The sequence below is a fragment of the Zea mays genome, chromosome 5, assembly GCF_902167145.1.
Source record: "Zea mays cultivar B73 chromosome 5, Zm-B73-REFERENCE-NAM-5.0, whole genome shotgun sequence".
Taxonomy (NCBI): Eukaryota; Viridiplantae; Streptophyta; class Magnoliopsida; order Poales; family Poaceae; genus Zea; species Zea mays.
Genome location: NC_050100.1, coordinates 213,157,475 through 213,229,563, shown reverse-complemented (window position 1 = coordinate 213,229,563; position 72,089 = coordinate 213,157,475). Strand labels below are relative to the sequence as shown.

The window sequence follows — 72,089 nt, the reverse complement described above, 5'->3', positions numbered from 1 at the left end:
GGGGACTCAGACTCAAACTCTTCACTCTCGGGAATTCTCGGAAGCCGGCGCGCTATAATTCACCGGACTGTCCGGTGTGCACCGGACATGTCCGGTGCTCCAAGGAAACTCGGCCTCCTGAACTCGCCAGCCTCGGGTTCGCGCGGCAGCCGCTCCGCTATAATTCACCGGACTGTCCGGTGTGCACCGGACTGTCCGGTGTGCCAGCGGAGCAACGGCTCCCTGCGGCGCCAACGGCTCCCTGCGGTGCATTAATTGCGCGCGCAGCGCGCGCAGACGTCAGACTTGCCCATACCGGTGCACCGGACATCAAACAGTACACGTCCGGTGTGCACCGGACACCCAGGCGGGCCCACAAGTCAGAAGCTCCAACGGCTAGAATCCAACGGCAGTGATGACGTGGCAGGGGCACCGGACTGTCCGGTGTGCACCGGACTGTCCGGTGCGCCATCGAGCAGAAGCCTCCAGCCAACGGTCAAGTTTGGTGGTTGGGGCTATAAATACCCCAACCACCCCACCATTCATTGCATCCAAGTTTTCCACTTCTCAACTACTACAAGAGCTCTAGCATTCAATTCTAGACACACTAAAGAGATCAAATCCTCTCCAATTCCACACAAAGCCCTAGTGACTAGTGAGAGTGATTTGCCGTGTTCATTTGAGCTCTTGCGCTTGGATTGCTTCTTTTCTTTCTCACTTGTTCTTGAGATCACAACTCCATTGTAATCAAGGCAAGAGGCACCAATTGTGTGGTGGCCCTTGCGGGGAAGTTTTGTTCCCGGCTTTGATTTGAGAGAAGAGAAGCTCACTCGGTCCGAGGGACCGTTTGAGAGAGGGAAGGGTTGAAAGAGACCCGGCCTTTGTGGCCTCCTCAACGGGGAGTAGGTTTGCAAGAACCGAACCTCGGTAAAACAAATCTCCGTGTCTCACTTTCGCTTGGGATTTGTTTTGCGCCCTCTCTCTTGGACTCGTTTATATTTCTAACGCTAACCCGGCTTGTAGTTGTGTTTATATCTGTAAATTTCAGTTTCGCCCTATTCACCCCCCCCCTCTAGGCGACTATCAGAAATCCTCAGCTGAGTATAATCGATTCGGATCGCCGTACCTTCGCGGTTATGAAGACTTGGTCACTACCCTACACGTAGCATTCCACTAAAGACGATGGGCTTTTGATAAGAAATTAGCTAGTGCAGGACCAGTGATTGAACTAGGGTAGAAAGAACTCTAGTGCAGGTAATTTACCTAACTTGACTAATAAAAATTAGATTTTTAAGGATCCACTTTAGTAAGCATTTCTGCAAAAACAGAGTCATTGACGATTGAAAAGCCTTACCTTGACTCCCACATAACCAGCATACCCTTGAGAGTCTTTTCTTTAGTCGGGTAAGACTTGCTGAGTAATTCCATACTCAGGGTTTATCCCTTCGTTGTTTGAAAAAAGAGAAAAAAAGAAGAAAAACAAGACTGAAGTGCGGGAGGACTCGGTCCTCCACTTAGGATCTTTTGCTTTTAGCTTCTCGGGAGGAGTTTGTGCCTCCCTGGTTTGTATAATATTACTACTCTGCACTCACTTTTAGTCTGGTCTGTAATAAAATAACTCAAGCTTGCTTTTGAAATAAATGTAAGTTTATGTAATTCGCTTCCGTATTTCTTTATCTCCGATGTTCTGTAATGTCTGCAAGACGGGTGAAACGTTCCTGGTAAGGTAAGGAAAGATACCGAGCTTGTCAAGTAACTTAGGAACATCTACAGGGTGTCTGACGTCTGTTGGACAAGGACAACTGTAGGTGGGCCTAATTACTTGGGAGGTTTCGTCACAGCTGGTATCGGAGCGTAGCCCTTCTTTGCAGATATTATGAGGCATCTTCAAAAGGGATTTTCAAAAAGTCTTACCTAAAAAAAATTCTTTTCCCTTCTTACCTAAGTATTCTGAAGAGTCTATCTTAAAGACCAGATAGGAAGAGTGCAACGTATAGAAGGTTGCATCGACTAAGGTTGATTCTGTAATTATACATGCATCATGCTAAGAATCTTACTAATAACATTTTCCCCTTAGAAAAGATGCCGCCACGCACCAGGCTAACGGCACGCAAGTCCACGGGACCAATTGGGGTGCCTCGGCATCAATTGGCTCCCCGACATGAAAGCAGCAGCAGTGGAAGTAATGACCCTATCGGAGATCTTGAAGCCCGTGTGAGTCGACTTCAAGCAGCACTTCAACACAGGACCGATGCTTGGGTCGCCGACGGGGATAGAATCAATGAACTACGAAGGGACATCCGTCACTTGCAGGATCAGCTCGCTGATCGAGACTTAGCACTTGACTGGGCCGTACAGTCTCGTTTGCTAATGTGTGCTAAGGAAGCAAGGGCTCAGGCCCGAATTAAAGAACTTAGCTCGATTGTCGATGACCTGCAGGTTTACTGCAATACGTTGCATGAGGAAGTTCATATACTATACTCACAATTACACCCTAGTGAGCCTGCACAACCTGCTGAGGCGGAAGCTGGACCATCTCACGTTGCGGGACGCACGCTGGGTGGGGAGTTAGACCTTTTTGAGCCCCCTCCTTCCTTGAGGTTGGTTGATGTCTGGACTCCCACACCTGACGATGAGGCCGCCAAGAGTAATGGCAAGCAGGAATAATGGTGTAATAAAAGTAGAGTAGTGTATTGTAGGGTATTGTAGGGTGTACTGTTGTATAATAGGTTGAACTTTTGTATAATGGGTAATGTATCCTGTTATGTAATATCGAGTCTGTATCATTACTTTTTATAGTAATGTAAAATGGAAGGTTTTCTCTGGCACATTATGTTTACTTCAAATGTTTTTGCCACAGATGCCGACCAGGACTCGAGGACAGGACGCAGCAGGAACTTCTGGGGGACGGGATGTTACCCCAAACCCACCTCCAGTTCCTCCCACGTTAGCCGAGGCGATTGCCGCCTTGGTGAATGCCACCGCAGACAATACCCGCTTCCTTAGGGAAATGGCGGGTCAGCAGCAATTCCAGCAGCAAGCAGGAAGGGGTTTTCAGCAAGGCCCCCGTGAAACTACTTATTTGGATTTCTCGGAAACCCGTCCACCCCTATTCGTCAAGGCGGAAGATCCCCTAGAAGCTGATGAGTGGATTCGGGTTATTGAGCAAAAATTTGGTCTTCTCCGTTGCTCAGAGACGCAGAAGCCGTTATTTGCAGCACAACAACTCCGTGGTCCTGCCAGTACCTGGTGGAGAAATTTCGTGGCTATTCAACCTGTCAACCATCAAGTCACCTGGGATGAGTTTAAAGCAGCCTTCCGTGAACACTACATCCCCGAAGGAGGGCTGCATATGAAACAAGAGGAATTTATGAAGTTACAACAAGGTGGAGATACCGTCACTCAATATCTCAACAAGTTCAATCACCTGTCGCAGTATGCCATCGACCAGGTGAATACGGATTTAAAGAAGAAGAACTGTTTTATGCGGGGATTGAATGATCGGCTACAAAGGAAAATGGCCACATGCATAGATCTCACCTATGGAAAGGCTGTCAGCACAGCCTTATCTGTTGAAGCAAAGTACACAAATTCTGGGAAGAATAAGGGATTCAGTGGTGAGAGGCCTAATCAGGGCCAGGCGAAGAAGCAACAGTTTGTGATTCGACCTTCAAACCAAAATCGCACTTTTTCTCGTCCACCCTCATTTCCCTTCAAACAGCCAATCATTATCCGCCCCAACAATACCCCCACTACCCCAAAACAGCCGGGTGCCCTAGGCACTCGATTCCCTGCCTTGCCTAGTTCTTCAACTGGGTGCTTTAATTGCGACAAGTCGGGACACTTTATCAAAGACTGCCCATATCCGAAGCAAAATCAATCAAATGCTCCGCAGGGATCTGGGAGATCAACTCAGCCCAAAGGAAATGCTGTGGGGAAAAATACGAAGAAGACGGGGCGTGTATATTACACTCAAGTGGCTACTACACCGGAAGGAGAGCCAGTGATGATGGGTACGTTTCCCGTGCCCAGTCACCCAGCAATTATTCTTTTTGATTCCGGTGCTTCACATACATTCATTAGCAAGACATTTGTGGAGCAACATCATATTGCATACCATGAATCGAAAGAGGGATTTAAAATTCATTCACCTGGGGGACACATTTATACTAGAGAAGTGGCCTATGGGGTGCCAATAACAATGGCCGGACGGAACTTTCCTGCTAACATGATTGTTCTAAAGGGCCAGGATATAGATGTAATTTTGGGTATGAATTGGTTAACCCAACACAAGGCAATTCTCAACACTGAACTCAGAACCGTCAGGTTGAGCTATAATCAAGAAGAGATTCTTTTGACTCTCCCCGCAACCAATCCAGCCAAAACTTCTAGTAGAGTCTATGAAGCCATTGTACCGGAGATCAAGAACATTCCGGTAGTATGTGAGTTTCCAGATGTATTTCTGGAAGATTTGCCTGGACTGCCCCCTAAAAGAGATGTAGAATTCGTAATTGAGCTAAAGCCCGGTACGGCTCCCATCTCCCGAAGATCGTACCGCATGCCCCCTAATGAGTTGGCGGAACTGAAGATTCAATTACAAGATCTACTGAATAAGGGATTCATCCGGCCAAGCTCGTCCCCATGGGGTTGCCCCGCCATTTTTGTTAAGAAGAAGGATCAAACCTTGCGAATGTGCGTGGATTATCGACCCCTAAATGAGGTCACTATTAAGAATAAGTACCCTCTTCCAAGGATCGACATCTTATTTGATCAACTGACTGGGGCGAGGGTATTTTCCAAAACTGATCTCAGGTCGGGCTATCATCAAATCCGTATTCGGCCCGAGGATATACCGAAGACCGCGTTTACTACGCGGTATGGATTGTTTGAATATCTGGTCATGTCTTTCGGGCTCACAAATGCTCCTGCCCACTTCACCTATTTGATGAACTCGGTGTTCATGCCCGAGTTGGACAAATTCGTGGTAGTCTTCATCGACGATATCTTGATATATTCTAAGAACGAAGAGGACCATGCTCAGCATCTACGGATTGTATTGACGCGCCTCAGGGAACACCAACTATATGCCAAGTTCAGTAAGTGCACGTTCTGGCTGGAAGAAATTCAATTTTTGGGGCACGTGTTATCAGCTAAAGGAATTGTGGTAGATCCTATCAAGGTCAAGGATATTCTGGAGTGGAAACCCCCAACAACTGTTCACCAAGTCCGGAGTTTTCTTGGACTAGCTGGGTATTATCGCAGATTCATACCAGATTTTTCTAAGCTTGTGAAGCCAATCACAAGTTTATTGAAGAATGACATTAAGTTCAATTGGTCTTCTAAGTGTAATGAAGCCTTTGAGCAACTGAAGACACTATTGACCACTGCTCCGGTATTGGCTCAACCGGACATCACTAAGCCTTTTGATGTATATTGTGATGCATCTGGCAGTGGGCTCGGTTGTGTACTGATGCAAGAGGGCCGAGTGATTGTGTATGCTTCAAGGCAGTTGCGCCGACATGAGGAGCATTATCCAACTCATGATCTGGAGCTAGCTGCTGTGGTTCATGCCCTAAAGATTTGGCGTCACTATCTGCTGGGAAATATCTGTCGCATATATACAGATCATAAAAGTTTGAAGTACATCTTCACCCAGTCAGAGTTAAATATGAGGCAAAGACGATGGATTGAGCTCATTAAAGACTATGAACTGGAGATCCATTATCACCCAGGCAAAGCCAATGTGGTGGCAGATGCATTGAGTCGTAAGACTTCCTGCCACTGTCTTATGGCGAAGACCTCCGAGAACACTTTGTGTCAGGAAATGGAGAAGTTAAACCTGGGGATCATCCAACAAGGGACTCTGAATCAACTAAAGCTTGAGTCAATCATTTTGCAAAGGATAATTGATGCTCAAAAGGATAATCTGGGTATGAAACACATACGAGAGAAGATAAGGGCTGGAACAGCCAAGTGTTTCAAGGAAGACGATCAAGGTGTGATATGGTTTAAAAACCGCATAGTTGTGCCAAAGAACGAAGAGCTCCGCCAGCAAATTCTGGATGAAGCACATCTTAGTCGTTATTCTATTCATCCCGGAAGCACTAAGATGTACCAAGATTTAAAGCAACATTACTGGTGGACAAAAATGAAGATTGAAATTGCACGCTATGTGGCGAAGTGTGACACTTGCAAACGTGTCAAGGCCATACACATGAAAACTGCTGGTCCATTACAATCCTTGCCAATCCCAACATGGAAATGGGAAGACATCAGTATGGACTTTATTGTGGGACTGCCCAGGACGGCCAAAGGGTATGACTCTATTTGGGTTATCACTGATCGATTTACCAAGATCGCCCACTTTCTCCCGGTCAAGGTAAAATATCACGTTAATACCTATGCGGAGTTGTACATCGCCCGTATTCTCAGTTTGCATGGTGTTCCAAAGACTATAGTGTCGGATCGTGGACCACAATTTGTATCTAAATTCTGGGAAGAACTTCATAAATTCCTGGGTACTAAACTGCTCCACAGTTCGGCCTATCATCCTCAAACCAGTGGACAAACTGAGAGAGTGAACCAAATACTTGAAGATATGCTGCGGGCATGTGTCCTGGATTTCTCACTAAAATGGGATGAATGTTTACCTTTAGCGGAGTTTTCATATAATAATAGCTACCAAGAAAGTATCAAGATGGCACCCTTTGAAGCTTTATATGGACGACGGTGTCGGACTCCGCTAAATTGGTCTGAACCTGGTGAGAGGTGCTTCTTTAGACCTGATCTAGTAAAAGAAGCCGAGGATAAAGTTCAGAAAATTATTCATAATCTGAAGAAAGCACAAGCTCGTCAGAAGAGTTATGCAGACACACGGCGAAGACCCTTATATTTCCTGGAAGGAGACTATGTTTACCTAAAGGTCTCACCAATGAAAGGTGTATCGCGTTTCGGGGTTAAAGGGAAACTTGCACCCAGGTACATTGGTCCATTCCTGGTACTTGAGCAATGTGGACCAGTGGCATACCGACTCCAACTACCCGAAACCTTGTCTGCTGTGCATAATGTGTTCCATGTGTCACAATTGAAGAAGTGTCTTCGGGTTCCCGATCGAACCATTGGAGAGACAGATGTTGTCCTGGAACCAGACTTAACATACTCGGAACATCCTATTCGAGTTCTGGATCAAAAGGACAGGGTTACCCGGAGGAAGACTCTCAAGTTCTACAAGATACAATGGAACCAGCATTCTGAAGATGAGGCTACATGGGAAACCCAAGACTTCTTGAATAAGAATTTCCCAGGCTTTCTAGCCTCATGTAAATTGTAAAACCTATATAGCTGTTGTAATAAAGAAGTAACCCCCACATTACCCCTGCCTTGTACCAAAATTTAGGAAATAAAAATGTGATGTGTTTCCTTTACCATTCCCTACCCTAGGATTTTTAATCTCGGGACGAGATTCTTTTATGGGGGAAAGGATGTAACACCCCTGGTGTTACTATAACTAAAACTTGAGCATGACATCATAGCATTGGCATTGCATATGTTTGATACACCTAGAGTGCATTCACTAGGCAAAAATTTCAAACAAGTTGTATTGTTTTAAGTGTTTTTGCAAATGAAACCCTGGTTAATGGACTTAACCCTAAATAGTGGTTAAAGGGGTAAAACTTAACCCAAGTTAAGAAAACCTAAAAGCTTTAGGGTAAAAGTCCTAAAATGACCCCAAGAATAAACTTGAATCACTTTTATACCCCTGGAATACCAGAAACCCTAATTGGAACCCTAGAAAACCCTAAAACCAAACCCTAGGGGCTTATGTGCAAAAGTGATAAACCTTTGGACTAAAATGTAAAAACTACTATGTTTAAGCATCTAAAGCCAATTGGTTCACAAATATGTGAATTTACAAGCCAAACCCTGAGATTTGGACTTAAGTGCAAAAGGGCCACACTTGACTCATGTGATGAAGTCTGAAAATCAGAGAATTGGCTCCACTTTGGGGCTTTGTAACTTTCAAAGCATAGGGTTTTTGCCCTAGGTCACCACATCAAAATTGTAGCCCAACTATAGGAGCATAACTTTGCTTAAGAGTGTTAGCAGAGTTGTTAAGAAAATTTTGGAGATATTTAAGCCTAAAGACTGGCTATCAGGCTGATTCAATCTGAAATTCAGATATTCAGTGTAGCAGAGTCAACTTTGAGTATGAATTCCACCTTGATTTAGTGCTCAAATGTGTTCAAGTCCTATAGTCGAGTTGTAGCTGGTATGTAGCACTACAACTTTCATGCAGAGCCTTGGATGAGTTGCTAAGGAAAATTTAGAGAAAATGTGACCTGAACTTGCTCTGTCAGTCAGGCTCTTTATTGAATTCAGAGTACTGTTCATAGCCATCAGAAATACCGCACTGAAGATCACGATTCACCCCGCCGGCGATAAGAACGCCACCGCGGCGTGACCGGTCGTCCGTGGTCGTGGTAAAGTCCCTTGGCACCGTGGCAAAAGTTACCGAGGTGGCGACCTCTGGTTAAGCGGCGACCCCGTGCTCTCACCGGAAGCCGCCGCGCGGAAAACATGCCAGCGCCTTCTTCTCCCTTTCCGGCCGCCAGCTCGCCGTGGGCAAATTGAGAGCCACCGCTCTCGGAGTCTATAAATTGAGCCCCCCCCCTCTGCTTTGCCATGTACTCTACTAGCTATTGCACCCGCTTGCATCCCAAACCTCCCACCAGAGAGCTTGAATTTGGAATTCCCCCCAAATCCGATTTCCGCCACCGTGAAACCGAGCTCACCGTCGCCAGCCCAACTCCGGTCAGTTCTCGTCCCCTGCTTTCTTGTTTGAGCACTCTCACATCGTTGTGATGCCTGCCAAACCCTTAATTTGCACGGAGTAGCCTCTGGTCGCCGGGAACGCGTCGGTCCTGCCACGCTGCTCACGGCCACCGTGGCCAGAGCTCCTTAGTCGATCATGAGCCAAATTAAGTTGGGGGAAACGTTCATGGGGACTCGGATTTGGTCTCGGCCGAAGCCTAGCGCCTGTCGTAGCCTCAATCGGTCGGCGTAGATGCTCGCCGGAGCACGGCCGCGCTTGAACGGCGTCGTGGACTTCCAATTGTGAATTAGTAGAAGTGCAGGGGCCTTTTTGTGATCGGTCAGCGACACACAGGAATAGTGAAAGGGCTCGTTCGCTATTAGATAAAGACGCGAGGGTCTCTGCGCAAAACCGCCAGGGCGCGCGGGCGCGCGGGCGCGCATTGCCCTGGACTTGGGCCGTCTGGGCCAGAACCGGCCCAGTTCTATTTAATTCTTTTCCTTTTTCTTTTACAGCAGAGCTTTAAAAATATGTAGAAAAATGTAGAAAAATGCTAAAATTGTGAAACTAATTTTCCTAGGTTTGTTATTTTCCCTAGTATTTTAAAAAAATAGTTTTGTGATTTTTAGTGGAAATAAGAAATTTTAAGGTATTTAAAGTATTTAAAAGTCTTGGTTATAGATTTTTAGAAAATAATTGGTAAGTCCTAAAATGCCCAAAATTTTTATATGAGTGTTATACACTATTTAGAAGCCTTGGGTAGAGTTTGAATTGATTTGGACCTTGTTTGATCACCAAACCACAAAACACCCCCCCCCCCGCCCTATGAACTCCTTTACCGACTCCGGAAACCCTAAGTTCCCGGAACTCCGTGAAGGAAAGTTGTATTCAAGACATAGATAATAAGTTTATGTTATCTTTGCATCCTCATGAGCATCCCATGGCATCCACTCTTATACATATGTATGGTTATGATTAGAACGTGAGGAAGAAATCGAAGTAACTGAAGAGGAGACACCACCACCTTCGGAGTCTCAGGCCGGGAATCATTTTTACTTTGATATCTGTGGATCTGAGCCTGATTCACCTGTGAACGAAGGCAAGCCCCGGTGCATTTGCCACCTCCCTTGATGTTTTTAAAATCTTTTTCACTTGATTGCTGCATTAGGTGATAGGAGTTGATTGCTAAAACAATTCCTGCATTACCTTCCTTGGACTTGATTACCTTCCTTGATCACCCATTTTATAAAAGCTTTTGATGCTTAGTCTTGCTTTAGATAAACAAAATGTTTTGTTTTTACAAAATATGATGTGGCAAAAGGTGGGTGGGATGTTTTCGAAAATAAAACTTGATGGTGAATCCATCACGGCCGTGATGGATTCAACATCGGAAAAGATGTACCTCTGCCAGGTACCAACCTTTGGGGTTAAATGATTAAGCTGAGACCGGGCGGGTGACTTGCACGAGAAGAGAGTCTCGGTGTAGTGTCTCTGTCTGAGTTGATTAAGGACCTTGTCGATGTAGGCTTGATGATCGAGGACCCTTTAACTGGTCACATGCCTCGTCATGGGTAAGCCTTGCCTCGGGCAAACTAAGGCCAGAATAAGATAACACGAAATGGGCGTGGAGCGGTGGCGAGAGTAGCGTGTACCCTCCGTGGCAAGAGGCTGGACGGTGGTGTATCTGTGCTCTCGGTTTGCGTGAACCTGATCTGGTCTTAAGAACCCCGGTGGTGGGTTGACATATGCAAGGGTTAAGTGCTACATATGTCGTGTGATTGGAGATCCTCAGCTAAGTATAATCGATTCGGATCGCCGTACCTTCGCGGTTATGAAGACTTGGTCACTACCCTACACGTAGCATTCCACTAAAGACGATGGGCTTTTGATAAGAAATTGGCTAGTGCAGGACCAGTGATTGAACTAGGGTAGAAAGAACTCTAGTGCAGGTAATTTTACCTAACTTGACTAATAAAAATTGGATTTTTAAGGATCCACTTTAGTAAGCATTTCTGCAAAAACAGAGTCATTGACGATTGAAAAGCCTTACCTTGACTCCCACATAACCAGCATACCCTTGAGAGTCTTTTCTTTAGTCGGGTAAGACTTGCTGAGTAATTCCATACTCAGGGTTTATCCCTTCGTTGTTTGAAAAAAGAGAAAAAAAAGAAGAAAAACAAGACTGAAGTGCGGGAGGACTCGGTCCTCCACTTAGGATCTTTTGCTTTTAGCTTCTCGGGAGGAGTTTGTGCCTCCCTGGTTTGTATAATATTACTACTCTGCACTCACTTTTAGTCTGGTCTGTAATAAAATAACTCAAGCTTGCTTTTGAAATAAATGTAAGTTTATGTAATTCGCTTCCGTATTTCTTTATCTCTGATGTTCTGTAATGTCTGCAAGACGGGTGAAACGTTCCTGGTAAGGTAAGGAAAGATACCGAGCTTGTCAAGTAACTTAGGAACATCTACAGGGTGTCTGACGTCTGTTGGACAAGGACAACTGTAGGTGGGCCTAATTACTTGGGAGGTTTCGTCACAGCTGGTATCGGAGCGTAGCCCTTCTTTGCAGATATTATGAGGCATCTTCAAAAGGGATTTTCAAAAAGTCTTACCTAAAAAAAATTCTTTTCCCTTCTTACCTAAGTATTCTGAAGAGTCTATCTTAAAGACCAGATAGGAAGAGTGCAACGTATAGAAGGTTGCATCGACTAAGGTTGATTCTGTAATTATACATGCATCATGCTAAGAATCTTACTAATAACATTTTCCCCTTAGAAAAGATGCCGCCACGCACCAGGCTAACGGCACGCAAGTCCACGGGACCAATTGGGGTGCCTCGGCATCAATTGGCTCCCCGACATGAAAGCAGCAGCAGTGGAAGTAATGACCCTATCGGAGATCTTGAAGCCCGTGTGAGTCGACTTCAAGCAGCACTTCAACACAGGACCGATGCTTGGGTCGCCGACGGGGATAGAATCAATGAACTACGAAGGGACATCCGTCACTTGCAGGATCAGCTCGCTGATCGAGACTTAGCACTTGACTGGGCCGTACAGTCTCGTTTGCTAATGTGTGCTAAGGAAGCAAGGGCTCAGGCCCGAATTAAAGAACTTAGCTCGACTGTCGATGACCTGCAGGTTTACTGCAATACGTTGCATGAGGAAGTTCATATACTATACTCACAATTACACCCTAGTGAGCCTGCACAACCTGCTGAGGCGGAAGCTGGACCATCTCACGTTGCGGGACGCACGCTGGGTGGGGAGTTAGACCTTTTTGAGCCCCCTCCTTCCTTGAGGTTGGTTGATGTCTGGACTCCCACACCTGACGATGAGGCCGCCAAGAGTAATGGCAAGCAGGAATAATGGTGTAATAAAAGTAGAGTAGTGTATTGTAGGGTATTGTAGGGTGTACTGTTGTATAATAGGTTGAACTTTTGTATAATGGGTAATGTATCCTGTTATGTAATATCGAGTCTGTATCATTACTTTTTATAGTAATGTAAAATGGAAGGTTTTCTCTGGCACATTATGTTTACTTCAAATGTTTTTGCCACAGATGCCGACCAGGACTCGAGGACAGGACGCAGCAGGAACTTCTGGGGGACGGGATGTTACCCCAAACCCACCTCCAGTTCCTCCCACGTTAGCCGAGGCGATTGCCGCCTTGGTGAATGCCACTGCAGACAATACCCGCTTCCTTAGGGAAATGGCGGGTCAGCAGCAATTCCAGCAGCAAGCAGGAAGGGGTTTTCAGCAAGGCCCCCGTGAAACTACTTATTTGGATTTCTCGGAAACCCGTCCACCCCTATTCGTCAAGGCGGAAGATCCCCTAGAAGCTGATGAGTGGATTCGGGTTATTGAGCAAAAATTTGGTCTTCTCCGTTGCTCAGAGACGCAGAAGCCGTTATTTGCAGCACAACAACTCCGTGGTCCTGCCAATACCTGGTGGGGAAATTTCGTGGCTATTCAACCTGTCAACCATCAAGTCACCTGGGATGAGTTTAAAGCAGCCTTCCGTGAACACTACATCCCCGAAGGAGTGCTGCATATGAAACAAGAGTAATTTATGAAGTTACAACAAGGTGGAGATACCGTCACTCAATATCTCAACAAGTTCAATCACCTGTCGCAGTATGCCATCGACCAGGTGAATACGGATTTAAAGAAGAAGAACTGTTTTATGCGGGGACTGAATGATCGGCTACAAAGGAAAATGGCCACATGCATAGATCTCACCTATGGAAAGGCTGTCAGCACAGCCTTATCTGTTGAAGCAAAGTACACAAATTCTGGGAAGAATAAGGGATTCAGTGGTGAGAGGCCTAATCAGGGCCAGGCGAAGAAGCAACGGTTTGTGATTCGACCTTCAAACCAAAATCGCACTTTTTCTCGTCCACCCTCATTTCCCTTCAAACAGCCAATCATTATCCGCCCCAACAATACCCCCACTACCCCAAAACAGCCGGGTGCCCCAGGCACTCGATTCCCTGCCTTGCCTAGTTCTTCAACTGGGTGCTTTAATTGCGGCAAGTCGGGACACTTTATCAAAGACTGCCCATATCCGAAGCAAAATCAATCAAATGCTCCGCAGGGATCTGGGAGATCAACTCAGCCCAAAGGAAATGCTGTGGGGAAAAATACGAAGAAGACGGGGCGTGTATATTACACTCAAGTGGCTACTACACCGGAAGGAGAGCCAGTGATGATGGGTACGTTTCCCGTGGCCAGTCACCCAGCAATTATTCTTTTTGATTCCGGTGCTTCACATACATTCATTAGCAAGACATTTGTGGAGCAACATCATATTGCATACCATGAATCGAAAGAGGGATTTAAAATTCATTCACCTGGGGGACACATTTATACTAGAGAAGTGGCCTATGGGGTGCCAATAACAATGGCCGGACGGAACTTTCCTGCTAACATGATTGTTCTAAAGGGCCAGGATATAGATGTAATTTTGGGTATGAATTGGTTAACCCAACACAAGGCAATTCTCAACACTGAACTCAGAACCGTCAGGTTGAGCTATAATCAAGAAGAGATTCTTTTGACTCTCCCCGCAACCAATCCAGCCAAAACTTCTAGTAGAGTCTATGAAGCCATTGTACCGGAGATCAAGAACATTCCGGTAGTATGTGAGTTTCCAGATGTATTTCCGGAAGATTTGCCTGGACTGCCCCCTAAAAGAGATGTAGAATTCGTAATTGAGCTAAAGCCCGGTACGGCTCCCATCTCCCGAAGATCGTACCGCATGCCCCCTAATGAGTTGGCGGAACTGAAGATTCAATTACAAGATCTACTGAATAAGGGATTCATCCGGCCAAGCTCGTCCCCATGGGGTTGCCCCGCCATTTTTGTTAAGAAGAAGGATCAAACCTTGCGAATGTGCGTGGATTATCGACCCCTAAATGAGGTCACTATTAAGAATAAGTACCCTCTTCCAAGGATCGACATCTTATTTGATCAACTGACTGGGGCGAGGGATTTTCCAAAATTGATCTCAGGTCGGGCTATCATCAAATCCGTATTCGGCCCGAGGATATACCGAAGACCGCGTTTACTACGCGGTATGGATTGTTTGAATATCTGGTCATGTCTTTCGGGCTCACAAATGCTCCTGCCCACTTCACCTATTTGATGAACTCGGTGTTCATGCCCGAGTTGGACAAATTCATGGTAGTCTTCATCGACGATATCTTGATATATTCTAAGAACGAAGAGGACCATGCTCAGCATCTACGGATTGTATTGACGCGCCTCAGGGAACACCAACTATATGCCAAGTTCAGTAAGTGCGCGTTCTGGCTGGAAGAAATTCAATTTTTGGGGCACGTGTTATCAGCTAAAGGAATTGCGGTAGATCCTATCAAGGTCAAGGATATTCTGGAGTGGAAACCCCCAACAACTGTTCACCAAGTCCGGAGTTTTCTTGGACTAGCTGGGTATTATCGCAGATTCATACCAGATTTTTCTAAGCTTGTGAAGCCAATCACAAGTTTATTGAAGAATGACATTAAGTTCAATTGGTCTTCTAAGTGTAATGAAGCCTTTGAGCAACTGAAGACACTATTGACCACTGCTCCGGTATTGGCTCAACCGGACATCACTAAGCCTTTTAATGTATATTGTGATGCATCTGGCAGTGGGCTCGGCTGTGTACTGATGCAAGAGGGCCGAGTGATTGCGTATGCTTCAAGGCAGTTGCGCCGACATGAGGAGCATTATCCAACTCATGATCTGGAGCTAGCTGTTGTGGTTCATGCCCTAAAGATTTGGCGTCACTATCTGCTGGGAAATATCTGTCGCATATATACAGATCATAAAAGTTTGAAGTACATCTTCACCCAGTCAGAGTTAAATATGAGGCAAAGACGATGGATTGAGCTCATTAAAGACTATGAACTGGAGATCCATTATCACCCAGGCAAAGCCAATGTGGTGGCAGATGCATTGAGTCGTAAGACTTCCTGCCACTGTCTTATGGCGAAGACCTCCGAGAACACTTTGTGTCAGGAAATGGAGAAGTTAAACCTGGGGATCATCCAACAGGGGACTCTGAATCAACTAAAGCTTGAGTCAATCATTTTGCAAAGGATAATTGATGCTCAAAAGGATAATCTGGGTATGAAACACATACGAGAGAAGATAAGGGCTAGAACAGCCAAGTGTTTCAAGGAAGACGATCAAGGTGTGATATGGTTTAAAAACCGCATAGTTGTGCCAAAGAACGAAGAGCTCCGCCAGCAAATTCTGGATGAAGCACATCTTAGTCGTTATTCTATTCATCCCGGAAGCACTAAGATGTACCAAGATTTAAAGCAACATTACTGGTGGACAAAAATGAAGATTGAAATTGCACGCTATGTGGCGAAGTGTGACACTTGCAGACGTGTCAAGGCCATACACATGAAAACTGCTGGTCCATTACAATCCTTGCCAATCCCAACATGGAAATGGGAAGACATCAGTATGGACTTTATTGTGGGACTGCCCAGGACGGCCAAAGGGTATGACTCTATTTGGGTTATCACTGATCGATTTACCAAGATCGCCCACTTTCTCCCGGTCAAGGTAAAATATCACGTTAATACCTATGCGGAGTTGTACATCGCCCGTATTCTCAGTTTGCATGGTGTTCCAAAGACTATAGTGTCGGATCGTGGACCACAATTTGTATCTAAATTCTGGGAAGAACTTCATAAATTCCTGGGTACTAAACTGCTCCACAGTTCGGCCTATCATCCTCAAACCAGTGGACAAACTGAGAGAGTGAACCAAATACTTGAAGATATGCTGCGGGCATGTGTCCTGGATTTCTCACTAAAATGGGATGAATGTTTACCTTTAGCGGAGTTTTCATATAATAATAGCTACCAAGAAAGTATCAAGATGGCACCCTTTGAAGCTTTATATGGACGACGGTGTCGGACTCCGCTAAATTGGTCTGAACCTGGTGAGAGGTGCTTCTTTAGACCTGATCTAGTAAAAGAAGCCGAGGATAAAGTTCAGAAAATTATTCATAATCTGAAGAAAGCACAAGCTCGTCAGAAGAGTTATGCAGACACACGGCAAAGACCCTTATATTTCCTGGAAGGAGACTATGTTTACCTAAAGGTCTCACCAATGAAAGGTGTATCGCGTTTCGGGGTTAAAGGGAAACTTGCACCCAGGTACATTGGTCCATTCCTGGTACTTGAGCAATGTGGACCAGTGGCATACCGACTCCAACTACCCGAAACCTTGTCTGCTGTGCATAATGTGTTCCATGTGTCACAATTGAAGAAGTGTCTTCGGGTTCCCGATCGAACCATTGGAGAGACAGATGTTGTCCTGGAACCAGACTTAACATACTCGGAACATCCTATTCGAGTTCTGGATCAAAAGGACAGGGTTACCCGGAGGAAGACTCTCAAGTTCTACAAGATACAATGGAACCAGCATTCTGAAGATGAGGCTACATGGGAAACCCAAGATTTCTTGAATAAGAATTTCCCAGGCTTTCTAGCCTCATGTAAATTGTAAAACCTGTATAGCTGTTGTAATAAAGAAGTAACCCCCACATTACCCCTGCCTTGTACCAAAATTTAGGAAATAAAAATGTGATGTGTTTCCTTTACCATTCCCTACCCTAGGATTTTTAATCTCGGGACGAGATTCTTTTATGGGGGAAAGGATGTAACACCCCTGGTGTTACTATAACTAAAACTTGAGCATGACATCATAGCATTGGCATTGCATATGTTTGATACACCTAGAGTGCATTCACTAGGCAAAAATTTCAAACAAGTTGTATTATTTTAAGTGTTTTTGCAAATGAAACCCTGGTTAATGGACTTAACCCTAAATAGTGGTTAAAGGGGTAAAACTTAACCCAAGTTAAGAAAACCTAAAAGCTTTAGGGTAAAAGTCCTAAAATGACCCCAAGAATAAACTTGAATCACTTTTATACCCCTGGAATACCAGAAACCCTAATTGGAACCCTAGAAAACCCTAAAACCAAACCCTAGGGGCTTATGTGCAAAAGTGATGAACCTTTGGACTAAAATGTAAAAACTACTATGTTTAAGCATCTAAAGCCAATTGGTTCACAAATATGTGAATTTACAAGCCAAACCCTGAGATTTGGACTTAAGTGCAAAAGGGCCACACTTGACTCATGTGATGAAGTCTGAAAATCAGAGAATTGGCTCCACTTTGGGGCTTTGTAACTTTCAAAGCATAGGGTTTTTGCCCTAGGTCACCACATCAAAATTGTAGCCCAACTATAGGAGCATAACTTTGCTTAAGAGTGTTAGCAGAGTTGTTAAGAAAATTTTGGAGATATTTAAGCCTAAAGACTGGCTGTCAGGCTGATTCAATCTGAAATTCAGATATTCAGTGTAGCAGAGTCAACTTTGAGTATGAATTCCACCTTGATTTAGTGCTCAAATGTGTTCAAGTCCTATAGTCGAGTTGTAGCTGGTATGTAGCACTACAACTTTCATGCAGAGCCTTGGATGAGTTGCTAAGGAAAATTTAGAGAAAATGTGACCTGAACTTGCTCTGTCAGTCAGGCTCTTTATTGAATTCAGAGTACTGTTCATAGCCATCAGAAATATCGCACTGAAGATCACGATTCACCCCACCGGCGATAAGAACGCCACCGCGGCGTGACCGGTCGTCGGTGGTCGTGGTAAAGTCCCTTGGCACCGTGGCAAAAGTTATCGAGGTGGCGACCTCTGGTTAAGCGGCGACCCCGTGCTCTCACCGGAAGCCGCCGCGCGGAAAACATGCCAGCGCCTTCTTCTCCCTTTCCGGCCGCCAGCTCGCCGTGGGCAAATTGAGAGCCACCGCTCTCAGAGTCTATAAATTGAGCCCCCCCTCTGCTTCGCCATGTACTCTACTAGCTATTGCACCCGCTTGCATCCCAAACCTCCCACCAGAGAGCTTGAATTTGGAATTCCCCCCAAAACCGATTTCCGCCACCGTGAAACCGAGCTCACCGTCGCCAGCCCAACTCCGGTCAGTTCTCGTCCCCTGCTTTCTTGTTTGAGCACTCTCACATCGTTGTGATGCCTGCCAAACCCTTAATTTGCACGGAGTAGCCTCTGGTCGCCGGGAACGCGTCGGTCCTGCCACGCTGCTCATGGCCACCGTGGCCAGAGCTCCTTAGTCGATCATGAGCCAAATTAAGTTGGGGGAAACGTTCATGGGGACTCGGATTTGGTCTCGGCCGAAGCCTAGCGCCTGTCTTAGCCTCAATCGGTCGGCGTAGATGCTCGCCGGAGCACGGCCGCGCTTGAATGGCGTCGTGGACTTCCAATTGTGAATTAGTAGAAGTGCAGGGGGCCTTTTTGTGATCGGTCAGCGACACACAGGAATAGTGAAAGGGCTCGTTCGCTATTAGATAAAGACGCGAGGGTCTCTGCGCAAAACCGCCAGGGCGCGCGGGCGCGCGGGCGCGCATTGCCCTGGACTTGGGCCGTCTGGGCCAGAACCGGCCCAGTTCTATTTAATTCTTTTCCTTTTTCTTTTACAGCAGAGCTTTAAAAATATGTAGAAAAATGTAGAAAAATGCTAAAATTGTGAAACTAATTTTCCTAGGTTTGTTATTTTCCCTAGTATTTTAAAAAAATAGTTTTGTGATTTTTAGTGGAAATAAGAAATTTTAAGGTATTTAAAGTATTTAAAAGTCTTGGTTATAGATTTTTAGAAAATAATTGGTAAGTCCTAAAATGCCCAAAATTTTTATATGAGTGTTATACACTATTTAGAAGCCTTGGGTAGAGTTTGAATTGATTTGGACCTTGTTTGATCACCAAACCCCAAAACACCCCCCCCCCCCGCCCTATGAACTCCTTTACCGACTCCGGAAACCCTAAGTTCCCGGAACTCCATGAAGGAAAGTTGTATTCAAGACATAGATAATAAGTTTATGTTATCTTTGCATCCTCATGAGCATCCCATGGCATCCACTCTTATACATATGTATGGTTATGATTAGAACGTGAGGAAGAAATCGAAGTAACTGAAGAGGAGACACCACCACCTTCGGAGTCTCAGGCCGGGAATCATTTTTACTTTGATATCTGTGGATCTGAGCCTGATTCACTTGTGAACGAAGGCAAGCCCCGGTGCATTTGCCACCTCCCTTGATGTTTTTAAAATCTTTTTCACTTGATTGCTGCATTAGGTGATAGGAGTTGATTGCTAAAACAATTCCTGCATTACCTTCCTTGGACTTGATTACCTTCCTTGATCACCCGTTTTATAAAAGCTTTTGATGCTTAGTCTTGCTTTAGATAAACAAAATGTTTTGTTTTTACAAAATATGATGTGGCAAAAGGTGGGTGGGATGTTTTCGAAAATAAAACTTGATGGTGAATCCATCACGGCCGTGATGGATTCAACATCGGAAAAGATGTACCTCTGCCAGGTACCAACCTTTGGGGTTAAATGATTAAGCTGAGACCGGGCGGGTGACTTGCACGAGAAGAGAGTCTCGGTGTAGTGTCTCCGTCTGAGTTGATTAAGGACCTTGTCGATGTAGGCTTGATGATCGAGGACCCTTTAACTGGTCACATGCCTCGTCATGGGTAAGCCTTGCCTTGGGCAAACTAAGGCCAGAATAAGATAACACGAAATGGGTGTGGAGCGGTGGCGAGAGTAGCGTGTACCCTCCGTGGCAAGAGGCTAGACGGTGGTGTATCTGTGCTCTCGGTTTGCGTGAACCTAATCTGGTCTTAAGAACCCCGGTGGCGGGTTGACATATGCAAGGGTTAAGTGCTACATATGTCGTGTGATTGGAGATCCTCAGCTGAGTATAATCGATTCGGATCGCCGCACCTTCGCGGTTATGAAGACTTGGTCACTATCCTACACGTAGCATTCCACTAAAGACGATGGGCTTTTGATAAGAAATTGGCTAGTGCAGGACCAGTGATTGAACTAGGGTAGAAAGAACTCTAGTGCAGGTAATTTTACCTAACTTGACTAATAAAAATTGGATTTTTAAGGATCCACTTTAGTAAGCATTTCTGCAAAAACAGAGTCATTGACGATTGAAAAGCCTTACCTTGACTCCCACATAACCAGCATACCCTTGAGAGTCTTTTCTTTAGTCGGGTAAGACTTGCTGAGTAATTCCATACTCAGGGTTTATCCCTTCGTTGTTTGAAAAAAGAGAAAAAAAAGAAGAAAAACAAGACTGAAGTGCGGGAGGACTCGGTCCTCCACTTAGGATCTTTTGCTTTTAGCTTCTCGGGAGGAGTTTGTGCCTCCCTGGTTTGTATAATATTACTACTCTGCACTCACTTTTAGTCTGATCTGTAATAAAATAACTCAAGCTTGCTTTTGAAATAAATGTAAGTTTATGTAATTCGCTTCCGCATTTCTTTATCTCCGATGTTCTGTAATGTCTGCAAGACGGGTGAAACGTTCCTGGTAAGGTAAGGAAAGATACCGAGCTTGTCAAGTAACTTAGGAACATCTACAGGGTGTCTGACGTCTGTTGGACAAGGACAACTGTAGGTGGGCCTAATTACTTGGGAGGTTCCGTCACACGTATCCCGGAGGCGTAGGAGTCCCTCGGCTCGGTCAGCCTTGGCTGCTTACGTGTACTCCGTCGTTTTCAGGATCCACTTTTCGAAGTAGTCAGAAAGTACGAAAGATATTCTGGCAGAAGAGATCTTTTTTCGAGGAAAATTTCAAACGCAGAGGGGGTTCCCCCCTTTTAGCCCCCGAGGGAGGGTCGGGCTTTGCCGAGGCGAGGCCGACCCTTCCTTGATGACTAAACTTTGCGCGGGTGCGAGGTATATGAACAACTTGAAAAACATCTTAAGGGTAGAAGCGACGTAGCTGTTGGATGTTCCAAGCGTTGCCGTAGACCTCGCCTTGACTGTTGGCCAGCTTGTACGTTCCGGGCTTCAGAACTTTGGCGATGACGAATGGCCCCTCCCAGGGGGGCGTGAGCTTGTGCCTCCCTCGGGCGTCTTGCCGCAGCCGAAGCACCAGGTCGCCCACCTGGAGGTCTCGGGGCCGGACTCCTCGAGTGTGGTAGCGTCGCAGGGACTGCTGGTACCGCGCCGAGTGTAGTAAGGCCTTGTCCCGAGCCTCTTCCAGCTGGTCCAGCGAGTCTTCTCGGCTAGCTTGGTTGCTTCGATCGCTGTAGGCCCTTGTCCTCGGGGAGCCTTATTCCAGGTCAGTGGGCAAGATGGCCTCGGCCCCGTAGACCAGGAAGAACGGCGTGAAGCCCGTGGCTCGGCTCGGCGTTGTCCTCAGGCTCCAGGCCACCGAGGGGAGTTCCTTCATCCATCGCTTGCCGAACTTGTTGAGGTCGTTGTAAATCCGAGGCTTGAGCCCTTGTAGAATCATGCCATTGGCACGCTCTACTTGCCCATTCGACATGGGATGAGCCACGGCAGCCCAGTCCACCCGGATGTGGTGATCCTCGCAGAAGTCCAAGAATTTTCTGCCGGTGAACTGGGTACCGTTGTCGGTGATGATGGAGTTCGGGACCCCGAAGCGATGGATGATGTTGGTGAAGAACGTCACCGCCTGCTCGGACCTGATGCAGTTCAGGGGTCGGACCTCGACCCACTTGGAGAATTTGTCGATGGCGACCAGCAGGTGCGTGTAGCCCCCGGGCGCCTTCTGCAAGGGGGCAATGAGGTCCAGACCCCACACAGCAAAGGGCCAAGTGATCGGTATTGTCTGCAGAGCCTGAGCGGGCAGGTGGGTCTGCTTCGCATAGAATTGACACCCTTCGCAGGTGCGGACAATTCTAGTGGCGTCAGCCACCGCCGTTGGCCAGTAGAAGCCTTGCCGGAAAGCATTCCCGACAAGGGCTCGAGGCGCTGCGTGATGGCCGCAAGCCCCCGAGTGTATCTCTTGCAGGAGCTCCTGACCTTCGGCGACGGAGATGCATCGCTGGAGGATGCCCGAGGGGCTGCGGTGGTAGAGCTCCTTCTCATCGCCCAGCAAGACGAATGACTTGGCGCGTCGCGCTACCCGCCGAGCCTCGGTTCGGTCGAGGGGTAGCTCTCCTTGGCGGAGATATTGCAGGTACGGGGTCTGCCAATTTCGATCAGGCGTGGCCCCGCTCCGCTCCTCCTCGATGCGCAGTGCCTCGCCCTCGGAGGCCGAGGGTACCTCAGGCTGAACCGAGGGCGCCTCGGGCCGAGCTGAAGGTGTCTCGAGCTGTGCCGAGGGTACCTCGGGCTGGATCGAGGGCGCCTCAGGCTCGGGCGAGTCGTCGATCTTGACGGATGGTTGATGGAGATCCCGGGAGAAGACGTCCGGGGGAACCGTTGTTCGCCCCGAGGCAATTTTTGCCAGCTCGTCCGCAGTCTCGTTGTAGCGCCGAGCGATGTGGTTGAGCTCGAGCCCATAGAACTTGTCTTCCAGGCGCCGAACCTCATCGTAGTAGGCCTCCATCTTCGGGTCGCGGCAGTGGGAGTTCTTCATGACTTGGTCGATGACGAGCTGCGAGTCACCGCGAGCGTCGAGGCGTCGGACCCCTAGCTCGATGGCGATCCGCAATCCGTTGACCAGAGCCTCGTACTCAGCCACGTTGTTGGACGCCGGGAAATGGAGGCGTAGCACATAGCGTAGGTGTTTCCCGAGGGGTGAGATGAAGAGTATGCCCGCGCCAGCTCCCATCTTCATCAGCGACCCGTCGAAAAACATGGTCCAGAGCTCCGGTTGGATCGGAGCCGTCGGTAGCTGGGTGTCGACCCATTCGGTTACGAAGTCCGCCAAGACCTGGGACTTGATGGCCTTCCGAGGGGCGAACGAGATTGTCTCGCCCATGATTTCCACCGCCCACTTTGCAATCCTGCCCGAGGCCTCTCGGCACTGGATGATCTCCCCCAGGGGGAAGGATGACACCACAGTTACCAGATGAGACTCGAAGTAGTGTCGCAGCTTCCGCCTCGTCAGGATCACTGCATACAGCAGCTTCTGAACTTGTGGGTAGCGGATCTTGGTTTCGGACAGTACCTCGCTGACGAAGTAAACCGGCCTCTGAACGGGCAATGCATGCCCCTCTTCTTGCCTCTCGACCACAATCGCGGCGCTAACCACCTGAGTGGTCGCGGCGACGTAGACCAAGAGGGCTTCCCCGTCAGCTGGAGGCACCAAGATAGGCGCCTTTGTGAGGAGCGCCTTGAGGTTCCCGAGAGCTTCCTCAGCCTCAGGGGTCCAAGCGAAACACTCGGCCTTCCTTAAGAGGCGGTACAGAGGCAGGCCTCTTTCGCCGAGGCGTGAGATGAAGCGGCTCAGGGCCGCAAGACATCCCATGACCCGCTATACGCCTTTTAAGTCCTTGATGGGCCCCATGCTGGTGATGGCTGCAATCTTCTCCGGGTTGGCTTCGATGCCCCGCTCGGAGACGATGAACCCCAAGAGCATGCCCCGGGGCACCCCGAAGACACACTTCTCGGGATTGAGCTTGACGCCTTTCGCTTTGAGACATCGGAATGTGACTTCAAGGTCGGTGAGGAGGTCGGAAGCTTTCCTCGTCTTGACTACGATGTCATCGACGTAGGCCTCGACCGTGCGACTGATGTGTTCGCCGAACACATGGTTCATGCACCACTGATACGCCGCGCCCGCATTCCTCAAACCGAACGACATGGTGACATAGCAGTACATGCCGAAGGGCGTGATGAAAGAAGTCGCGAGCTGGTCGGACTCTTTCATCCTGATTTGGTGATACCCTAAGTAGGCATCGAGGAAAGACAGGGTTTCACACCCAGCAGTGGAATCCACGATTTGATCGATGCGAGGCAGAGGGTAGGGAACCTTCGGACATGCTTTGTTGAGACCAGTGTAGTCTACACACATCCGCCATTTCCCCCCTTTCTTTCTCACAAGCACAGGGTTGGCAAGCCATTCGGGGTGGAATACCTCTTTGATGAACCCGGCTGCCATTAGCCTGTGGATCTCCTCGCCTATCGCTCTGCGCTTCTCCTCGTCGAATCGGCGCAGAGGCTGCTTGACGGGTCGGGCTCCGGCCCAAATATCCAGCGAGTGCTCGGCGACATCCCTCGGTATGCCGGGCATGTCCGAGGGACTCCTCGCGAAGACGTCGGCGTTCGCGCGAAGAAAGTCGACGAGCAGTGCTTCCTATTTGGGGTCGAGCCCGGAACCGATCCGGATCTACTTGGAGACGTCGCCACTGGGGTCGAGGGGGACGGCCTTAACCATCTCCACTGGCTCGAAGTTGCCGGCATGACGCTTCACGTCTGGCACCTCTTTGGAGAGGTTTTCCAGGTCGGCGATGAGGGCCTCGGACTCGGCGAGGGCCTCGGCATACTCCACGCACTCCACGTCGCATTCGGACGCGTGTTTGTACGTGGGGCCGACGGTGATGACCCCGTTGGGGCCCGGCATCTTGAGCTTCAGGTAGGTGTAGTTGGGGACGTCCATGAACTTCGCGTAGCATGGCCTCCCTAGTACCGCGTGGTAGGTTCCTCGGAACCCGACCACCTCGAACGTCAGAGTCTCCCTTCGGAAGTTGGAGGGCGTTCCGAAGCAGACGGGAAGGTCGAGTCGTCCGAGGGGCTGGACGCGCTTCCCGGGAATGATCCCGTGGAAGGGCGCAGCGCCTGCTCGGACGGAGGACAGATCGACGCGCAGGAGCCTGAGGGTCTCGGCGTAGATGATGTTGAGGCTGCTGCCCCCGTCCATAAGGACCTTGGTGAGCCTGACGTCGCCGACGATGGGGTCGACGACGAGCGGGTATTTCCCCGGGCTCGGCACGTGGTCGGGGTGGTCAGCTTGGTCGAAGGTGATGGGCTTGTCGGACCAGTCTAGGTAGACTGGCGCCACCACCTTCACCGAGCAGACCTCCCGGCGCTCTTGCTTGCGATGCCGAGCCGAGGCATTCGTCGCATGCCCACCGTAGATCATGAAGCAGTCGCGGACCTCGGGGAACTCTCCTGCTTGGTGATCTTCCTTCTTGTCGTCGTCGTGGGCCCTGCCACCCTCCGCGGGTGGCCCGGCCCTGTGGAAGTGGCGCCGAAGCATGACACACTCCTCAAGGGTGTGCTTGACGGGCCCCTGATGATAGGGGCACAGCTCCTTGAGCATCTTGTCGAAGAGGTTGGCACCTCCGGGGGGCTTCCGAGGGTTCTTGTACTCGGCGGCGGCGACAAGGTCCGCGTCGGCGGCGTCACGTTTCGCTTGCGACTTCTTCTTGCCTTTCTTCTTGGCGCCACGCGGAGTAGACGCCTCGGGAGCATCTTCCGATGGGCGGCCCTGGGGCTGCTTGTCCTTTCGGAAGATAGCCTCGACCGCCTCCTGGCCAGAGGCGAACTTGGTGGCGATGTCCATCAGCTCGCTCGCCCTGGTGGGGGTCTTGCGACCCAACTTACTCACCAGGTCGCGGCAGGTGGTGCCGGCAAGGAACGCGCCGATGACATCCGAGTCGGTGATGTTGGGCAGCTCGGTGCGCTGCTTCGAGAATCGCCGGATGTAGTCCCGGAGAGACTCTCCTGGCTGCTGTCGGCAGCTTCGGAGGTCCCAGGAATTCCCGGGGCGCACGTACGTGCCCTGGAAATTGCCGGCGAAGGCTTGGACCAGGTCATCCCAGTTGGAGATCTGCCCCGGAGGCAGGTGCTCCAACCAGGCGCGAGCGGTGTCGGAGAGGAACAGGGGGAGGTTGCGGATGATGAGGTTGTCGTCGTTCGTTCCACCCAGTTGGCAGGCCAGGCGGTAGTCCGCGAGCCACAGTTCCGGTCTCGTTTCCCCGAGTACTTTGCGATAGTAGTCGGGGGTCGGAACCGGGTCGGGAACGGTGCCCGTCGGATGGCCCGGCTGAAGACCTGCGGACCGGGTGGTTCGGGCGAGGGACTCCGATCCTCCCCGCTGTCGTAGCGTCCCCCACGCCTGGGGTGATAGCCTCGGCGCACCCTCTCATCGAGGTGGGCCCGACGGTCGCGATGATGGTGCTCGTTGCCGAGGCGGCCCGGGGCCGCAGGCGCGGTGTTGCGTGTGCGCCCGGTGTAGACCGAGGCTTCCCGCATGAATCGGGAAGTCGCGGCATGAGGTTCCGAGGGGTATCCCTACCTTCGGGAGGCAGTGCTCTCGGCCCGTCGGACCGCGGCACCTTCCAGGAGATTCTTGAGCTCCCCCTGGATTCGCCGACCCTCGGTGGTTGACGGCTCCGGCATTGCGCGGAGAAGCATCGCTGCTGCTGCCAGGTTCTGACCGACCCCACTGGATGCGGGCGGCGGCCTGACCCTGACGTCGTCAGCGACGCGGTGTTGGAGACCCTGGGGCGGGTGACGTATTTCTCCGGCCGGGGGTTGGCCCGCCCATGCCTGCCCGACATCCCGGCGGATCGGCTCAAGCGCTCCTGCTCCCTCGTCGAGCCTGGCCTGTGCCCCACGGACTTGCTCGAGCTGTGGGTCATGACCCCCCGTCGGAACGGGGACCACAGCTAGCTCCCGCGGGATGTCAGCGCGAGGCACCGGCCTAGGGAGATCACTGTCCTCCGTCATGCCGAGATTATTGCCTTCGGAGGGACCCCCTAGATCGACGTGGAAACATTCGCGGCTTGGGCCGCAGTCCTCGTCGTCGAGGCTGCGGCTACCGTCGGAACAGTCGGAGAGGCAGTAGTCACATGCGGTCATGAAGTCCCGCATGGCACTGGGGTTAACAAGTCCAGAGAAATCCCAACAGATGTTGGGGTCGTCATCTTCCTCGGACCCAGAGGGCCCGTAGGTCGAGACGTCCGTCAGCCGGTCCCAAGGCGACCGCATGCGAAACCCCAGAGGGTTTGAACTTGCCTCTACGAGGGCGCCCGCCAAAGCGAGGTCGCTAGGCGGGTTGAGGCTGAGTCCAAATGACGTAGGATGGGAATCGGTTAGTACCTTTTGGTCGTCGAGCGGCGATGAAGTCACGTCGGGGACTGATTGCACCGTCGTCTCAGGTACGAGGGCGACGTCCTGCAAGCTCTCCGCGAGCGCGCTGGCGTCGTCCGCTTGCTCGGAATTGGTGTGTCGCGGGGAGACGGCGCTCGCCTTCGTCTCAAACGCGAGGTCGACGCCCGACGCGCCCCCCGTTGGGGCGCTGGGGACGTTGACTCGCTCGACAGTCGGCGAGGCGTGGCCTCCTGCTTGACCTTGGTTGCCCCGCCTCCTCCTCCGTTTGCGGGGGAGAGGACGGGGCGAGCTCGAATGTTGTTCTTCCACCACGCGGGGAAGACGTCGTCGATTCCGCCGCCGGCGGGCGGGCTGTCGGCCGCCATTGTCGTTGTCGCGCGGCGGTGGAAGGAGTATCATGTCGTAGCTGCCGTCGAAGAACATGAACTCAAGGCTCCCGAAACGGAGCACCGTCCCGGGTCGGAGAGGTTGCTGGAGACTGCCCATCTGGAGCTTGACGGGAAGCTATTCGTCAACACGCAGCAGGCCCCTACCTGGCGCGCCAACTGTCGGCGTTTCGAGACCGGGGGGTCCCTCAGGCCGATGAGTGAGTGTCGCGTGCCCAGCCCAGATGGGTCGAGCGCGTGGGCGAGCGCAAAGGGGGGAAAGGAGCGAGGCGGCCGGAGACCGGCGTGAGAGAGGTGGGAATCCCGCGGCCTTCGTGTTCGTCCCGCGCCCAGGTCGGGTGCGCTTGCAGTAGGGGGTTACAAGCGTCCACGCGGGAGAGGGAAGCGAGCGGCCCCAAGAGAGCGCCTGTCCCGTCCTCGTCCCCGCGCGGCCAACCCTCTCTAAGAGGGCCCTGGTCCTTCCTTTTATAGACGTAAGGAGAGGATGCAGGTGTACAATGGGGGTGCAGCAGAGTGCTACGTGTCTAGCGGGGGAGAGCTAGCGCCCTAAGTACATGCCGATGTGGCAGTCAGAGAGAATTTGGCACCCAGCTGGTGTGATGTCGTGGCCGTCGGAGGAGCGACGAAGCCTGGCGGAGGGACAGCTGTCGGAGCGGTTGGGTCCTTGCTGACGTCCTCCTGCTTCCGTAAGAGAGCTGAGAGCCGCCGTCGTCACAGAGCATGCGGGGCGCCATCATTGCCTATCTAGCGGAGCTAGCCAGATGGGACACCGGTCTTGTTCTCTGCGGCCCGAGTCAGCTCGGGGTAGGGTGATGATGGCGCTTCCTGTTGACGTGGCTGGCCTGCGCCCTAGGTTGGGCGACGTGGAGGCTCCTCCGAAGCCGAGGTCGAGTCTGTCTTCCATGGCCGAGGCCGAGTCCGAGCCCCTGGGTCGGGCGAGGCGGAGGTCGTTCGGCAGAGGCCAGGGCGGAGTCCGAGCCCTAGGGTCGGGCGAAGCGGAGTTCGTCGTCTTCTGGGGCTGAGCCCGAGTCCGAGCCCTGGGTCGGGCGGAGCGGAGTTCGCCGTCTTCCGGGTCTTAGCCCGAGTCCGAGCCCTGGGTCGGGCGGAGCGGAGTTCGCCGTCTTCCGGGACTTAGCCCGAGTCCGAGCCCTGGGTCGGGCGGAGCGGAGTTCGCCGTCTTCCGGGTCTTAGCCCGAGTCCGAGCCCTGGGTCGGGCGGAGCGGAGTTCGCCGTCTTCCGGGACTTAGCCCGAGTCCGAGCCCTGGGTCGGGCGGAGCGGAGTTCGCCGTCTTCCGGGACTTAGCCCGAGTCCGAGCCCTGGGTCGGGCGGAGCGGAGTTCGCCGTCTTCCGGGTCTTAGCCCGAGTCCGAGCCCTGGGTCGGGCGGAGCGGAGCTTCCTATGGTGCCTTTGGCAGGGCCTGACTACCTGTCAGTCTCACTCTGTCAAATGGCACTGTAGTCGGAGTGGCGCAGGCGGCGCTGTCCTTCTGTCAGGCCGGTCAGTGGAGCGGTGAAGTGACGGCGGTCACTTCGGCTCTGCGGGGGGGCGTGCGTCAGGATAAAGGTGTCAGGCCACCTTTGCGTTAAATGCTCCTGCGATTTGGTCGGTCGGTGCGGCGATTTAGTCAGGGTTGCTTCTTAGCGAAGGCAGGGCCTCGGGCGAGCCGGAGATGTGTCCGCCGTTGGAGGGGGGCCTCGGGCGAGGTGGAAATCCTCCGGGGTCGGCTGCCCTTGTCCGAGGCTAGGCTCGGGCGAGGCATGATCAAGTCACTCAAATGGACTGATCCCTGACTTAATCGCACCCATCAGGCCTTTGCAGCTTTATGCTGATGGGGGTTACCAGCTGAGAATTAGGAGTCTTGAGGGTACCCCTAATTATGGTCCCCGACACCTTGTCAACAAGATAATAAGCTATGGAAGCACGCGATGGACGGATCACGACGTCGTCCGTCTAATGCTAAGGTCTTTTACTGTCCTTGATCCTCATCTTGTAAACAATATTCGTGAGAATCCTAGGTACACCAAGATGACGCCCGAGGAGATACTTGGAAAGTTCGTGAGCGGGAGAATGATGATCAAGGAAGCAAGATACGTGGACGACGCATTGAATGGTCCAATCAATGAGCCTCAACCTCTTGCTCTCAAGGCAACAAGAAGCAATGAGACGCTACCTAGCAAGGTGGCACAAATTGAGGCGGCCGGACTTAATGATGAAGAGATGGCCCTCATCATCAGGAGATTCAAGACGGTGCTAAAAGGTCGCAAAGGGCAACCAAGCAAGACCAAGACAAAGGGGAAACGCTCATGCTTCAAATGTGGTAAGCTTGGTCATTTTATTGCTAACTGTCCCGAAAATGATAGTGATCAGGATCAAGGCAACAAGAGGGAGAAGAAAAAGAACTATAAGAAGGCAAAGGGTGAGGCGCATCTAGGCAAGGAGTGGGATTCGGATTGCTCCTCTTCCGACTCCGACAATGAAGGACTCGCCACCACCGCCTTCAACAAGTCATCCCTCTTTCCCAACGAACGTCACACATGCCTTATGGCTAAGGAGAAGAAAGTAAGTACTCGAAACTCTACTTATGCTTCTTCTAGTGAGGATGAGTCTAGTGATGATGATGAAATAGACTATTCATGCTTATTTAAGGGCCTAGATAGATCTAAGATTGACAAGATTAATGAATTGATTGATGCTTTAAATGATAAGAATAGGCTACTAGAAAAGCAAGAGGATCTTTTGTATGAAGAACATGATAAGGTTGTAGAGGCTCAAAAATCCCTTGCATTAGAAATTAAGAGGAATGAAATGCTTGCTTGTGAGTTGTCTACATGCCATGATTCTATTTCTAACTTAAAGAACGTAAACGATGATTTAAATGCTAAACTGGAAGTAACAAATAAATCTAACTCTTGTGTAGAAATTGTTGGAACTTGCAATAGGTGTAAAGACTTTGATATTAATGCTTGATGAGGTGGCTAGTCTTAATGCCCAACTTAAGACTAGCAAGAGTAATTTTGATAAACTAAAATTTGCTAGGGATGCCTACACGGTTGGTAGACACCCCTCTATTAAGGATGGACTTGGCTTCAAGAGGGAAGCCAAGAACTTAACAAGCCATAAGGCTCCCATCTCCGCCAAGGAGAAAGGGAAGGGCCCTATGGTAAGTAGTACTAAAAAGAACCATGCTTTTATGTACAATGATAGAAGACAGTCTTATAGGAGTTGCAATGCTTACAATGCTTTTGATGCACATGCTTATGATTCCTATGCTATGTTTGCTTCTAGTTCTTCCTATTTGCATGATAGAGATATGTCTAGGAGTTATGTTCATCATGTGCCTAGAAAGAATATTGTTCATGTTGCTAGGAAAGTTATGGATGGTCCTTCTACAATATATCATGCTTTAAATGCTTCCTTTACTATTTGTAGAAAGGATAGGAAGATAGTTGCTAGGAAATTAGGGGCAAAATGCAAGGGTGATAAAACTTGCATTTGGGTCCCTAAGACAATTGTGACTAACCTTGTAGGACCCAACAAGAGTTGGGTACCTAAGTCCCAAGCCTAAATTTGCCTTGCAGGTTTATGCATCCGGGGGTTCAAGCTGGATTATCGACAGCGGATGCACAAACCATATGACAGGGGAGAAGAAAATGTTCACCTCCTACGTCAAAAACAAGGATTCCCAAGATTCAATAATATTCGGTGATGGGAATCAAGGCAAGGTAAAAGGATTAGGTAAAATTGCTATTTCAAATGAGCACTCTATCTCTAATGTGTTTTTAGTTGAGTCTCTTGGATATAACTTGCTATCTGTTAGTCAATTATGCAATATGGGATATAATTGTCTATTTACAAATGTAGATGTGTCTGTCTTTAGAAGAAGTGATGGTTCACTAGCTTTTAAAGGTGTATTAGACGGCAAACTTTATTTAGTTGATTTTGCAAAAGAGGAGGCCGGTCTAGATGCATGCTTAATTGCTAAGACTAGCATGGGCTGGCTGTGGCATCGCCGCTTAGCACATGTGGGGATGAAGAACCTTCACAAGCTTCTAAAGGGAGAACACGTGATAGGTCTAACCAATGTTACTTTCGAAAAAGATAGACCTTGTGCAGCTTGTCAGGCAGGTAAACAAGTGGGAGGAGCACATCACAGCAAGAATGTGATGACCACATCAAGACCCCTGGAGCTGCTACATATGGACCTCTTCGGACCCGTCGCCTATCTAAGCATAGGGGGAAGTAAGTATGGTTTAGTTATTGTGGATGACTTTTCCCGCTTCACTTGGGTATTCTTTTTGCAGGATAAGTCTGAGACCCAAGGAACCCTCAAGCGCTTCTTAAGGAGAGCTCAAAACGAGTTTGAGCTCAAGGTGAAGAAGATAAGGAGCGACAACGGGTCCGAGTTCAAGAACCTTCAAGTGGAGGAGTACCTTGAGGAGGAAGGGATCAAGCACGAGTTCTCCGCTCCCTACACACCATAGCAAAATGGTGTGGTAGAGAGGAAGAACGGGACGCTAATCGATATGGCGAGGACGATGCTTGGAGAATTCAAGACCCCCGAGCGTTTTTGGTCGGAAGCTGTGAACACAGCTTGCCACGCCATCAACAGGGTCTACCTTCACCGCCTCCTCAAGAAGACGTCGTATGAGCTTCTAACCGGTAACAAACCCAATGTATCCTACTTTCGTGTATTTGGGAGCAAATGCTACATTCTAGTGAAGAAGGGTAGAAATTCTAAGTTTGCTCCCAAAGCCGTAGAAGGGTTTTTGTTAGGTTATGACTCAAATACAAAGGCGTATAGAGTCTTCAACAAATCATCGGGTTTGGTTGAAGTCTCTAGCGACGTTGTATTTGATGAGACTAATGGCTCTCCAAGAGAGCAAGTTGTTGATCTTGATGATGTAGATGAAGAAGATGTTCCGACGGCCGCTATACGAACCATGGCGATTGGTGATGTACGACCATAGGAACAAAAGGAGCAAGATCAACCTTCTTCCTCAACTATGGTGCATCCCCCAACTCAAGACGATGAACAGGAGACGTGCGATCAAGGGGGAGCACATGATGATCATGTAATGGAGGAAGAAGCGCAACCAGCACCTCCAACCCAAGTTCGAGCGATGATTCAAAGGGATCATCCCGTCGATCAAATTCTGGGTGATATTAGCAAGGGAGTAACTACTCGATCTCGATTAGTTAATTTTTGTGAGCATTACTCCTTTGTCTCTTCTATTGAGCCTTTCAGGGTAGAAGAGGCCTTGCTTGATCCGCAACAAACAAGACGAGCACGGGGTGGTGACAAGGAACAAGGCTCGACTTGTGGCAAAAGGTTATGCCCAAGTCGCAGGTTTGGACTTTGAGGAGACTTTTGCTCCTGTGGCTAGGCTAGAGTCCATTCGTATTTTGCTAGCATATTGAAAGGGAAATGTGCCCTTGGGCCATTTCTAAGTATTTTGGTGATTGAGTGCCAACACAGGTGCTTAAATGTGAATCTATGCTCATGAATGGACAAAGTGCAAATCAAGAGCAAAGGTATGTTTCCATGTCCTAGTACATTGGTTTTGTGTACTAATATACTTGTCTAAGTGCTTGAAACAGGAGAAATCGAGTCAGAGAATAAGTTGGCTGTGTACAGCCAAAATGCTGTTCGGTCTGGAGCACCGGACTGTCCGGTGGTGCACCGGACAGTGTCCGGTGCGCCAGGCTGCCTCGGCCGAAGAGGCCGCTCTCGGAAATTTGCTGATGGCGTACGGCTAAAATTCACCGGACTGTCCGGTGTGCACCGGACTGTCCGGTGAGCCAACGGTCGGCCGGGCCAACGGTCGACCGCGGATTCTGCGCGCAACACGTGGCCAAGCCAACGGTCGAAAGGGGGCACCGGACATGTCCGGTGCGCCAACCGCTCTCAGATCTGCAACGGTCGGCTTCGCCATTTAAGGAAAGGAATCGGGCACCGGACACTGTCCGGTGCGCCCGATGACAGAAGGCAAGGATGGCCTTCCAGATTTGTTCTCAACGGCTCCTAGCTGCCTTGGGGCTATAAAAGGGACCCCTAGGCGCATGGAGGAGAACACCAAGCAACCTTAGAGCATTCTTGATCATCCACACTCAGTCTTTGCGCATCCGTCTGTCATTCTCAGTGGTTCGAGCTCCGTTCTAGTGAGAACTTTGAGATAGTCTTTTGAGCTCGATTCTTGGTCGTGTGTGTGCGCATTTTGCTGTGGATTTGTGTGTGTTGCTTCCCTCCCTTACTCCGTATTTCTTTGTGAATCTCAAGTGTAAGGGCGAGAGACTCCAAGTTGTGGAGATTCCTCGCAAACGGGATATTGAAAGGAAAAGCATAACACTGTGGTATTCAAGTTGATCATTGGATCACTTGAGAGGAGTTGAGTGCAACTCTCGTCCGTTGGGACACCACAACGTGGAATAGGCAAGTTTTGTACTTGGCCGAACCACGGGATAAAACCACTGTGTCTTCTCTGTGTTGATCTTTTGTGGTATTGTGTTTTGTTGAGACTCATCTCTAGCCACTTGGCGATTATTGTGCTAACACTTAACAAGTTTTTGTGGCTATAAGTTTAAGTTTCACAGGATCACCTATTCACCCCCCCTCTAGGTGCTCTCAATTGGTATCGGAGTCGTTCTCTTCAAGAAGGGACTAATCGCCCGAAGAGATGGATCCTAAGGGAAAGGGAATCGTGATCAACGACAAGGAGAAGGAGTCCTTCGTCAACGAGCCTAAGGATGACAAGCCTACTGACTCGGGCTCGGGCCACAAGCGTAAAGATGGGAAGAAGAAGAAGACAAGGCGCATCAAGGAGATCGTCTACTACGACGATAGCGATGAGTCTACTTCTTCCCAAAAGGACGACGACAATGACTACAGGAAGACGGTCAATTCGAACTTTTCATTTGATTATTCTCGTATTCCACATAGTTCGAATTCGCATTTGCTCTCCATTCCTCTTGGTAAACCTCCACACTTCGATGGGGAAGACTACGGATTTTGGAGTCACAAAATGCGTAGTCACTTATTCTCTCTCCATCCAAGCATATGGGAGATTGTAGAGAATGGAATGAAATTTGATAGCTCGGATAGCCCTATGCTTATAAATGAACAAATCCATAGAAATGCACAAGCTACTACTGTTCTATTAGCATCTTTGTGCAGGGAAGAGTACAATAAGGTGAGTGGCTTGGACAACGCCAAGCAGATATGGGATACCCTCAAGATCTCTCACGAGGGGAACAACATCACCATGCTCACTAAAATGGAGTTGGTGGAGGGCGAGCTTGGACGATTCGCAATGATAAGGGGAGAGGAGCCAACCCAAACTTACAACCGGCTCAAGACCCTTATCAACAAAATAAGGAGCTACGGAAGCACGCGATGGACGGACCACGACGTCGTCCGCCTAATGCTAAGGTCCTTTACTGTTCTTGATCCTCATCTCGTAAACAATATTCGTGAGAATCCCAGGTACACGATGATGACGCCCGAGGAGGTACTCGGAAAATTCGTAAGCGGGCGGATGATGATCAAGGAGGCGAGATACGTCGACGACGCCTTGAATGGTCCGATCAACGAGCCTCAACCCATTGCTCTCAAGGCAACAAGGAGCAAGGAGGCGCTACCCAGCAAGGTGGCACAAATTGAGGCTGCCGGTCTTAATGATGAAGAGATGGCCCTCATCATCAAAAGGTTCAAGACGGCGCTAAAAGGTCGAAAGGGACAGCCAAGCAAGACTAAGACCAAGGGAAAGCGATCATGCTTCAAATGCGGTAAGCTTGGTCATTTTATTGCTAACTGTCCCGACAATGATAGTGATCAGGATCAAGGGAACAAGAGGGAGAAGAAGAAGAACTATAAGAAGGCAAAGGGCGAGGCGCATCTAGGCAAGGAGTGGGACTCGGACTGCTCCTCTTCCGACTCCGACAATGAAGGACTCGCCGCCACCGCCTTCAACAAGTCATCCCTCTTCCCCAACGAGCGTCACACATGCCTTATGGCAAGGGAGAAGAAGGTGAGTACTCGAGACTCCACTTATGCTTCTTCTAGTGATAATGAGTCTAGTGATGATGATGACATAGACTATTCATGCTTATTCAAGGGCTTAAATAGATCTAAAATAGATAAGATTAATGAGTTGATTGATGCTTTGAATGATAAGAATAGATTACTAGAAAAACAAGAAGATCTTTTATATGAGGAGCATGATAAATTTGTTAGTGCACAAAATTCTCTTGCTCTAGAAATTAAAAGAAATGAAATACTCTCTGGTGAATTATCTACTTGTCATAAAACCATTTCTACTCTAGAAGGTGTCAACAATGATTTAAATGCTAAATTAGAAGTAGCAAATAAATCTAATTCTTATGTAGAACATGTTGTAATTTGTACTAGGTGTAAAGATATTGACATTGATGCTTGTAGTGAACACCTAGTTTCAATTTCCAAGCTTAATGATGAATTGGCTAGTCTTAATGCTCAACTTAAGACTAACAAGAATGAATTTGACAAGCTAAAATTTGCAAGGGATGTCTATACGATCGGTAGACACCCCTCAATTAAGGATGGACTTGGCTACAAAAGGGAAGCCAAGAACTTAACAAGCCATAAGGCTCCTATCTCCGCCAAGGAGAAAGGGAAGGCTCCTATGGCTAGTAGTACTAAAAGGAACCATGCTTTTATGTATCATGATAGGAAACAAACTAGAAATGCTTATAGGAGTTATAATGCTTATGATGATTTTGACTCTCATGCCATGTTTGCTTCTAGTTCTTCCTACATGCATGGTAGAAATATGTCTAGGAGAAATGCTATTCATCATGTGCCTAGAAAGAATATTATCCATACTCCTAGGAAAGTAGTGAATGAACCCTCTACAATTTATTGTGCTTTAAATGCTTCCTTTGCTATTTGTAGAAAGGATAGGAAAATTGTTGCCAGGAAATTAGGGGCAAAATGCAAGGGAGACAAAACTTGCATTTGGGTCCCTAAGGATATTTGCACTAACCTTGTAGGACCCAACAAGAGTTGGGTACCTAAGTCCCAAGCCTAAATTTGCCTTGCAGGTTTATGCATCTGGGGGTTCAAGCTGGATTATCGACAGCGGATGCACAAACCATATGACGGGGGAGAAGAAGATGTTCACCTCCTACGTCAAGAACAAGGATTCCCAAGATTCAATTATATTCGGTGATGGGAATCAAGGCAAGGTAAAAGGGCTAGGTAAAATTGCAATCTCCAATGAGCATTCTATCTCTAATGTGTTTTTAGTGGAGAGTCTTGGATATAATTTGCTATCTGTTAGTCAATTATGTCATATGGGATATAACTGTCTATTTACAAATGTAGATGTGTCTGTCTTTAGAAGAAGTGATGGTTCACTAGCTTTTAAGGGTGTATTAGACGGCAAACTTTATTTAGTTGATTTTGCAAAAGAAGAGGCCGGTCTAGATGCATGCTTAATAGCTAAGACTAGCATGGGCTGGCTGTGGCATCGCCGCTTAGCACATGTGGGGATGAAGAACCTCCACAAGCTTCTAAAGGGAGAACACGTGATAGGTCTAACCAATGTTCATTTCGAAAAAGATAGACCTTGTGCAGCTTGTCAAGCAGGGAAACAGGTGGGAGGCTCTCATCACACCAAAAATGTGATGACAACATCAAGACCCCTGGAGCTGCTACACATGGACCTCTTCGGACCCGTCGCCTATCTGAGCATAGGAGGAAGTAAGTATGGTCTAGTTATCGTTGATGACTTTTCCCGCTTCACTTGGGTGTTCTTTTTGCAGGATAAGTCTGAAACCCAAGGGACCCTCAAGCGCTTCCTCAGGAGAGCTTAAAATGAGTTTGAGCTCAAGGTGAAGAAGATAAGGAGCGACAACGGGTCGGAGTTCAAGAACTTGCAAGTGGAGGAGTTCCTTGAGGAGGAAGGGATCAAGCACGAGTTCTCTGCTCCCTACACACCACAGCAAAATGGTGTGGTAGAGAGGAAGAACAGGACGCTAATCGACATGGCGAGGACTATGCTTGGAGAATTCAAGACCCCCGAGCGTTTTTGGTCGGAAGCCGTGAACACGGCTTGCCACGCCATCAACAGGGTCTACCTTCACCGCCTCCTCAAGAAAACGTCATATGAGCTTCTAACCGGTAACAAACCCAATGCATCGTACTTTCGTGTATTTGGGAGCAAGTGCTACATTCTAGTGAAGAAGGGTAGAAATTCTAAATTTGCTCCCAAAGCAGTAGAAGGGTTTTTGTTAGGTTATGACTCAAATACAAAGGCGTATAGAGTCTTCAACAAATCATCGGGTTTGGTTGAAGTCTCTAGCGACGTTGTATTTGATGAGACTAATGGCTCTCCAAGAGAGCAAGTTGTTGATCTTGATGATGTAGATGAAGAAGACGTTCCAACGGCCGCTATGCGCACCATGGCGATTAGTGATGTGCGACCACAGGAACAATTGGAGCAAGATCAACCTTCTTCCTCAACTATGGTGCAACCCCCAACTCAAGACGATGAACAGGTTCATCAACAGGAGGCGTGTGATCAAGGGGGAGCACAAGATGATCATGTGATGGAGGAAGATGCGCAACCGGCACCTCCAACCCAAGTCCGAGCGGTGATTCAAAGGGATCATCCTATCGACCAAATTTTGGGTGACATTAGTAAGGGAGTAACTACTCGATCTAGATTAGTTAATTTTTGTGAGCATTACTCCTTTGTCTCTTCTATTGAGCCTTTCAGGGTAGAGGAGGCCTTGCTAGATCCGGACTGGGTGTTGGCCATGCAGGAGGAGCTCAACAACTTCAAACGCAATGAAGTTTGGACACTGGTGCCTCGTCCCAAGCAAAATGTTGTGGGAACCAAATGGGTGTTCCGCAACAAACAGGACGAGCACGAGGTGGTGACGAGGAACAAGGCTCGACTTGTGGCAAAAGGTTATGCCCAAGTCGCAGGTTTGGACTTTGAGGAGACGTTTGCTCCTGTGGCTAGGCTAGAATCAATTCGTATCTTGCTAGCATATGCCGCTCACCATTCTTTCAGGTTGTTTCAAATGGATGTGAAGAGCGCTTTCCTCAACGGGCCAATCAAGGAGGAGGTATATGTGGAGCAACCCCCTGGCTTCAAGGATGAACGGTACCCCGACCACGTGTGTAAGCTCTCTAAGGCGCTCTATGGACTTAAGCAAGCCCCAAGAGCATGGTATGAATGCCTTAGAGACTTTTTACTTGCTAATGCTTTCAAGGTTGGGAAAGCCGATCCAACTCTGTTCACTAAGACATGTAATGGTGATTTGTTTGTGTGCCAAATTTATGTCGATGACATAATATTTGGTTCTACTAACCAAAAGTCTTGTGAAGAGTTTAGCAGGGTGATGACACAGAAATTCGAGATGTCGATGATGGGCGAGTTGAACTACTTCCTTGGGTTCCAAGTGAAGCAACTCAAGGACGGCACCTTCATCTCCCAAACAAAGTACACGCAAGATCTGCTAAAGCGGTTTGGGATGAAGGACGCCAAGCCTGCAAAGATTCCGATGGGAACCGACGGACACACCGACCTCAACAAAGGAGGTAAGTCCATTGATCAAAAAGCATACCGGTCAATGATAGGGTCTTTACTTTATTTATGTGCTAGTAGACCGGACATTATGCTTAGCGTATGCATGTGTGCTAGATTTCAATCCGATCCTAAGGAGTGTCACTTAGTGGCGGTGAAGCGAATTCTTAGATATTTGGTTGCTACGCCTTGCTTCGGGCTCTGGTATCCAAAGGGGTCTACCTTTGACTTGGTTGGATACTCAGACTCCGACTATGCTGGATGTAAGGTCGATAGGAAGAGTACATCAGGGACGTGCCAATTCTTAGGAAGGTCCCTGGTGTCGTGGAACTCTAAGAAACAAACCTCCGTTGCCCTATCCACCGCTGAGGCCGAGTACGTTGCCGCAGGACAGTGTTGCGCGCAACTACTTTGGATGAGGCAAACTCTCCGGGACTTTGGCTACAATCTGAGCAAAGTCCCACTCCTATGTGATAATGAGAGTGCTATCCGCATGGCGGAAAATCCTGCTGAACACAGCCGCACAAAGCACATAGACATCCGGCATCACTTTTTGAGAGACCACCAGCAAAAGGGAGATATCGAAGTGTTTCATGTTAGCACCGAGAACCAGCTAGCCGATATCTTTACCAAGCCTCTAGATGAGAAGACCTTTTGCAGGCTGCGTAGTGAGTTAAATGTCTTAGATTCGCGGAACCTGGATTGATTTATAGCATACATGTGGTTATGCCTTTGATCATGTTCATTCTGCATTTTGTTGCTTATTGTGATGCTCAAGTTGTACAAACACTCCCTGGACCTCACAAGTCCGTTGCAAAGTGATGCACAGTTTTAGGGGGAGATGTGTTACAACTTGACCCTTTGAGACTAACCATATGCTTGAGTTTGCTTGTTTTAGTCTCAAAAGAGAATTAAAAGGGAAAAGGTGGACTTGGACCATGAAAGACTTCCACTGCACTCCGATGAGAGGGTAACTTATTCCAAGTTCATCTTTAAACTCTTATTGCCTATTTACTCTTAATTGAAGATTTTGGTGAAGCAATGGGGTTAAAGGGCCAAGATTGATCCCGTTTTGGTGCTTGATGCCAAAGGGGGAGAAAATAAAGGCCAAAGTGATAAATGGATCAGCTACCACTTGAGAGATTTTGAAAACAGTAGAATAGAGCTTTTGGTTTGTCAAATCTCTTTTGTTGTCTCTTTTGTCAAAAGTTGGCCTCTTGTGGGGAGAAGTGTTGATTATGGAACAAAGGGGGAGTTTTTGGAATCTTGAATTAATTTTCTTTGGAAAACCTCTCTGTATGTCTCTACAAGTGGATTTGACTTAGAGATAGGATTTTGAGTTTGATTTGCAAAAACAAACCAAGTGGTGGCAAAGGATGATCCATATATGCCAAAATTGAATCAAAATCAATTTGAGTTTTATTTGAAGTGATTTTGCACTTGTTCTAGTGGCTTTATGTTGTGTTGGCATAAATCACCAAAAAGGGGGAGATTGAAAGGGAAATGTGCCCTTGGGCCATTTCTAAGTATTTTGGTGATTGAGTGCCAACACAGGTGCTTAAATGTGAATCTATGCTCATGAATGGACAAAGTGCAAATCAAGAGCAAAGATATGTTTCCATGTCCTAGTACATTGGTTTTGTGTACTAATATACTTGTCTAAGTGCTTGAAACAGGAGAAATCGAGTCAGAGAATAAGTTGGCTGTGTACAGCTAAAAGGCTGTTCGGTCTGGAGCACCGGACTGTCCGGTGGTGCACCGGACAGTGTCCGGTGCGCCAGGCTGCCTCGGCCGAAGAGACCGCTCTCGGAAATTTGCTGATGGCGTACGGCTAAAATTCACCGGACTGTCCGGTGTGCACCGGACTGTCCGGTGAGCCAACGGTCGGCCGGGCCAACGGTCGACCGCGGATTCTGCGCGCGACACGTGGCCAAGCCAACGGTCGGAAGGGGGCACCGGACTGTCCGGTGTGCACCGGACATGTCCGGTGCGCCAACCGCTCCCAGATCTGCAACGGTCGGCTTCGCCATTTAAGGAAAGGAATCGGGCACCGGACACTGTCCGGTGTGCACCGGACTGTCCGGTGCGCCCGATGACAGAAGGCAAGGATGGCCTTCCAGATTTGTTCTCAACGGCTCCTAGCTGCCTTGGGGCTATAAAAGGGACCCCTAGGCGCATGGAGGAGAACACCAAGCAACCTTAGAGCATTCTTGATCATCCACACTCAGTCTTTGTGCATCCGTCTGTCATTCTCAGTGGTTCGAGCTCCGTTCTAGTGAGAACTTTGAGATAGTCTTTTGAGCTCGATTCTTGGTCGTGTGTGTGCGCATTTTGCTGTGGATTTGTGTGTGTTGCTTCCCTCCCTTACTCCGTATTTCTTTGTGAATCTCAAGTGTAAGGGCGAGAGACTCCAAGTTGTGGAGATTCCTCGCAAACGGGATATTGAAAGGAAAAGCATAACACTGTGGTATTCAAGTTGATCATTGGATCACTTGAGAGGAGTTGAGTGCAACTCTCGTCCGTTGGGACACCACAACGTGGAATAGGCAAGTTTTGTACTTGGCCGAACCACGGGATAAAACCACTGTGTCTTCTCTGTGTTGATCTTTTGTGGTATTGTGTTTTGTTTAGACTCATCTCTAGCCACTTGGCGATTATTGTGCTAACACTTAACAAGTTTTTGTGGCTATAAGTTTAAGTTTCACAGGATCACCTATTCACCCCCCCTCTAGGTGCTCTCACATATGCCGCTCACCATTCTTTCAGGTTGTTCCAAATGGATGTGAAGAGTGCTTTCCTCAACGGGCCAATCAAGGAGGAGGTGTACGTGGAGCAACCCCTGTCTTCGAGGATGAACGGTACCCCGACCACGTGTGTAAGCTCTCTAAGGCGCTCTATGGACTTAAGCAAGCCCCAAGAGCATGGTATGAATGCCTTAGAGATTTCTTAATTGCTAATGCTTTCAAGGTTGGGAAAGCAGATCCAACTCTCTTTACTAAGACTTGTGATGGTGATTTTTTTGTGTGCCAAATTTATGTCGACGGCATAATATTTGGTTCTACTAATAAAAAGTCTTGTGAAGAGTTTAGCAGGGTGATGACGCAGAAATTCGAGATGTCAATGATGGGCGAGTTGAACTACTTCCTTGGGTTCCAAGTGAAGCAACTCAAGGATGGCACCTTCATCTCTCAAACGAAGTACACACAAGACTTGCTGAAGCGGTCTGGGATGAAGGACGCCAAGCCCGCAAAGACTCCGATGGGGACCGACGGACACACTGATCTCAACAAAGGAGGTAAGTCCGTTGATCAAAAGGCATACCGGTCAATGATAGGGTCATTACTTTACTTATGTGCTAGTAGACCGGATATTATGCTTAGCGTATGCATGTGTGCTAGATTTCAATCCAATCCTAAGGAGTGTCACTTAGTGGCAGTGAAGCGAATCCTTAGATATTTAGTTGCTACGCCTTGCTTCGGGCTCTGGTATCCAAAGGGGTCTACCTTTGACCTAATTGGATATTCAGATTCCGACTATGCTGAATGTAAGGTCGATAGGAAGAGTACATCGGGGACGTGCCAATTCTTAGGAAGGTCCCTGGTGTCATGGAATTCTAAGAAACAAACCTCCGTTGCCCTATCCACCGCTGAGGCCGAGTATGTTGCCGCAGGACAGTGTTGCGCGCAACTACTTTGGATGAGGCAAACCCTCAGGGACTTTGGCTACAATCTGAGCAGAGTCCCACTCCTATGTGATAATGAGAGTGCTATCCGCATGGCGGAAAATCCTGTTGAGCACAGCCGCACAAAGCACATAGACATCCGGCATCACTTTTTGAGAGACCACCAGCAAAAGGGGGATATCGAAGTGTTCCATGTTAGCTCCGAGAACCAGCTAGCCGATATCTTTACCAAGCCTCTAGATGAGAAGACCTTTTGCAGGTTGCGTAGTGAGCTAAATGTCTTAGATTCGCGGAATCTGGATTGATTTATAGCATACATGTGTTTATGCCTTTGATCATGTTCCTTATGCATTTTGTTGCTTAATAGTGGTGCTCAAGTTGTACAAACACTCCCTGGACCTCACAAGTCCTTGTGCAAGTGTTGCACATATTTAGGGGGAGTTGTGCTACAACTTGACCCTTTGAGACTAACCATGTGCTTGAGTTTGATGATTTAGTCTCGAAGGAGGTTTGAAAGGAAAAAGGTGGACTTGGACCATGAAAGACTTCCACTGCACTCCGATGAGAGGGTAACTTATTCCAAGTTCATCTCATGTACTCTTATTGCCTTTGTATTCTTATTGAAGATTTTGGTGAGGCAATGGGGTTAAAGGGCCAAGATTGATCCCGTTTTGGTGCTTGATGCCAAAGGGGGAGAAAATAAAGGCCAAAGCAATAAATGGATCAGCTACCACTTGAGAGATTTTGAAAATAGTAGAATAGAGCTTTTGGTTTGTCAAAACTCTTTTATTGTCTCTCTGGTCAAAAGTTGGCTTCTTGTGGGGAGAAGAGTTGATTATGGGAAAAAGGGGAGTTTTTGAAATCTTGAATCAATTTCTTTTGGAATGACTCTCTCTGTGTCTTAACATGTGTGTTTAACTTAGAGATAGAAATTTGAGTTTGATTTGCAAAAACAAACCAAGTGGTGGCCAAGAGCGATCCATATATGTCAAATTTGAATCAAAACAATTTGAGTTCTTATTTGAATTGATTTTGTAGTTGTTCTACTTGCTTTATATGGTGTTGGCATAAATCACCAAAAAGGGGGAGATTGAAAGGGAAATGTGCCCTTGGGCCATTTCTAAGTATTTTGGTGATTGAGTGCCAACACAAGTGCTTTTGTGTTGATCTATGCAATATGGTGGACAAAGTGCAAATCATGTCAAAAGGTATGTTTCTAGACTTAGTACATTATTTTATGGACTAATGTGTTGTGTCTAAGTGCTGGAAACAGGAAAAATCGAATTGGAAATGAGATGGCTTTGTTCAGCCAAGTCTGCTCAGTCTGGGAGCACCGGACCGTCCGGTGGTGCACCGGACAGTGTCCGGTGCGCCAGGCTGGCTCGAGCGAACTGGCCGCTCTCGGAAATTAACCGGTGACGTACGGCTATAATTCACCGGACTGTCCGGTGAGCCATCGGTCGGCCGGGCCAACGGTCGGTCGCGCGATCTGCGCGGGACACGTGGCCGAGCCAACGGCTAGAAGGGGGCACCGGACTATCCGGTGTGCACCGGACATGTCCGGTGCGCCAACGGCTCCCAAACTTGCAACGGTCGGCTGCGCCATTTTAGGAAGGAAATCGGGCACCGGACAGTGTCCGGTGTGCACCGGACTGTCCGGTGCGCCTCGCGACAGAAGGCAAGAATTGCCTTCCCTGATTGCTCTCAACGGCTCCTAGCTGCCTTGGGGCTATAAAAGGGACCCCTAGGCGCATGGAGGAGCATACCAAGAATACTCAAAGCAATCCTAAGCACCGAGACTTCGATTCCACGCATTTGTTTCTGTGTGATAGCATCTAGAGCTCTAGTTGAGTTGTAAACTCATTGGGTTGTGTTGCGAGCTCTTGTTGCGACTTGTGTGCGTGTTGTTGCTCTGATTTGTGTGTCTTGTGTGCGTTGCTCATCCCTCCCTTACTCCGTGACTCTTTGTGAACATCAAAAGTGTAAGGGCGAGAGGCTCCAAGTTGTGGAGATTCCTCGCGAACGGGATAAGAAAAGAAAAGCAAAACACCGTGGTATTCAAGTTGATCATTGGATCACTTGAGAGGAGTTGAGTGCAACTCTCGTCCGTTGGGACGCCACAACGTGGAGTAGGCAAGTTTTGTACTTGGCCGAACCACGGGATAAACCACTGTGTCATCTCTGTGTTGATCTCTTTGTGGTTGTCATATTGTGCAAGTTCTTCTCTTTAGCCACTTGGTGATTATTGTGCTAACACTTAACCAAGTTTTGTGGCTTAAGTTTTAAGTTTTACATGATCACCTATTCACCCCCCCTCTAGGTGCTCTCAGCCGCCACATCAGCTAGCCATTGGGTGATCGTTGAGTTCTGACTGGTGTGGTGCGTCACCGGACTAGGCCGGTGTGCCAGCGACTTCAGCTTCTAAAACATCCTCTCTGATAAACTGGTCTGGATAGCCACCAGACTAGGCTGGTGTGCCCTCGGTGCGCTAGTTGCCAAATGCCAGTTGTAGACCTCTCTGTGTCAGTTAGTCTGATGCACCATCGCACTGGTCCGGTGCATCGCAGCAAACTGACTTAGCTTCCTTTTGGGCATTTCTTCTTTAATTTAGCTTGACTATGTTTGAAGATGTTCATATGGCTTAAACAAACATGTCTATAGATTGCCCGACCAGTCTAAGTCATGAAACATGATTATTTAGTTTCTCTAACTCATATTCTATTTATGGCTCAAACTTAGCTTCAAGAGTATCAAATATTAAACCTGAGCTTACCAACATTTTTAGTTAGTTCAAATATGTTACTAGAGATGTTTAGAACTTATCCAAGGTGTTGAACTACTGTTAGTTCATATCCTCTGAAGTTTAGCCTTTTAGGTTTGGTTTGAGCTAATTATGAGTTAGAGACTTATTTGTTTGAACTTGCGAACCTATAGTCAGATACTTAGCAAATTAGTTAGTCTATGTATTTGTGATAGTCATCAACCACCAAAAAAATTATAGAAAGGACTTAAGGCATATTTTCTTCTCACATACCATTATGTTTTTTATTGTGTATGTTTGTTGTTGTAGGGTGCATGCCTTGTTAACATTAGTTTTGTCAGTGTTTCGAGCCTCGTTTCGATAAATAAATTTATTGTACACGTTCCGGGCTCTATAGGGTGTGTGCGGTGGTCGCAAAATTTATACTAGTTCAGACATAACATCTCTATTTGTTACAACCAAAGCTACTGCTACAACCGCAAAGATGGAGACCTTTAAAATTATATTATATTTGTTCATGAATATTTGTCGCCCTCTAATTTATTTTAAACTAAAACACGACAAATTAAAAAGAACGAAGAGAGTACTTCACAATACTTAAGAGAAAAATCCTTCTAATAAACGAGAAAAAATAATTATGATAAAATAATCTCATATACGATTTTCTATTTCAAACTTTATTCTATAGTATACCATACAAAACAATATTTTGTACATCATGCAACGTAACGTGAAGTTGGGTTGGAGCCTTTCTTCTGGCTGGCCCACTTGACAGCCCAGTCCAAGACGCTGCTCTGACTAGTAAACCCTTTCCCCTCTCCGGACTCGAGGATTCGGAGTTTCGGACAACCGACAACATCGCTCGCCGGCGACGAGCGCGGCGCGGCGGCGGCGATGGATGGGGGACACACGACGAGGCATCCGATGTCTCCAGCGATCTCGGCTTCGACTGTGCTACCGCAGCAGCGGCAGATGCAGCCTCACCACCACCCGGCGCGGCCGGCAATCGCCGATCTCTTCACCCTATACCTCGGCGTGCGTGCATCCCTCGCCCCTAAATTCCTAATCTCCAGTCGAGTGGGCGTGTCCCTGCTAGTACTGACCCTGGGTGTTGTTGGCTTGCAGATGAACTCGAAGCAGCGAGCGGAAGACCCATTGAGAGAGAGCTCGTAAGCTGCATGTGTTTCGATTTTTTTTTAATTTATCACTTTTAAAAAAGAGAATAGTCTTTTATTTTGTGACATTTGCCCTTATGTCTAAACTGCATGATAATAATACTCGGTATCAATTTATCATATAGTTTAGGTTGGTGTTAATAGATTTGACCAGATTTTTTTTGGCAATTTGGTTACTACTATAGTTCAGGGACAAGGCTGCAATGATTATTGCACATCCTGGTCATTTCAAATTTCATATGCTGTAGGCCTGTTGTTCAATCACACAAATTATTATTTTTAAAATTATGATGGTCTGTAAAAAATTAATTGTTCAGGAATAAGCTGCAGAAGAGAGTGACTGCTCTGAACAGAGACCTGCCTCCCCGTGATGAGCAGTTCATTTCAGATTATGAGCAGTTGCGCATGCAGTTTCCTGTAAGCAGAAGAATTATTTAAGTAGTTTATTTGTCTTAGGTGGTCTACAGAAGTTTAATTCATATTTTTCTGTAGGACGCTGAGCAGTTGCAGGCAATCACAGAATCAGTTCTCATCTCCTTTGTGCTGCAGTGCAGTAGCCACGCACCACAATCTGAGTTCTTGCTCTTTGCTACACGGTGCCTATGTGCTCGAGGCCATCTTAGATGGGATAGCCTCCTTCCATCTCTGCTTAATACTGTTTCCTCCATAGAGGCACCTATGGTGCAAGGAGTTTCTGTGACTGGTGGTGGTTCTGTAACCCCTTCGTCAGCTATTACAATGCCAAATGCTCCAAACTTTCACCAATCAAACCCAGCCTCACCTTTGTCAGTAATGAACACCATAGGATCTCCTACTCAGTCTGGTATTGACCAACCTGTAGGTGCAAATGTGTCGCCAATCAAGGCAGCTGAATTCTCCAGCTCTGCGCAGCTTGGTACTGCAGCAAGAGGTGACCAGTCTCGCAGGGGAGCAGAAGCTAGCTATCTGCATCATCTATCCTGCAGGATAATTCTAGCAGGGCTGGAGTTCAATTTGAAGCCAGCTACCCATGCTGTAATTTTCCAGCATATGGTAAATTGGTTAGTTAACTGGGACCAGAGGCCCCAAGGCATGGATGAAACTGACACAATGCAAACATGCAGGCTAGAAAAACCTTTGCATGAATGGATGCATCTATGCTTGGATGTTATATGGATTCTAGTTAATGAAGATAAATGTCGCATTCCATTTTATGAGCTTGTTCGCTGTAACTTGCAGTTTCTTGAAAACATTCCTGATGATGAAGCACTGGTTAGTATAATCATGGAGATTCATAGGAGGAGAGATATGGTGTGTATGCACATGCAAATGTTGGATCAACATCTTCATTGTCCGACATTTGGAACTCATCGTTTCTTATCACAATCATACCCAAGCATAGCTGGAGAATCTGTTACTAATCTGCGTTATTCTCCCATTACTTACCCTAGTGTATTGGGAGAGCCACTACATGGAGAGGTAATGTTACATTTACCTGAACTAGCGGCTTCTCCCCTAACATGTTTCTCATGTATTTTTAAGTACATGTGTCAATGTGTTTGTCATTGATGAACATGGAAACTCCGGACAGTTTCAGTGGTAATCATCATTCACTGCCCCCTATAATGTTTTGAAGGTCATAGATCAAACAAAAGAAAGAATGAGGACAATGTAAATGCCTTGGAGAATCCAGGAAGTAGTTATGTGGTTGGTCATGGATAAATGTATAGGTCTAGTTAGGGAAATATATTATGGCAAAGTATGAATAGCATTGTTAGTTTTTTGAGCATATTGTATTGTTTTCTTGTATAGGAGAGCTGCATATCATTATATTAAGAAATTAAAATGGGAAAAGATCTCATACAAAGCCATACCAACATACACCACTCCACTAGGATTTAGAGCATACTGTATTTCTCAAGAATGTTGATTTTTTGGAACTTCATTTGCTTTGCATGGATTAAAAATAAAAACTCTTTATTTGCTTATCATGGCCTGCCATCTGCAACTTTGAGCACACATTGTTTTTATAATACAATCTTATGGATATATCTTGGAGGATAAGTAATCTGCTCCTTTTTCGTGACCTTTATTGGTGTCAAAATTATAGCACTTTATGTGCATGAACTCGAACTACAAAAGGACTTATTTTTGTAACAAATATAACAAATTCTGTTAGATTAATTGTGCGTGTTAGCTGTTGTAATGGGTTTTGGCCCAACCCATATACTTATCTCTTTAATATATATACAACAATCCACCTTGTTTAGGGTTAGGGTTTCCAACATGGTATCTAGCCAACAATTTGTCTTTTCTTCCCTCCCCTAGCCACCGCTGATTCTATGGAGGTGTTTGTTTCGGTTTTTTTCGAGCTTCTGGCCGCCAGAAGCTGCTATGGACTGCCAAACGCCTAGCTTTTTCATCCTGTTTTTTTGTAACAATCGCTTTGATGAAAACCATCCAAAACCAACATGAACATAGAATCGGGTGAGTCGCGGCGATAGTAGGAATCCGTCACTTTCTAGATCCTAAACCCTATGGACTCCTTCATCTTCCTCCGCACACAATCCCCATGATACTTAGATTCTCCCCACAACCAGATCCTCAGAAAAGCTTGTCTGAAAACGCTGAAACAAACGGGCCTATGGCTCGCCATCGACTTCCATCCGGCCATGGACGACGCTCTCCCTCCCTCCCTCTCCTCTCCCCTCCCCCACTTTCTCGTTGCTCGGCGACCGTTGCTGCAAGCCCTGCGGCTCTCCTGGAAGCATCCACAATTTCTCACGCCAACGTCACTCCTCTCGCGGGCGTGGGCCTCGCCCCCAACATCGGCGCGTCCGCCTTCCTCCCTATGACGCCGATGGCGCCCCCACTCCCTCATGCTCATTAGCGCATGCACGCCCTATCCCGTCGCCACCATGGGCGCGAATGCCCCTTCAGTACACCCCCCGCGCCCTCATCCTCCCTGGCGCGGACACACCCTCCTATGCCGTCACCATGGGCACGACTGCGCCCCCGGGTCGGCACAACCCTTGTGTCCCTAGGAATTTAGGCGCGGAACTGCAGCAGCCCTAGGCCTGATACCTCCCGCCTTGGTTGCCGACGCCCTCCTTTCAGCAGGAGTGCCCTTCTTCCCCCACGGGCACGGTGCTGGTGCCCTTTTCCCGCTGGCACAACCCTCTATCCCATCTCTGCTCCCATCAGCCTTGCTACAGTGCATGCCCTGTCCGGTGCTTTCGATACTGTTTGCTTCCCTCCATCAGACGATGTTGTGACCCAGCGAGGCAGGGCTGCTGACCAACCTCCCGCCGAGAAACCCAGCGAGGCGGGGCTGCCGACCAACCTACCCGCCGAGCAACCCAGCGAGGCAAGGTTGCCGACCAACTCAGCAAGACGACAACTGACTCTTATGGGGAGCCGACTTGGTACTATCCAGCCACGTCAACACGACAGGATATCACCGAGCCAGGCTCGGACTATGGAAGCGGTGCCGAGGGGTCTATGTTAGGCACGGTGACGAATACATATCCCCGCTGACCAGTGGGACCGGACGACCCCGGCCATAGAAACCTCAACATCAGAATCTCTGCAGTGACCCATACACCAAAGGGGACGGGGCAATACGCCGTACCAGGTGTGCGTCTACGCATGATGAAAGATGACGCTGGGAGGATGACAAAAGATTAAGTTGTACTGAAGACATCCCTAAACCACTCCTTGAGCTAACTCAACAGAACCTGCCAGGCACCACCACGTCCAAATCGGAGTAGCTACAGGAAGGCGGACAGGGCACGACGCCACATCAGAGGTACGACGACGCTTGCCTCGGCAGATGACTCCATGGAGGCTACAAGGCCAAGAAGCATGACCCAACAGATGAGACCATAAGGGCTACGAGGCCCGAAAGCAGGAGGCCGAACCCCATTCGAGTAGAATACTAGTCCACAATGTAACGTCTACCCTTGGGCTGTAAAAGGGCAAGACAACCCCCATCCAAACATCATCCCATATCTCTACAACTTCACACAAGCACCCAGCTGTAACACGTTCCAAGCAATACCACGATCAACACTGCACTGGACTAGGGCTCCGGCCTGAACCAGTATAACCCGTTTGCCTCAGATCCACCCCAGAGCTCCCCGTAGCTCACCATTCGGAGTGAGTCCGCGCTAACGCCCTTTCCGAACACAAATCTTATTGTCCCCCGGTTCCAGAAACCACGACACCCCTCCTTTCGAGTATGAGGCCGTCATCATCGCTAATCTCCACACCTAGACGACTTGTGTCCACAACATCTGCTCTTTGGCCCATGTCGTCCTCAGCCCGACTTCCTCCACATACGCCTGCTGGTGTGACCTCGTTATCCTCACCCTTCAGCGTTACGCTCTGGACAACCATGTACTCACTGACACTGCCTCCCTCACTATCCCTTCCTGGCGGAGGATGGATAGTGTGGTCCTCTCGTGGATCCTCGAGACCGTCACTGTTGAGCTACAGGACATTGTCCGCGAGTGTGGTGGCACCGCTCTCCAGGCTTGGGTTTCCATCGAGGAGCAGTTCCTTGGCATCCGTGAGGCTCACGCTCTACACCTCGATGCAGCCTTTCAGACCTTCATCCAGGGGGACTTCTTTGTCACCGAGTACTACCATGAGATGAAGGGCATGGCGGCCCCATCTCTGATCACACGCTCGTCCTCAATCTCGTTCGTGGCCTCAACGAGTGCTATGATCACCTCCGTACCTGTATCACTCGCTCTGTCCCGTTTCTGTCCTTCCACAAGGTCCACAACGATCTCATCCTTGAGGAGCTGATCAAGGGGCCGACCACTTGCTCTAACGCCGCTACCACACTCTACAGCTCCACCCCCGGGGGCCAGTCATCACGCCCGCCCTCTTCTACTCCCACCTTGGGGGGCTCTTCGTCACACCTGTTTAGGGTTTCCAGCAAATTATGTGCTGTTGTTACTATTTAATTGCTTAAGATAATAACAACGTTGTTAGTTAAAGGGCATATTTCATGGTATGGAGGCAATGTTCATCATCATGATGGAACATGGGTTTATGGCTCCTATTGCAACATCATTGATTCCATGTGTGTTACACGTATAACTTACTGCTAATATACAAGCGCATGAATGTTTATATGGAAAAAGTGAAGTGAGAACTATTCACATAATCACATCTGTTAGCCATAAGTGGATATAGATTTATTATTCCTGGTGGGATATCAAACCTGATATTATTTTATTGTTTAGGACCTTGCAAACTCCATTCCTAAGGGTGGTTTAGACTGGGAACGTGCTCTTCGTTGTTTGAGGCATGCTCTCCGCACAACCCCATCACCAGACTGGTGGAGACGCGTTCTTCTTGTTGCCCCTTGTTACAGATCACAGTCTCAGCAATCATCAACTCCTGGAGCTGTTTTCTCACCTGATATGATTGGTGAGGCAGTTGCGGACAGGACAATTGAACTACTGAAGCTCACTAACTCAGGTTAGCATCTGAAGCTTCACCATTCGCCCATTCAATGTAGAGCTGATAGGAATCATATGTCTCATCCAGGGTACATCCCTTTCTCCAAATAGTTATGCGTGACACCTCCCCCCCCCCCCCCCCCCCCCCCCCCCCCAAATAACATAAAGAGGTAGAGATATGGATTAACGATGTTGTTAGCTTCCTCACAAAAAAGTTGTTACCTACCGCGTTTCTTTACTCAACAAATCTTTGCCTACCATTGCAGAGACTCAATGCTGGCAAGATTGGCTTTTGTTTGCTGACATCTTTTTCTTCCTAATGAAAAGTGGATGCATTGACTTTCTTGATTTTGTGGACAAACTTGCTTCTCGAGTCACAAATAGTGATCAACAGATTCTCCGGAGTAACCATGTCACTTGGTTGCTTGCGCAGATTATCCGCATTGAGATTGTTATGAACACTCTAAGTTCAGATCCAAGGAAGGTGATGCACATTTATTTGACTCTTTTTAAATTTTACTGTTTTTGTAATTCAATGCAATTGATTATTTGACGATTTCCTTGTGAAACATTAAAGGAGCTTTAGCGCTCTCATTCAATCAGATGGGCTAACCCCACATCTGAGTCGAGAACTATTAAAATCTGAAAGCATTGATAATTTTTTGGCAGTACTTTCATGCTTCCTGTTCTTGTCTTGTCATATTCTGATCATTTCTTCTGCTATCAGGTTGATACCACAAGAAAGATAATTTCATTCCACAAAGAAGACAAAAGCCTTGACGCCAATAATATTGGCCCTCAAAGTATTCTTCTTGATTTCATCAGTAGTAGTCAGACTCTGCGCATTTGGTCTTTCAACACTTCGATTAGAGAACATTTGAACAGTGATCAGCTTCAAAAAGGAAAACAGATTGACGAATGGTGGAAACAGATGATGAAAGGTACTTGCTTACTCTGGAAGCACCATTGTGATTTTGGTATATAGATGACCTTGTAGATCCAGAATTCATGGAAGGAAATTTGACGTCGTAGATAGGCAATATGTCACCAGTTGACCACAGAAAAGAATCTTCAAGGAGAAGAATTCTTGCTCTTTTCAACGCATAGTAATACTAGAGTTTAGAGTTCATTTTGTGCATTTGCAATTTTCTGGAGTGACATTTGTGATTACACAAAATGTTACGCCTTGCATTCTTTTGTGTGTCTGTGATTAATATCAAAGCTACCATTTCTTCCTTCAAATAATAGCTTCTGGTGAGAGGATGATAGACTTTACGAACTTGGACGAACGAGCAACAGGCATGTTCTGGGTTCTCTCCTTCACCATGGCGCAACCAGCTTGTGAAGCAGTAATGAATTGGTTTACGTCAGCTGGAATGGCAGATTTAATTCAAGGGCCTAATATGCAGCCAAGTGAAAGAATAATGATGATGCGTGAAACTTACCCTCTGTCAATGTCATTGCTTTCTGGCTTGTCTATCAATCTTTGTCTGAAGCTTGCTTACCAGCTTGAAGAGACCATATTTCTTGGCCAGGTAGAAACACCAAGCATGAACTGATGATAAGACCTAAGTTTATTCCTTCTATTTGTCTATTTTTTAGTCCATGCTATCCTTTTAGTGTTCATGTGGATCTAAGTAACATGCACTTGTTTCAATATTTACAACAAGGACATGATTTGATATGATTGCAATATCACATGATTCTATCAAAAATAGTTAAATTTGTGTTATGTCTAAATTACCACGTGTTTCCTTGACATTATGTAAAGTGAATATTTATATGTTATGAAATCATTCGTAGTCTTCAGTAAGTAAAATTTTCTAGTAGTATCTATACACCTTGACAACTGTATGTTTGTCAGCAAGTATTGACCCTTTCTTTCTTTTGGTAGGCTGTCCCTAGCATTGCTATGGTGGAAACCTATGTGAGGTTACTGCTTATAGCACCCCATTCATTGTTTCGTCCCCATTTTACGGTAAGTTCTTATGTTATGTGTTGAACTATGCTACTGGTACAGAGCAGCATGTCATTATGCAACCCTGAATATTTATTTTTGTCTGGTTTCTGAATTATGACTTTGTGCAATGTAAAAGTTTCATTTTCAAAACTACATACAAGACACAGTGATGGAAATTCTGATGTCTGCACATTATTTTATTAAACTTTGCAGGCATTAACCCAAAGATCTCCATCTATTTTGAGCAAATCTGGTGTGTCATTGCTCCTACTTGAGATACTAAATTACAGATTGCTGCCTTTGTATAGGTATCTATAATTTACTATGTAATTTCTTCCCTCTTTGTCTGATAGGAAATCCTAATTTATCAAACATATCATATTCCCACCTTTCCATGAATATTTCTTTTTCCCTTGGGTAGGAGGGACACCATGTTTTGCACTTCTTTCACATGAAAATGTGCGAGACCTTGTTTTCCATTTGTTTTTGTTGAAAATTTGCAATCTTTCCTTTAGAACAACAACAAAACCTTTTTTTTTTTTTTGGGAAAACGCAGGAGAACTGCGCCTCAATATATTAAGAAGAAGAGATAAATCCAGATCAAAGAGATCTGGACAAATTACAAGGCCTCCTCATGGGGGCCAGAAACACAGCAAACTGAAAAAATCCATCAAACTAAACAACTCCCTAGTCTCCAGGAATTAGGGCAGCAAGGTATGAAAGACCCTTAGCCCCAGCCATCTCCCAAGACTGCCTCTCCTCCCTGGCTAAATTAATGGACAGATCTAAACTAGGAGTACAACCATCGAAAACACAACTATTACGATGCTTCCAGGTTATCCAAGCTCCTAAGGCCACAAGAGAATTAAGACCTTTACCACGGATACCAGAAGCCAACCCAGAAATCTGCTCCCACCAAGCCATAAAAGAAGAATGCCCAGGCTGGGGAGCCAGTCTCTGAAACCCAAACGGTTTAAGCCTTTTGGTTCAAGAACATTGGGGTAGGCTAATATTCTTTCCTTCTATTAATTATTATTCATAATTTTCTGTGCACCAATGTGTTGTTCAGGTATCATGGTAAAAGCAAGGCGTTGATGTATGATGTCACAAAGATAATATCAATGATTAAGGGTAAACGTGGAGAACATCGTCTTTTTCGATTAGCAGAAAATTTGTGCATGAATTTGATTCTCTCACTGAAAGACTTCTTTTTTGTGAAAAAGGAATTGAAGGTAATGAGTGTACTTTCTTGCCTTTGGAAATCTGACACTCACCAGATCATATTAAAATGAACTTTTACATGTATTTAATCCAGGGCCCGACTGAGTTTACTGAAACTCTAAACCGCATAACAATAATAAGTCTTGCAATCACTATCAAGACGCGTGGAATTGCTGAAGTTGAACACATGATTTATCTTCAACCATTGTTAGAGCAAATTATGGCAACCAGTCAGCATACCTGGTCAGAAAAGACACTGCGTTATTTTCCTCCTCTCATTCGTGATTTTTTAATGGGGAGAGTGGATAAGAGGGGTCTAGCTATCCAAGCATGGCAGCAGGTATTGTTTTTACCTTTAGGACTGGGTGTTTGACTACTTGTATGTTTCCTTCAACACTTCTACTTTCTACCATTTATGTATTCCACATACATTTGGTTAGCTTTTAGTTGCTTGGAACCTAAATTGTTTTCTTCAACATTTCAACCAAGCCATACCTCAATTGCCAGCCCAATATCCTTACGCCAGCAGCCAGCCTAGTTGTCACTCTTCCCTGATCAGACAACTAATTGCGATAAAGTCAATGACTTGAAACCTAATTCAACTAATTGGGTCGGTGGATTTGATAGTCGTTGTCAATGGGCGGGAGGGAGGTTTAAAACTTATCAGATCTCCAAAAATATTTTTTTTTTCATTTTTTTAGTATAGTACTGTTTATTGTGTCCTTAAATTGCTACCACATGTTTATCAGTGAAGTTTTTGGGGCAGGCTGCATCATTCTTTGTCTTTTGTATTGATATATTCCCTTTTTCTTCAGGCAGAAACGACTGTTATTAACCAATGTAATCAGCTGCTCTCACCATCTGCTGAGCCAAACTATGTCATGACTTATTTGAGCCACAGTTTCCCTCAGCATCGTCAATATCTTTGTGCTGGTGCTTGGATGCTGATGAATGGACATCTTGAGATCAACAGTGCAAATCTTGTATGTTTTAATTATTCTTTTATTGTGGATGTCATTTGTTTCTCTCTATGTTTCTCTCATGATCTTCATGCAGGCTCGCGTCTTAAGAGAGTTTTCACCTGAGGAAGTTACAGCAAATATCTATACAGTGGTTGATGTGCTTCTGCATCATATCCAATGCGAGGTGCAAAGGGGGCATCTAGCACAGGTCTGCTTACCCAGGACAAGAACTGTTTTACTTATCTTACTGGTGCCTTTAAAGCTTCACTTTTCAGAAGCTACCATGTAAAATTTCTGATTATTTATTTTATGCAGGATTTACTATCCAAAGCAATCACAAATCTTTCTTTTTTTATATGGACACATGAACTCCTTCCGCTGGATATTCTATTGCTAGCTCTTATTGACAGGGATGATGATCCTTATGCTTTACGCCTTGTGGTAAAGACTATCAAAACTTTCCAATCAATTCTATTTTCCTGAAATCATGTTGAACCATAAATTTTCTTTTAGTTTCTGTCAATTTTGTTCCAATGCAAAATAATTTAGCTGTAAAAGTTCTATTACAACTAAATTATTTTATGTGGTGGGCTTTGGCCAAATGTAAAATTTTAACGAAGTACGTTGAACTCATTAAGGACATGTACAACAATGATGCGACTAGTGTTCGAACAAATAATGGAGATATAGATGGCTTCCCAATTAGAATAAGATTATATCAAATTATCAATGGATAGCTTTGAGCCTTTACCTTTTTGCCTTGGTAATGGATGAGGTCACAATGGACATACAAGAGAATATCACTTGGTGTATGCTTTTTATGGATGTTGTAGTGCTAGTTGATGAAAGCTGGACAAGAGTAAATAGGAAACTAGAATTGTGGCCGGAGACTTGAGTCCAAAGGTTTTAGACCCAGTAGAACTAAAATTGAATATATGGGATGTGACTTCGGCACTGCTACACATGCGGAAGAACATGTTAATTTCGAAGGTCAAGTACTGCATGGTAACAGTATCTTTCGGTATTTAGGATCAATTCTAAAGAGAGATGAGGATATTGATGAAGATTTTAGCCTTAAGAAGTTAAGATCAAAGAAGGGTGGAGGAAGTGACACCAAGCATCTGGCGTTCTATGTGACAAGAGGATATTATAGAAGTTAAAAGGCAAGTTTTATAAGATGGCGATTAGACCTGCTATGTTGCATGGTGCATAATGTTGGCCTACAAAAAGACGTCATGTTCAACAGATAAGTGTTGCGGAAATGTGTATGTCGCGTTGGATTTTTGATCATACAATAAGGGACCGAGTTCAAAACGATGATATACATGCTAGGCTAGGGGTAACACCAATTGAAGAAAAGTTTGTCTACTGATTAAAATGATTTGAACATATCCAACTGAGACCTCTAGAGACACCGGTGCGTAGTGGGACCTAAAGCTCGATAGTAAGGCCATCTCCAGCAGAGCGTGTATATGAGTGTGAAAAATACTGTTTTGTATTGTAGACTGCACTATTTACAGAGTGAAGTTTGAAATATGGAGTGAGATAGTGAGTAGGATAGTGAGACTGCTGGAGATAGCCTAATGGGAAGAGAGGCATGACAAGGCCAAAATTAACATGGAAATAGGCAGTAAAAGGAGACGTAAAATAATGGAATATATCCAAAGACTTAGCCTTGAATTGGAGTGATTGGAAAACAACTATCCACGTGCTTGAACCTTTCTGTTGGGTTTCAACTCTAGCGTACCCCAACTTGCTTGAGACTAAAATGCTTTGTTATTATTGTTTTTGTTGTTGACTTGTTGTAGAAGTTTTATTACGCTTTGTTTCAACAGCCAGAGGCCTCATGCCTATCTTCTTCATTAGTCAGGGCCACCTCTTCTAAAATATCCCACAAAAAATAGATATTGCTGAATATCAATAAGAGAGAGAGCGGCGACCTGATGTCCCTCACTCAAGATCTGTTCTCAAGAGTCTATGCAACGGTTTGGGATCTAATAGCTTTTTTTGTCAAATTTACATAACACTTCCAGGGCCAGATTCAAAATTGAATTTTCACTCAGCCACCTATCTGTTGGACTAGGGTTACAGAGGTAGTACGAGTGGTAGGTTTGAGGTCTAGGACCAGGATCCCGGCGCTTGGGCGCTGTGGTCCCAGGGTTAGCACAGCTCTCAGGGTGGCGATGTACTGCTTACTCATGAATAGTACTCGCTGATGAACAGTACCGCGGTGAACAGTAACACATGCGAATAGTAGATGGGTTGGGGAAAGCACATACAAGATGCTTGCCTGCTTGATTTCCTCCTTAACCAAAGGGGTACAATATATAGGCTGAGATAGCAGCTACCAACAACTAACAAACTCTATCTAAAACTAATCCAATCCGAATAAGATACCAGCCCTAACAAAGTCTATCTAATCCAACCGAATAAGATAACCCCTAACAATCTTTATCCGAGACTAACAAACAGAATGTTTATCTAACCAACTAATTTTAATAGGGCTGCTCACTGGATGCCGATCATAACATCTCTTCCGGCCTCTAAAAACAACTCGTCCTCCTCGAGCTGGAAGGTGGATAAAAGGTCTTCAATGTCTCCACCGGTTCCCATGTAGCTTCAACCAAAGATGACTGGGGACTCCGTTTACGAGGGAGGGTGATCTTCCTCAGCAGCCACCCCATCGTTGTCGGTGGTCACCTCAAGGTAGAAGAGGCGTTGGTAGTGATGTCCTCGTACAAACGGCTTGTCACTGTTGTAGCATAGACCCTGGCGGCGTCGCTCAGCCATCTTTGTTGAGGTGAGGCGATTGAACGTTGCCGGCGTAGGGGATGGCCAGTGGCGTAGCTAGGATTTTAGTGATGGGTGGTCCAGTTTATTTTTTTCACAATTACAACAATTGGAAAATAGGCTTGTAATAAAAAAATTTACTAAATATAATCTGGTCAAATAAAAGGTCGTACAACCATCTAACATTTTAGAAATAAAAAGTATAAAAGTCATTTGACATCTCAAAAATAAAAAGTATAAAAAGTTTAACAAAATGGTTGTATATACAACACAGGTACATATAATTGTATGAGAATTGATCGATCGAGTGTTGTCGATTAGATTTATGGTACCTGCATGGTGAGCACGACCTTCTAAGCGATTTGACACGGGCGACAAGCATACAACGTATCGTACTGAGCCTGGAACACGTGTTGGGCATAGTCGTGCTAGATCTGCTTGAAGCGTCATTATGCACGCTTGTTCTAGGACCAGATAGCCATCTAGTGCGATTCCAGACCTAGGGGCTCAATTTCACATGTTTGTCGTGATGTGTTGTCTCGTCCTCAGAGACACGTCAAATAAATAAAACAAAGTTGCTGCTTAAGAGTAATATTTTTATACCTAATATTTTTTTATACCTAATACCTATAGTTTAATGGGTTTTGGGCTAGGGATGGCGCAACCGGTTGACGCGCATAGGGCGGAGGCGTGTGGCCGTCCGAGCCTTGTTGGCGGTGTTCGTACGACCCGCGAGGGCCATGGCCTGGTGTAGGTACACAGGGCTGCATGGCTCGACATCGACGCGGAGGCGTCTTGGAAAACTGGCGGTGAAGAGCTGCACCTGCCGGTACGACGCTGACGGTGGGTCGGTGTTGCAGATGAGGGCCAAGAACCGGTCCTGATAGTCTTCCACCGTGGAGTGGAATTGAAGACGTGTGGCCTCGTTGAGAAAGTTGTTCCATAGGGGAGGGCAGAAGCGTTGGTGGAACAAATCCTTGAAACGCTGCCAGGGGATGGTGCCCTTGTCGCGTTCCATCATGTGGTACCAGTGTTGACTGGTACCGGTGCTATGTAATGAGGTGATCCATACTTTGTTTGCCTCGAGTGTGCAGTGGTCATGAAAGAACTGTTTATAGCGATTCAGCCAACCCACGAGACCTTCTTTGCCGTAGAAGGTAGAGAAGGAAAGTTTGGGGAAGGGAGGGGTGGTGTTAATAGGAGCAGCGACATTGTAGGTGTGTGGTGGGATGTGGTGGTCGGTGAAACTAGGGAGCGAGGAAGGTGAGTGCGGGAACGATATCTGGTGGATGGGTAAGGACATTGTTGGTGTGGCAGAGTAGGCATAAGGCGGAACTAGGGGCAGATGTGGGTGATGGTAGGGGGGCCATGGATGATGACGAGGTCATGGCGGCGGTTGAGATGGATAACAAGGGGATGTCGTCGAGGCCAGGGGCAAAGCCCGCTGAAAATATACCCTGGTGCACAGCTTAAGAAAACAAACAATTTAGCAAATATTTATGTTGAACTTGAATCCATCTAGTAGCATTTTTTGTTTTTACCTTCGCACCAGGGAACTTGAACCTGGCGTCGCCCCTGGTCGAGGCAGTGTGTGGCGCGAAGGTCGTCGAGTTCGCGCATGAGGTGTAGGAGGTTAGACCGTGTCGTCCTGGTGGGACGTATAGCGCGGGCGTCGACACAAGAGATGACACCGTGGTGCCTGCTGACACTCCAGGATCCCCGGGAAGAGTTCCTATAGGAAGAAGCTTGTGCTGTGGTCCAATAGGATCAGACACAGTATCAGGAGTATCAAGAAACTCAAAAAATCGTACGGGAGCATGGTCCATCGCGATCAGTCGCCTTCATCGGACAAAGAAGTGAGGGCGGCGGCAGCGGCCTTAGAGGCGGCCCGCTCTCGATCTGCATGCGCGAGGATGGCGTCGCAGGCTTCTTCTGCCTCTCCAGAGCGGCGGCGCTGGTCGCTTCCAGGGCCCAGCGAGCGGTGGCGTCATCCGACGGAACGCCAGTGATGGTGGCCGAGGCGAGCTGGTGGACGAGGCTGGCGGCGACGGTTGCCTTCTCCTTGGCGGGTTCGCCCTTGGGCGATGTCGGCGTGGAGCCAGACATGGCGCTGCACGGTGAAGAATCGACGCGCTAGAGGGGCGGAAGCGAAATCCGAGGTGGAACCCGGATCTTTGATACCATGTGAAACAATGGACTAAGGGAATTGGTGAATGATTATTGGGAGCAAGGCTCGAGTATATATAGGCAAGGATGCCCACTAGAATAGGAAACAATCCAATCAGGGAGATCCTTGCCTATTACAATCAACCAACCAAACAGGGAGGAGGCGCACAAGGCAACAAGCCTGTGCTGCCATCCACTACCCAAACCCAAGGGACCTACCAAACGTAGGAAGATCCATGCCTAATATAGCTCATGCTAACATTTGGTTTAGCGATACAAAATTGTGATAAACGGACAACAACTCCGATAGAACATATTACATATCCATATAACCAAAATGACCAATTCAAGACAACTAAACTCACCCCCTAGTTTAGCTAGTTATAGAACAACAACTAAAACATGCTAGAAGAAGACATATGCACATGTATAGAAAGTTAGAAACTGTAAAAAACCAAAGGAAAGAAGGCAAGCTCGGTTAGAGAAGGTGAGGGAACCTTAACAGTAACATGTCAAGGCAGCTGAGCCCACCACATTTTAGCCCTATCGAGAAAACTGCCCAATAAATAGGCTAAACAACGTTTAAACCCGTTTCGTTTAGGCCGTTTTGACCGTTTAGACTGACCGGAGTGACCGTTTAAACGGGTCAACCGTTTAGAGGACCGCCTAGGCCCTAAACTGCACGGCGTTCCTCCGTTCACTGTTTAAACCCGTTTAAACGGCCGTCTAAAACCGTTTAGGATAACACTGACTTTAGGACACTCAAAAGAACGATGCCCCAGCTCCTTACAACGGAAACACCTAGGTTTCAGACGACACATCGCCGCAAAATGACCACCGGCGAGGCAGTTGAAACACTTGCCGATCAAGTCGTAAGGTACCAAAGGAACCACCCTCGTCGAGCGCTGACGGTGCCTCCTGGACTTCCTAGGCTCGACCTTGGTCCATCCCTCCACAGACTTCTCCGGTGCTCTCTCCAGACCACGAAACTCCGGGCATTGTCTCACCGAAAGCGAGGGAGGCAGCGCCGCAGTCTCAAGTGGGGAGGTCACGCACGGAGAGGAAGGCTTCGAGGCAGGAGTGGATGGCGCCCGCGGCAAGATGATGATATTACGATTACGATAGGACGGGCGGTCAATCTTTAGCAGCCATGGCGGATCATCTTCTGGGCATCCAACAGGCACGTTCGCCCACCGTTGGAATTTGGACCGCCCCTGGGTAGCACAGACGGCAGACGCCAAGGGAAGAGAGGTGGCCGATGTCTCTGGGAGGGAGAAAACCGCGACTGCGGCGGCGTGATGGGGGCTGGCCGCCGGCGTGGGCTGGTGGGGAGTGGAGGCGTCGTGGGGAGACGGGGGGAGGCAGGAAGTCAGCCATTTTTTGGTATGTGCTTTGGTTAAAAGCTGCACTTATATTCTAGTCACAGATCTTGAATCTAGTGCATGTGGTATACCCACATGACCATCCAAGATTCTCAATAATGAATTAATGAATAATGATGTCCCTATGCTTGCACTTTGATTTCTTACAATTGACTAGTGCATTGAGCTGGTTGGTTTCCATTTTTACTGTAGTTTGTATCTGCCTAGATTCTGTATTCCTTGTATCACGGTTCCTAAAATGGATCCACTGCTAAATTTAATATATTACTAGTTGCTTCAGGCATGCATGCACATGAATACATGATTAATATTGATCATCACTTTACCATCACAGATAAGTCTGCTTGAAAAACCAGAACTTCAGCAAAGAGTCAAGAATTTCTGTAATACTCGTTCTCCAGAGCATTGGCTGAAAAATCAACATCCAAAAAGAGCTGAGCTCCAGAAAGCTCTTGGCAGCCATCTTTCATGGAAGGACCGGTAATTGGAACCATTTAGTATATTACTTACTGAAAATTTTATTAAGTCAATGACATTAAGTAATTATACAATTACATATCTCATGTTTGATATTTGTGTTACATGGCACCCATATAATAAACAGTTTCCATTAAAAAAAGCTGTGTTCTTTTGAATAGCAATTTAATCTATTTATGGCATAGTTAGATTAATTTGGTTGTCTGATCAATTTGATATTTTGGATGTTCTGGTCATGTTTTTGGCCAATATGGTTTCATATTAGGATTATTTTATCTGTGGTCAGTGCTTGTTTGTCCATTTATACCCAGCTTTAAACTAATTATTGTAATATATGCTGCACCTATTCCAAAACTATAAAGCTACTATTGGCTGTCAACTTACCAAACAGAAAGTGAGGTTTTCTTCTGAGATACATATTGTTTTGTTTTCAATGGTGGTAATAGAATCTTGATGTCCTCTAGTTTTGTTGATGCAGCTATCCACCCTTCTTCGATGACATTGCTGCACGTCTGCTTCCTGTTATTCCACTGATTATTTATAGGCTTATTGAGAATGATGCAACTGACATTGCAGACAGAGTTCTTGCATTCTATTCTTCCTTGCTTGCCTTCCACCCGCTAAGATTTACATTTGTACGTGATATTCTTGCGTATTTCTATGGTCATCTTCCAATCAAACTAATTGGTAGGATCCTCAACCTGCTGGGTGTTAGCACTAAGGTAAACCTATTTACTTTTTTAGTTGTAACACTTTGTGCCTAACACTTGCTAACTATGAGCTTTTTCCAGACCCCCTTTTCAGAATCTTTTGCTAAATATTTAGTGTCATCAAATTCTTCAATATGTCCACCACCAGAATACTTTGCCAACCTGTTGCTAAACCTCGTTAATAATGTTATACCTCCTTTAAGTAGCAAATCGAAATCAAACCCAGCAGACACAACACGCTCGACTTTCAACAAACATCATGCATCTTCACAACCTGGTGGAGTTGGTAACACCGATGGCCAGAGGGCATTTTATCAGAATCAGGATCCTGGGTCGTATACACAGCTTGTTTTGGAAACAGCAGCTATTGAGATTCTCTCACTTCCTGTGCCTGCTGCTCAAATAGTGTCCTCTTTGGTCCAAATAATAGCACATGTACAAGCAATACTTATACAGTCAAATAGTGGCCAAGGAATGTCAGGTGGTTTGGGGCAAAGTTCTGGGCTGCCAACTTCTCCTTCAGGGGCTGCTGAATCCTCAGGTCCCAACCAAGCGAACAGTGCTGCAACTGGCATCAATGCCACTAACTTTGTTTCTAGGAGTGGTTACTCCTGCCAACAATTGTCTGTTTTGATGATTCAAGCATGTGGTCTTCTGCTGGCACAACTCCCACCAGAATTCCACATGCAACTATACTCAGAAGCAGCTCGAGTCATAAAAGACTGCTGGTGGCTTGCTGATGGTTCCAGGCCTGTTAAAGAGCTTGACTCTGCTGTTGGATATGCACTGTTGGATCCTACATGGGCTTCCCAAGACAATACATCAACAGCCATTGGTAGAACATTTTTCTTTAGTCTTATGAGCTGGATCAGATCAGAGTTAACTTAATGGAAAATTATATTGCGTCCTTGTTAGCTAAAATACCATATTGCAATGTTTCAAAATAATCACAAAAATCATGTATGTAGTAGACCTAAAGTTAAGTGTAGCCGCAATAAATCAGTTTGAAATTCATCTTTGATGTTGAGATTAAAAAAATAGAAGTGTCACTATCAACACATGGTGAACAGTGTCAGGTTGACTGCTTGTCTATTTTATTTCTTGGCATCTAGGATGAATTTCAAACTGAATTGTTGTGGCTATACTTTATGTGTATTACATACATGATTTTTATGTTGACTTTTGGAACATTGCAGTTTGGTGTTTTAGCTATCAATGGCGCAAAATCTGCACTCTAACTTAATATGCTAGTGCCTCAATTATGTCTTATGTCGTTTGTGCTTTGGTTGCAGGTAACATTGTTGCCCTTCTGCATTCCTTTTTTAGCAATCTTCCACAAGAGTGGCTGGAATCTACTCATACTGTCATCAAACACCTTCGGCCAGTCAATTCAGTTGCCATGTTAAGAATCGCCTTCCGCATATTGGGTCCCTTGTTACCTCGTCTAGCCTTTGCTCGACCTTTGTTCATGAAGGTATATACTCGGTTTTCTCTTTGCAGTTACTCCAAAATTAGAAATATGTGGTATATTTTTCCTTTAAATTAAATGCTCAACCAACCTTGAAGGAACAAGGTGTTTTTAATTTAATAATTAAAGAATATGCACCGAAATTTGCCTTGATGAGGACTTGAACTTGTGTGGCCCAGAGCCCCAGAGATACATCCACTGTCCTTGACTATCTGAGCTAGTCTCAGTTTTACTTTAGATTTACGTTATGAGCTTGTAAGTGGTCTAAATTTAAAGTCAACAGCTTTGTATGGCAAGGTGTTAGTCACTTCGAATTGGATCAGCATATGCTGTACCTGCAATGCAACCTCAATAACTGCTGCAAGTTTATGTTCATCATTTAGCATCATTCCAGCATTTTTTGTCAGAATTTACATATATTTTCCAGGGTGTCATTCAAGTCCCAAACTCCGAAAATGCATTTTTAAGTCCTCAAGCCTGTCTTTGTGTGACGTCGAGGTCCCAGTTTTTTAAAATGTTATTTTTAGGTTCAGAGGCTTGTCTCGGCTTGTTATCTTGGTCCCTAAACTTAGTGTGCCACTTAGGTCCAAATAGACCCTATCTACTCCACCTCACAACACCACATGTCACAACAGTTGGATCCATACCTCATTCTTGACCGGCTGCTTATTGGCAAAGCATGCTAGGGATAGACACAGGTTTTGGGACAAGATTTTATATTTCATTTAAGCCATTACGCAAAAACATAGCAGGTTTAGGTATATATAGAAGTAGCGAAGCAAACTTGAAAACTAAGAGATTTCAGCATATGCAGATATATATGCTAAAGTAGATGCTATTATGCTAATGTAGGTGCTAAAGGGAGCTAAGAATGTAAGGTGCTGACATATGCACCTACTCTTAAGATAAATACAAGATTTAGTCTATCAAAGCAATCGTTTGCCTACCTCTTCTGCTTAAGGAGCACTAACTCTGCCACTACTACTGATGATGTCATGGCCTTTGATATGGAGAATGATTTTTTTTTCGGACTACGCAGGAGAACCACATGTCATTTGATTAAGAAAGAAAGAATTACAAGAGGCTAAAGCCTCCTAGGCGAACTCCACCTGGCCAAAAACTATGGTGCCAAGCGAAAGGATCTTTGGAGGGTTTCCTGGAGATCATTAGCCCCAGCTAAACACCACAAGTGACCCTCCTCAGCTACCAACCGAAGGACAGCCTGAACACCAGCCCGTACTCCTTCAAAAACAACAACATTTCTGTGTTTCCATAACTCCCAGGAGACTAGGATGAGTAAGGAAAGCCTTTACGCAGCTCCTTAGGAAGAGCTTTGATAGCAAGACCCCACTAGCAATTGAAGTGACTGCTAGAGCCCGGGGGCCTCACATCTGTGAGGTTCAATCTCTGTAGAACCAGTGTCCATACTTCCCTGGTTAGCACACAGGATTACAAAATATGGTTTGTAGTCTCACCATACAGGACAAATGATGAGGCAACTCATGCTTGGCGAGACGATCTAAAGTCCAGCAGCGGTTATTAATAGCTAGCCAAACAAAGAACTTGCAGTTAGGGGGGGGGGGGGGGGGCAACTCTTCCAAATCCTCCTCCGAGGAAGGAACTTGATGGTCCCAAAAAACTTGGCCTTATAAGCCAAGTAGTAAGAACCGGAGGGTGACAACTTCCAAATATGCTGATCACGGGTATCAGGTTGTAGGATAAATCCCTCGACTAAATCCCATATGACCAAGTATTCCAGCAACACTTGTACTGATAGGGCATGGGTTGGGGATATGGCGATTTGACGACTGTGATGCGATGCCACACTAGACTAGAAAACATAGAGAGGGGGAGACAATATAGATGGAGCTGGAAGACAAAGAAGAGAATGTAGATGGAGTGATAGTTACCAACATGTGGGTTTGGTGGAGCTTGTTTGGACATAGATAACAGAGTAAAAAAATGCATCAACAGCCCTCGAACTTGGCACATGACAACACTTAGGTCCCCAAACTCACAAAACTGAGAAAATGGGTCTTGAACTTGGCCGACCAGTGCAAAATCATATGAAACCGGATGGTCATGTGGCGTGCCACGTTGGAGCCGCATTGGAGCATCTCCACGCTGGAGACTCCCGAACTTGGCATGCTGTCACTTGGGCCTTCGAACTTTCATTAGTGCGCTCCAGCGTGGCACGTTACGTCAGCATCCGGTTTGAGCAAACCCGGGTTTGGACGATTTTGCACAGGTCGGCCAAGTTCAAGACCCGTTTTCCTGATTTTTCTGAGTTTGGGGACTTAAGTGACACAAAATGCTAGTTTGACCGCTGATGTATTTTACTCTAGATAACACAATGACAAGTTCGAGGACCTAAAAATACATTTCAGAAGTTATGGACTTGGATGACACCTCAAGAGAAGTTTGAGTACTTGAAAATGCATCTTGAGAGTTTGGGACCTGAATGACACCACGGGACAAGTTTAATCACCGCCTGTGCATTTTACTCTATTTTAAACTAGTACGCTTTGCTTGGGTGCCTTTGACATAATCAAGCTATAAGTGTCTACTTTCTTATTTCCTTGACTTCTGCGTCATGTGATTCCCTAGCTTTGTCTGTTTGAATTATTTTTTGTTATAATTTTAACTAGCTAGACTGCGGCAATATATTGTTTAATTATTTATATACTACATTATCTTGTTTGTGCTACTAAATTGTAGTTGCATTGTTGGGCTTTTGCAGACCTTGGCTTTACTCTTCAATGTTTTGGGTGACGTGTTTGGTAAGAACCCTCAGGTCTCAAATCCAAATCCTGTGGAGGCGTCAGAAATTGCAGACATAATTGACTTCTTGTAAGATACTCCTATATATATATTTTTCTTTCCTGATATGCACTTTCTCATCCGGCGTCAAAGTGTTACTGCGTATCGTCATCTCCGTGTCCATCTCAATATCGTGGTTTTCCTTCTCATTCTACATAGGCATCATGCGGTGATGTATGAGGGCCAAGGCGGTCCTGTTCAGAGCACGAGCAAACCCAAGCTGGAGATACTGACATTATGCGGGAAAGTAATAGAGATTTTGAGGCCAGACGTGCAACATCTTCTCTCCCACCTCAAGATTGACCCCACCTCTTCAATCTATGCTGCAACGCATCCAAAGCTCGTTCAAAACCCATCCTAATAATGTTATAGCTTACAAGTGTATTCTAATGATGCAAGATGCTTCGAACCACTGCAGAAGTCTCAACATGTGATGCTGTTGGATGAGTAGAATTGCAGTAACTGTAACATGTGATTCAGGGGCGTATTCTCAAGTGATTCGCCGTTGTCAGTTGTATCCTTTAGTTAGAATGTTGTAAATGCTATCTGCTTAGTGCATATTAGGACATAACTACATAGTGTAAGCAGTAACCATGGAGGTTATCTTGCCAGGCTAAGAATTTTGGCTGCCTTGCCTGTGAGCCATGCGACATATGTATCCTGTCGCATTAGGATGAGCGACAACCGACACGGTCGCATGATGCAAGATTTGTGCCGGTTGGCCGATTGTCACCGTGCAGATCTCTTCGTAACAGTGCTGCACGTGGAAGGTTTGACCGAGTGACTGCATCACCAGTTAATAGTGTGAACTGTATCAAATTCTTGATCATCTTGCTTATTATGAAATGCCTACGTTGTGTCAATCACTCTTGCATTGTATAGTCGCTCATCAAGTGTTCAAACTTAATTGTGGGTAAAATTGTTTGGTTCTTCTTGCATGACATTCATCCAATCTGATTCCGTAAGAACTTCATCTATGCATGTTGACACAATGAAATAAACAAATGAGTGATATTTAACAAAAGAAACAAATCTTTGAGAGTGAGTGAAATCTTGTGGATGAGCTTAAAAAAGAGGCATGCATCTTTCAACCACTTGTGGAGGTTGTGGAGCATCGATATCTTGAGCTTGTGTCACTATTCTATCTTGATAGATATAAGTGTCTTTATTTGGTTGTCTTTCATCCCGCTTGTGGCTCGTCGCAGCATGACCATAAACTCTAGGGGGTGTTTGGTTTGAGGAATCAAACCATCCAAATGTAGTGGTGCATCATGGATCTATTCCTCAAATTTGGTGGGATGACCTCATTCCTCATATTAGTACTAACTAACTAACTATAAGGAATGAGGTGATGATGGATCAACTCATTCCATTCCACAAACTAAACAAAAAAGTGAGGAGTGAGAAGACGATGGACTAGCTCAATCCTCAAACCAAACAGCCTATAGTTTTTTTCGCCGGAAGGCGTTTTTTTTATCTAGGGTCATCTTGCCTCGAGGACATCTTGAAGGAAGCCAGGAAAGCCTAGTTATAAGCCTTATAGCATGTATGGATCGTCAGCCATAATCGGATAGTGAGCTTGGTTCTCGATCTAGAGAGCTTTAGACGGGCTCCAACAAGGGCCGGTAAAGCGTCCTCTGCGCTAAATATACCGGATGAATCTGTTCGCTACGTCTCCAGCAACATCCGGTATGACCTTCGGCAAATTATAGAGTGCGTTTGTGATCCGGCAAATGTGGCGAACTCCGCTACCACTCGCTATCCATTGTTTACTCTGCTCTGCTTCCTGTGTTCGCTCCCGCGCAAACAGAAACTTCCTGTCGGGTGCTGCACCTTCTTTGTGGTCTTCGGCTTCGACGACGGTGAAGCTACACGAAGGATACAAGACTACGCATTTGTCCACGACGAAGCTGCATGGGGGAGGCAAGGCAAGACGACTTTGCTCCACGTCGTGCAACACCCTGCTTGTGGTGCCGGTCGGTTTGCTGCAACATGTGAGCTTTGCGCGGCCGCCGATGGTGTGCATCCGCGGCAGTGCTACGACCTTCAGCTCCTTCGTTGTCCTAGACATGCTGCCGGCAACACTCGATCCTCGTCTCGCCTCACGGCCGCAACAGGTGGTGGCTGGGAGACCAAGAACTACCGTGATTACCTTGAAATAATTATGACTGATTTTTATTTGAACATGACATACAAACAGTGGTTTGGGTATATGTATAAAATTGATAATTAACAACGACATGAGTATATGACACATGAAAGTTTAGGTACTTCGGGTATTTTGGATACCCGATTGTGATACCTCGATTACCTGAAATAAATTTGGCTTTTACAAGTTGCCACCCCGAATTCTCGAATGAAATTTGGGTTCCGGGTATTTCGGATTCGGGTTTCGAGTTACTAGTTTTTGTCTAGGCCTAGGTGCAGTGCACCCATCTGACCGCAGGCAAATCTAGGACCCACTGTTCAGCTGAGCTAAGGTCTAAGGACAAACTAAGGCCGAGACCAATGCGGGTAAATATCGATCGCTGGCGTGGCGAGCCAAGTGGTCGGTACCGATATGGATTCGAGATAGACTCCCAATTTTGACACTTTCGCTGACTTGTTCAACAAGCAATTTTCCCAATGTCCCGAGACCCCTATGGGTGTCGGACAAGTTTTCTTTGATAGTCTTTCTCCTGTTCACCGTCGGCGGGAGGAAACCCCATGGCCTAACTCCTCAAGTTCTCTTCTCTTACTCATATCCCCCTCCATTTGTTTACCACCAAATGTTGATGCCCCTCATAGTACTATCACTACAAGAAACTGATAAAAGTTTGTGGGGCAAACTAAGAACATGGGTACCGACGTTCTTATTTGAGTTAGGTTCATGAGTTTGACGAAGAACGTGGGTACCCACATTTTTAATTTAAGTTCGTGCGGCCTGGCTAAAACCGTCGAACTTAAGGTATTAGGAACGTGGGTACCCACGTTCTCAATTTAAGTTCGTGGGCCAGCAGGAAACCGTCGAACTTAACTAATGAAAGTCGCCTAGAGGGGGGGTGAATAGGGCGAAACTGAAATTTACAAATATAAACACAACTACAAGCCGGGTTAGCGTTAGTAATAAAGAAATGAGTCCGCGAGAGAGGGTGAAAAACAAATCGCAACTAAATGGAGAGTGTGACACGCGGATTTGTTTTACCGAGGTTCGGTTCTTGCAAACCTACTCCCCGTTGAGGAGGCCACAAAGGCCGGGTCTCTTTCAACCCTTCCCTCTCTCAAACGATCCACGGATCGAGTGAGCTTTCTTTTCTCAATCACTTGGAACACAAAGTTCCTACAAGGATCACCACAAGATTGGTGTCTCTTGCCTCAATTACAAGTGAGTTTGATCGCAATGAAAGAATCAAGAAAGCACGATTAAAAAGCCAAGCAACAAGAGCGACAAATGACACACGGATCACTTTCTCTCTCAAGCCACTAATCACTAATGATCTCTTATCTTAATAGTGAAACTTGGAGAGATGGAGGCTTTGAATGTGTCGTGGAATGGATTGCTAGCTCTTGTATTGAATGTTGAAGGTTGGAATGCTTGGATGTCTTGAATGGAGGTGGTTGGGGTTGTATTTATAGCCACCAACCACTTCCTAGCCGTTGGGCCATTCTGCTGAGTGCGGACGGTCCGCCCTCCTGGTGCGGACGGTCCGCCCCTGTAGATCAACGGCTGAAAATGCAACGGTCAGCAGTAACGGCTATATCAACGGCTATATTGCATTTAATGCGATGTCAGATGTCAGATAGAGCCAGTCGCGGACGGTCCGGTCGTGCACCCCTGACGGTCCGCGAGGCCCCCTATAATTCATTTCTCCGAACCCGTCACCTTCGGGTTTTCGGTTTCTTACCGACCGGACGGTCCGCGCCTGAGGCCGGACGGTCCGCACGAGGGCTCGGACGGTCTTG

At 46.9% G+C, this 72,089-nt stretch overlaps 1 protein-coding gene across 1 annotated transcript; it reads left to right on the top strand.

Annotated features, from left to right (window-relative positions):
* The first annotated feature begins 46,390 nt into the window (after positions 1-46,390).
* Positions 46,391-68,759, top strand: LOC100384269 (uncharacterized). Its single transcript, NM_001350054.1, has 21 exons — positions 46,391-46,598; positions 46,689-46,732; positions 47,056-47,155; positions 47,231-48,196; positions 51,973-52,210; positions 52,458-52,675; positions 52,919-53,132; positions 53,440-53,726; positions 54,086-54,169; positions 54,365-54,459; positions 55,221-55,383; positions 55,467-55,712; positions 56,188-56,355; positions 56,429-56,542; positions 56,650-56,775; positions 63,007-63,152; positions 63,628-63,871; positions 63,941-64,694; positions 65,152-65,333; positions 68,068-68,177; positions 68,307-68,759. The coding sequence occupies exons 1-21, from the start codon at positions 46,458-46,460 to the stop codon at positions 68,506-68,508; spliced, it is 4,842 nt and encodes a 1,613-aa protein (NP_001336983.1). The 5' UTR covers positions 46,391-46,457; the 3' UTR covers positions 68,509-68,759.
* Positions 68,760-72,089: the final 3,330 nt, after the last annotated feature.

Coding starts and splice junctions, on each gene's coding strand:
- LOC100384269 (NM_001350054.1), top strand. CDS start 46,458: ATGGATGGGGGACACACGACGAGGCATCCGATGTCTCCAGCGATCTCG. Junction 63,153..63,627: donor CATCTTTCATGGAAGGACCG/GTAATTGGAACC, acceptor TTGTTGATGCAG/CTATCCACCCTTCTTCGATG. Junction 63,872..63,940: donor TGCTGGGTGTTAGCACTAAG/GTAAACCTATTT, acceptor AGCTTTTTCCAG/ACCCCCTTTTCAGAATCTTT.